This window comes from Ixodes scapularis, unplaced genomic scaffold, assembly GCF_016920785.2.
Source record: "Ixodes scapularis isolate PalLabHiFi unplaced genomic scaffold, ASM1692078v2 PGA_scaffold8__174_contigs__length_109621045, whole genome shotgun sequence".
NCBI classification, from domain to species: domain Eukaryota; kingdom Metazoa; phylum Arthropoda; class Arachnida; order Ixodida; family Ixodidae; genus Ixodes; species Ixodes scapularis.
In genome coordinates this window covers 12,039,697-12,111,785 of record NW_024609883.1, presented here as the reverse complement: position 1 = coordinate 12,111,785, position 72,089 = coordinate 12,039,697, and the positions used below count along the sequence as shown (strand labels likewise).

Sequence of the window (72,089 nt, the reverse complement as noted above, 5' to 3'; positions counted from 1 at the left end):
GTAGCATACCTCTTGACTTGAAGGGGCCCTGCAATCATATTTAAGCGTCTACCTTCTTTGCGGTTTCCAAATCTATTGGGGTTCGGGCAAGGCAGCGGGCACGGAGAAAGTAACTAAATACCAGTGTGTTATATTTTAACCGGACGATGTGGAAACCCCCTCCACCTACGGGGGCGACCTGCGGTGCCGAAAGCGCGCAATTTGTGTAGTCTACTAGTCAGACCCGCTAAAAGCTTCTTTTTAGTCTAAATACAAAATATAAGTGGCGCGAACCGTTTCAAATATTTATGAAAGTACTTTTTGTTGAGTATTTTAGATCAGAAAAGAAAGAAATGCAGTTTATAAAGACGGAAACAAGAAATGACCCGTCGACATATCCACCACCAATCGGTGTAAAATGCGGCGCATACTAGAGGGGTAGTGGGGTCAGGCACCGATGAGCGGCGAGCGTAGAAAGGTCTCTGATGTACGCGGTGGCGCTGCGGTCGTAAACGGGCTCGAGGATCCGACTGGTTCCGAGCGTTTCGAAGGCCTTTGGCGAGCAGATTTGGCTTGCGTTTTGGCCGTTTGGTGGTATGGTAGCGCGAAGTGGCTCCCTTTCTGAACTGATTTTTAACTCGTGTTTGCTGTCGTTGGTGGCCAATGAAGTGTCATGCCGAACCAGTGTTTAATCGTGCAGCAAGTGCAGTGCGAGCCGCCCTGGCCGCCCGCTTCATACAGCCTAGCCGGAACATGCTTTAGTGGCGCCCTCTCGAGCCGTCGACACGGAGTGCGGCAGCCGTGTGTGCTTCTTGAGCTCACAAACCCTCCTCTAGTTCACGACCACTTAAGCGACGAAGGACGTCATGAAAGAGGGTTTTTGTGCTTGTTTTTGTATTTTTAATTTGCCTATATCTTTTAAAATAAAGTAAAATTCGTGAAAAGAACAGTTTCATTAAGATACGACGTTCAGTGCACTCAGGTTCAGTGCAAATTAAAAACCAGTACAAAAGTCCTTGCAGGGCCTTTTTAAAAATCAGCCATGTAATCCCTGTACATTAAATCAAATCATTTATTGCATCTGCAAGTACAGATGTCGAAGTTACGGGCAAAAAAAGCCAATCTTTGTTGGCTTACTAGGTCTGGGCCCCGAGAGCTTGGCAGATGGTGACGGAGATGCAGCAAAAACAATCAGGGTAATAAATATATCCAGAAAACGCACTAACTAAACGGTTAACATAACTTGATACATGTTATACAAAAAGTAGGTACATAGGTTCGGAGATAGAAATTCACCTCACTATTGTTCTAGATCACTCAGCATGATATCTTCAAACATCATTAGATACACTGAGCCTAATATGCTCCTAAACAAAAACAAGCACAGATTTAGAAAGACATTATCATGCAAAATACAACTTTTGTGATTTATACATGACATTCAATTAAATTTGCAACGTAAACAACAAACCGTTGCTATATTCAGTGGTAAAACTGCTGCGCTAATTGCGCCAAACTGCGCCAGAATGAATAACCTGCTACATGCTGCTCTAAAGGCTGTATTTGCACGCAATGTGCATCATGTCTGCGCCGAAAGGGAGCTGTTCTCAAAAAGGAAACTGAAAGTGTCTGGCACGTGACAAGCGATGCCACTGAAAGTTAAGAAAGTAGTTTTTTTTTCTTGATGCCTAAGTAGTATGTGCGAAGAATAGAGCTGCGCAAATATTTTAATTTTCTAATGGTAGTTTGAAATAATATGGTGATATTCGCTTAATAAATGAACTGCAATATTCATACATTTCGAAGTGTTTATTGCAGCGGGTTAGCCCCCTTGAGTGCGCTTCTCCTCAAGCACAGCTGCACTGCGGAGAAGGAATACCCATGAAGCTGACACAGCGATCTCGCGACCCGCTTCACCGCAGCTCATTCGCGCGCTTATGCGAAAAGCACATCTTCAAACTAGTATGGTTTAGCGCACGCCTAATGTATATTAAAAGAAAAAAAAACATAAAAGTTTTGGGATCGTTATTATTACATTGCAGTAAAATCTTCAAAATTTAACTGTGGCTACTATTCAAGGGTACATGTTAGGGTCCGTTGCAAGTCAAGAAGGTAGGGTGAGGGTAAGACGGGCCGGGGCAGAGGAAGCAGATGGAACATTTAAGAGAGATTTCCCACTCTCTTCTCCAGCATTCCGTCTGCTTCCTCTTCTCTGGCCCGTTTTGCCCTCACCCTACCTTCTTGAGTTACAACGGGCTGTAGGCAGCAATGTTCTAAAAACCTGTTTATTGTTTGTGCTTTTTTTAAATTCAGAATCAACAAAAAATATTTTTATATAGGCAGAAAATTTTAAAAATCCCCTCAATTATGTATGGCTAGGCTCCTTTATAGGCTTAATTTTATGTCAAATTTGTCATTTACTTGCCATCCCACTGTAGGTAGTGGACGTTCTGAGGCTACAGTCTATAAATATAGCTAGATTAAATTTAACTACTCATAAGTGGGCAATTAGGAACAACCTTGTGAGTCCAGCTGAATTTTTGTTTAAGCATGGTGGAACAGTTGTAAAAGGCATGGAGAAAGGTGCAAAAAGTCTTCAATATTCAATTAAAAAATATTTGACCGAAAGAACTATTACTATTCACTTTGAATTTGCTTCAAACCCAAAATCTATTTTTGCTCATGCCAAACGAAGAGTTGTTGTTTTGTTTTGCGAACGGTGCTCACATCGATCGCAATGAATAGCTACCGCTACTCGTGATCGGTTAGAGTAGCTATGTGCTCCGCTTAGCTGCTCTATGAACAACAGCAAGTTGAATACGAGGGAGGGCAATGTGAGGCACTTTCAACCATAAGTGTCCGTTTGATGTTAAATTTGTGACAATTATATCACTGTAATCAAATCCGCTACAAGTAGCCGAAAATATCTTTTTACGTTAAACACAGAATGAAGATGCCATCGGTACTAATAATAGGTTAATTGAGACTTCTACAAAATTGCCGGCGTATGATTGTTCAATAAATAAAGAAATAAATAGATATCTGTACAGGCCAGGTCTTCTGTGGGCATAACACTTCAGTCTCCCAACACTCCAACAGCTACAGTCTTTTCTATGGGCTAACTTTTGAAGAGATTGTATAAAACTTTCTGACATGAAAGCTCAAAATTGTCTGCTTCAAATCCGATTTTTTCCTGTTACAAGAGCTGCTTCAAATCACCTCTTGTCAGTTTCACCACTGTATATTCCTATACTTCTCAAAAGCATTTGACAGGGTGTCTCATAACCACCTTATTGTGCAATGTCACAATTGATCCCTTTATTGTTGCCTGGATTTTCTAATTTGTTTCCAATCAAGTTCAATGCACTGTTATAAATAACTTCATGTGATCCAAGTCCAACTTAACATTGGGCATTCCTTTAGAAAACGTGCTCAGACCGCTTCTTTTCTTAATCTGTATCAATGATCATCCTTTTCGTGTTTCGTCCACTACTGTAAAACCCTTTATTTTCGCGGCCCCTATTTTTCGCGAATCGGTCACAGATGACATAATCGCGACCACTAAATTTCACGAATTCCAGACGCCTGCATTGAAAATCTTAAGGACCGAAATTTTCGCGTGCCCTTAAGTTTCGCGAATTCTTCAATTCGTGAAATTCGCGAAAATTGAGGGCTCTCAAAAATTAAGGGTTTTACAGTGTCTGCCTTTTCACAGATGACTAATTTACTCCTGTCACAGATAGCTATTATCACTTATCCTTGCAAACTGCCTTATTATCCATAGCGGGTTGGTGTGATAGTGGCTGTTGTCCTCGAGGATAAGGAAATGCAAATTGCTTACATTTGCTCAGCTTTCATTACCACCTTTTATGTCTACAGTATTAACGATACCATCATCAGCACATTCTTGTTTTATAAATATGTTTGTCTTTATATAACTAGAAATTTTACACGGATCACCCGCATTAGACTTACTATCAGTAAGGAAGACAGCGCACTTGACTTTCTCCTGGACAATTTAATACTAGCCCCTCCTAATATTAAATGCGTTGCATACCTCGCCTTTGTATGCCCCAAGTTAGAACATTCATCATCTGTATGGTCTCCATGGCAGAACTATCTTGCTGCTTGCTGAAGAATTAAAACTTTCCCAAAAAAGTTTTACAATTTAGTTATTCTGTCTACTCTTCTTATACATCTCTGAATTGCATTAGAGAGTGAATCCCCCAGAGCCAACGTTACTAGAACAGCTCAGTCGGGAAACTGCCTTAGGATCCTGCTTTGAAAAATTGGCTATGATCCGTACTTGAGAACTGAACTAGACGAGATTGTATTGCTGCCATTTCTCTCGTAGCGCCCACTCTGGGAACTGCATGGTTGCACGTACCAGATCAGTGGAGTTGCACAAGGGCCGGTGGCGCCATCTCGCGGCGCCATCTCGAAGTAGCTATATAAAGCAACTTTGATATTTTGACTCGCCGCTAAGAGGTGGCACTGTAATCGTATCTAGTTGAAGACGTATAAAAGTGCCCTTCGCTCATCAAAAAAAAAAAAAAAAAAGTTTTTCTTTGAGGATTTTTCACCGATGTTACGAGATAACCCCTAAAGAGTTTTGGAAATTCATATTCCTTCAAAACAATGATCGGTCTGTCCACCTGATGGATGAAAATGGAAGTCCTGTCTCTGAAGCTAACGTTTCGAGTGCAGTGAATGAGTATTTTTCATCTGTTTTTACTGTTGAAACAGAAAACAACTTTCCGCTGTTATGTCATTTGGATTTAGAGCCCATGACACCTATTGAAATTTCCCCTGCTGGAATTTCAAAGCTCATCGAAAGACTTAAACCCACTTCTTGTGGGCAAGGTTATATCTGCTCAAAAATTTTTGCTAACACAAAAGTTATTTCAAGCTCGTACCTCCACTTACTATTTGCGCAATCATTGTCCCAATCACGTCTTCCGGCAGATTGGAAATTAGGCAGAGTTGTTCCCGTTTTTAAAGCTGCCATTCACTCCTTGGTTTCGAACTATCGCCAAATATCATTAAGCTGCATAGCATCAAAACTCCTAGAACATGTTTTATTCTCGCACATTGCATCGCATCTGGAATGTAGCAATATATTTTATAACCATCAACATTGATTTCGGAAAGGGTACTCCTGTGAGACATAACTTCTGGAATTCACCCATGATCGTCATATTAACCTTCAAGCATGTATCCAGACTGATGCCGTATTTCTGGATTTTGCAAAACCATTTGACAGGGTTTCTCACAATTGTCTCATCGCCAAACTTTCATGCCTTAATATCGACTCACTGGTTCTGTCTTGGATTCAAGAACTCCTTTCTTCACGCTCGCAATTTACATCCATTAACAATCGTGAATCTAACACAGAACCAGTGACATCAGGAGTTCCCCAGGGATCAGTGCTTGGAGCTTTACTTTTTTTCATATTTATTAATGATATCCCTGTATTTGTCGTTTCCACCATTCGGCTTTTTGCCGACGACTGTGTACTGTACCATACAGTTAATCAGAATGACCACTATGTGCTACAAAGCGATTTAAACAAAGTTAGCACATGGTATAATAACCTGCTTATGTCACTGAATAAATCAAAAGGTAAATTAAATTGCTTTACTCGAAAATAATCATTATCAGTATTCTCATGCTCAATAGGAAGTGGTCTGATCGAGGCTGTAGACTCATATAAATACCTCGGTGTAACAATGACAGCTAACCTTACCTGGTCTGACCACATTAAAAACATTAAAGCTAAAGCATCCCAAACTCTGGGTTACATTAGACGCAACCTAAAAGCCTCTCCATCTCATGTAAAGAACATGGCATGTAACACATACATAAGGTCAAAATTAGAATATGCAGCATCGGTTTGAAACCCTCATCAGATCAACCTTATCAACAATCTGGAATCAGTTCAGAACCGGGCAGCAAGATTTACTTTGTTCGACTATGACCGCACCACCAGCGTTTTTGCTCTAAAGAATCAACTGAAGCTCCCACCATTACAAGTCCACCGTAAAATTGCACGCCTTTCAGCCCTTCACAAAATTAACTATTATCATCCTACACCTCGCGACGCCCTACTGCGTTCTCCCCTCCGATCATCGACCCGACAAGGGAATTCTCGAACAATCACCCGTTTATCTGGTAGTACGAACGCATTCAACCACTGTTTCTTTCCCCAGACAGTTGTCGACTGGAACAACCTGCCTGATGCCATCGTAACAGTTGAAAACTCTGAAGCATTCAAAACTGAATTATTGAGATTATTTGATTAAACAGCGAGGTTTAATCTTGAAATGTGTTTATTGTGCCTAATGTTTTTTTTTGGTGCTTTTATGGGAACTCGTATTAATGCGTGTATATTTATTTTACCTTGTTCGTGTAATTATTGTATGAAACTTATCCATGCAGGCCCCCCCCCCTTATGTAATGCTCTCATGAGGGCCTTTAAGGGTATATGAATAAGTAAATAAATAAAAAAGTTTGGTCTTGGTGGACGCACGCGGTCCGGGTTTCAAGGGTTAGTTGCCCAACTGAGTGTTCTAATGACGTTGCCCAGAGGTAACCATTAAGACGAGAAATATGTCGACGGACACTGTTTTACAAATTTTACCACATAATCCAACACTTAGGAACACATTGTTTCCATCTCCCCTTTCATTTTTTTTCCAAGACGAGACATTACCTGCAACAATCAGGCCTTCTTCGCGTCCACTGTGCAAACTCTTTGATACCCTTAACAATAACAGAAGGAATTTCTTTGCCCGACCACATAGTCACTGCTAACAATATTTGGAATCAATGGTTCTAACAATACCACTCAAGGAATAAGATGTCCCTTGTTAATTTTTGTATGTATAACTTTTGCTAAAGGGAGATATTGCCTCAGACTAAAAAAAATTCAGGAAAAAAGTTTTTTATTAGAAAAGATTATGTTTATGTTTATTAACTTCAAAAGAGTGGTTTCAGAAACTTTTATTCATAAACATGCAGGATTTATCTCACAATAAATTATTTTCGACATATCCGAGTGAACGGGAAACAAGTTTTTTGCGCATTTTATTTAGCACGGCGTAATGCTCGTTTAACATTACCAGAACATCTCACCGCCCTCATTTGTAAGTGCTATTTATTCTAGGTTTAGCCCGTAGAAGTTTTTCAAGTTTAAAAGTATCAATGGACAGGAGAAGCCTATACATCCAAACAAAAAATCCAGAAAATTTGATGAGAGCAATCTTATTGGTTGAGACTCGAAACAGGGTTTATCATTGGTCCTGCCCGGTGAAGTGATATTCTGTTATCTTTGGTTACACCCTTTCACAGTATGTTCGACTTCAGATCCTATTCCTGCTCTGCTGCTCTTCCTTAGTATGTTTGCCTCTTAGCTCTTGCCAGTTTATCTGTCAAGGAGTGCCTGTTACAAAAGTTAGCTCGCCTGCAAGTGACACAAACTGGTAGCTATCGCCAGGGGAACAACAAAGCCTCAAAGAGGAAGGTGCTAATAATGCTCCAGGTGAATTTTGCCTGCCCCAAAGCCATATAAAAGAAAAAAACCTAAAGTTGAAACTCGAAATGAATTTTTCTCAGTTTCACTTTTTCGCAGGAAATATGGTATTAGGAAATGTATCATTTGACATATTGAAAGGGTGAAGATTTCATTCAGGGGGTCCTGGACTGAAATTTCTGAGGGACACGTTAAGGTACTCATATTCTGAAAAAGCTAAATTCATGACGAAACTGAATACTTTAAAACAGAAATTTGTTAAAATCGCTTGCTTCTTTTGTGTGTTATTGTTTTTCTCTGAAATTGCATTTTCTACAATTAATGTCTACCTTAACTTGCACTATGGGTATTTTTCTTCACATTAAACCAAACATTTTGTGGGATGCAATATTTTTAAATACATTTCCTAATAAAGTGACTTTTTTTCTGGAGTTTGTTAAGCATAGTATGGGGGGGGGGGTGTGTGAGGTAGAACTGGCCTATAAGACGTAAACTTTAGATGTCATCAAACCTAATGGGGTTCGATTCACCCTAAAAGTTTGAATCAATTTGAGAGAATGGTTCAAAAGTTGACCCTCCTAGGCCATGTCTCCCCTTATTTTTTTATCTGTGTATACCATTCTTGAGTGTATGAGTTGTAAGGAGACCGAAGAAGACGAGGAGTGCAGTACGAGGAGAAGAGAAGGAAGAAGATATAAAATCCAAAAGATGGTGACCATTATTTTATAATGTGGCTCCCGAGTTTTAATGTTTTGGAACACTACAAAACGGCACAGCCGACTGGATTGTAGTAAGTTGAAGGGGTGACCTTCGAAGTTGAAAGCGGCGACAGGGGAGTTATACAGTCCATGAAATGTCAGCTCCGTTGAAGAGCCTATGGCGTTACCGCTAGCGGTAAGCACCAGCACCTTTATTCAATATCTAGTTGACAAGCCATGCCGAAGCCTTGAACATGTTTTTAGAAAAAGTCAAGGTCAAGATAAACATGGAACTGTCAGATTATCAGAAGTTCATCTTGGAAACTACTTGACCGAAGCCAACAAACCTGCAGTCTGAAGATGCAGGCCTTCTACTTGCAAGGATGCTTGGATTACAACAACAGATGGTCCATCAATTCAAACTACTTCAGACAATTGCTTTGACATTGCAAGCGGTGAACAAGCCACGTTTTGAGATGGTGAAGCCCGACATCTTTAATGGAGCTTTTAGCAACCCAGAATGCTGGATTAATTTCTATGAGTATGCTTGGGGGCATAACAACTGGCAGACAGTTCACGACAAAGTTAAGAACTTTTGTCTCTTTCTTGATGGCATGGCCAAAAAGTACTACGAGCTGCGCGTGCTTTTGCATGAGCATGAGTCATGGCAGGAATGACGAGACAATTTTCCTTCCTCTTGGTCAGAAGCTACAAGCATGGCAACGAGCTATAGCCTACAAGTACAAAGAGGGGACTGCAATGCCATACATTTTTGAGCAGAGGATACTTGTGCAGCTTTCAGATTCAAAGCTACCAGATTCTTCACTGGTTCCTTTAATCGTTCATGAGATGACGAAGGACCAGATGTGTGCATACATCTTGGCGTAACTGCCAAGATGTATGCAACAACTGTCTGAATTAGCCAACACACACAAGCGGTGGAAAGTTTTTAACTGCTCAGTTCCACCGAAGCCCAGCGTGCCGACACACAAAAGCACTGGAAGCTCTGTCACCAGGTCCACTGGACCATTTGGATGAAGTACTGCCCCCAATGATTGGATACAAAAGTAGACCACTCCCAACACCGTCAACATGGCCCAAGAGGGCAACGTCGAAGAGGCCAGGGGGAAGATTGCAATGCAAAAAACTAATAAAAGAGGGTTTCGGTATCTGACCAATGACGCCAAGGGAGACTGTTTCTTTGAACAATCTTAACCTTTATATCTTGGCCAACGTAAATAGAAACAAGCTTGTAGCTTTAGTCGACAGTCGAGCAACTGTCACTGTAATTAACGTGGACCATGTCAAGGACGCCAAGATATCTAATGAACACATTGAGGTGAAGGGCTACAATGATGAAAAGCTGGTGTACTGAAAATGGGCAGAAATTATCATCCATCAAAAAAACCACGCCAAAGTCAATGCACTGATGATGCAGAATGTTGCCTATTGGTATTTGGTATTTATTGCATGCCCAAAACACCGTGAAGGCTATCAACTCCTGTTGCCTTGACCACTCATTGAGCAGCTTGGTTTGAACATCTACTGGACTGGAGAGGTCAGCATTGACAAAGCACAAGTCTTCAGAGATACACAGCCGACTCCAAAAAGAGCTCTCCGAAAACACAAATCAGCAAAGGACGTCACACAGATGTACCGGGAACTCGAATGTCTCGGAGATTTTCCAGAAATGACTACAGCAATCGAGGTACCTTTTAAGCTAAGTTGTCATAATGGTTGTCGTGAAGAAACCCTAAAACATGTCAAGAGGGAGGAAGGTGTGGCCAAAGTCGGAGCTGCAGAAGATGCTAGACGCGAAAAAAAATAACCCATCTACTTCAAGTTTCACATCACCAATACTGTTGTTCCGAAAGAGGATGGGTCGTTTCATCTGTACAGGGATTACAGGATTATCAGCTAACAAACATCTATTTTCGTCTCCTATGCCACGAATTGAAGCCATCATCGACGAGACTGGTGACTGTAAGGTGTTTTTGCACATCGACTTATGCAAAGGCTTCTGGCAAGTCTCATTACAGGAAGAATACAAGTACACATCTTTTGTGACTCCATTCGACATATACGAGCGGAAAACAAACAGCGCAAGGACAAGGACAGAGTAGAAGGCGGTAGACACACACAGCGCTGACTTACAACTGAGCTTTATTGGCACTGACAACATGTATAAATACACAATTTGCCCTGCCCAAAAGCCAAGAAAAGAAACACAAGAGGAGGACTACACGTGTTCCTAGAGTCATCTGCAGGCGCCGTTGCTCTCCGATCTGAGTAGAAAAATACACTCCTTTTCCGTCAAGGCAAGTGACGGGGCACTAACACACTCAGAGCCCGATTGTCCAATGGCGCGGGCTTCTATAATCTCACGTGTCAGTTTATCTTTTTGTTTACTGATGACCGTGCATCGTTCAAAAAACGGAGTACATCCGCAATCGCGGCAATGCACCCCAAGGTGCCCCGACACAACCTGAGACACATTATATCGATGCTCTCTTAAACGCTCATTAAGACAACGTCCCGTCTGCCCTATGTATCTCCGGCCACAGGACAGGGGAATAGAGTAGACAACACCCGCAACGCATGCAACAAACTGGCTTTGGTGTTTCTTGGCGCACACCTGTCTCTCTATTACATGAGAGTTCACTCTTTTGCACATCATAGATAGCTTGTCTGGAGCCGAAAAGACCACGTGAACACCAGCTCGGCGTCCCACTTTTTTCAGATTATGGGATATTTTGTGTAGGTACGGTAGTACTGTGATGTTCCTGTTTTTCCTGTTATCTTGTTCAGCATTCTCAATCCGTCTTCTCTTTAGTAGAGTTTCTGCGACTGCCGTTAAGAGGCGCAACGGGTAGCCCGCGGCCGTGAGCCTCGCTACTTGATTCTTAAAGCTATCCTTGACTAAGTGAAAGCATGATTTATTAAGGGCGTTTTTAAAGCAAATGTTGATGATTCCCCTTTTTACCAGTTTAGAGTGGGCAGACGAAAATGACAGGAGGGGTTTATTACTCCTTGGCTCATAAAGCCAGCAGGTGTGTGTGGGGAGACACTGCAGCCTAAGGTCTAAAAATCTTATGGAACCGTTTACTGGTAATTCATGCGTGATAACCAGTGGTTCCAAGCATTTACTAAAAGTGGCCAAAACCTCAGAAATTTCGCCAGCAAAGTGGTCTGAGTCACAGTCAACAAGCACTAAGTAGTCATCTACAAACCTAAAAACCTTTTTTACCCTAGAGCCTTCAAGTCTATTAGATAAAATTCTGTCATAAAATGCAAGATAAATATTGCTCAATACGGGAGCTAAACAGGAACCGATGCATATGCCGTTTTTCTGAATGAAAGTCTCTCCATTCCAAGTTGTAAACGTCGACTTTAGATAAAAGGTTAAAAGCTCCAAGAAGTCTCTTACCCCCAGACCACATTCATTTTGAAACGCTACACACCCGTGGTTGTCAATACACTCTTCGACGCACATTAAAAGCTCCGTGTGTGGAATCGAGTAGTATAAGTCCTTAATGTCTACGGAACATGCTGAGAGGCATTGGTCAGGGCATTGTTTAGGGAAGTCTATTATCTGCTCCGAGTTTTTTACCTGAAAGGGGTCGTCAATAACTAAAATGTTCAATTTCGTTTGTAAAAACATGGCCACCGACTTCTGCCACGTTCCAAATTCCGATACTATAACGCGTAGCGGACAGTTGGCTTTGTGCGTTTTAGCTGAAAAAAACAGATCCAGATTCAGGCCTCTGCCCTTATCGACCGCTAGGGCTAGTTTATCTAAACTCAGCCGTTTGCAAAGTTTACGTGCTTCAATTTTTACTTTTGCTAGGGACACGTCATTCCTGCGTACAAAAGTGGCCTCTATAGCGTCTAAAGCTTTTGAGTTGAGCATGCCTTTGGGTAGTACTACAAAGCCCCCCTCCTTATCAGCAGGTAACAAGGACAGGGCGTTATCCTTTAGGTAAGCGACTGTGGACCGCACAGGGACCCTGCTACCAGACGGCCTGCACTGCAGCAATACGTCTACACCATCCGCAATGCACCTGTCCGCCTCAGACTCCGCAGCTCGTCCCGACACTTGCCTTACCAGAGACAACAACTCTGGGGGCGACTTTCTCGGCTCGACGGCGAACTTGGGGCCGTGGCTCAGTACTTGTTCCACTTGTTTTGGAAGGCGGACGTCACCCCGTCACTTGCCTTGCCCCGTCACTTGCCTTGTCACTTGCCCCGTCACTTGCCTTGACGGAAAAGGAGTGTATTTTTCTACTCAGATCGGAGAGCAACGGCGCCTGCAGATGACTCTAGGAACACGTGTAGTCCTCCTCTTGTGTTTCTTTTCTTGGCTTTTGGGCAGGGCAAATTGTGTATTTATACATGTTGTCAGTGCCAATAAAGCTCAGTTGTAAGTCAGCGCTGTGTGTGTCTACCGCCTTCTACTCTGTCCTTGTCCTTGCGCTGTTTGTTTTCCGCTAATATGAATGACCAACTAGCCCAATCGTCAACACTACTGACATATACGAGTACAGCCGGCTGTAGTTCGCGTGGAAAGATTCTCCAGTCCTGTTTCAGAAAATGATGAATCGGGTCTTGAAGCACTTCATAGGAGTGTTCTCCAGTGTCTACATTGACGACGTTATCGTCTGGCTGAGGACCGCCAAAGAACACATCGAACAGCTCACAAGTGTTCTTAAAGCTTTGGCTGCGTATTTAAAAATTTATGCTAAGGAAAGCGAGTCAAGGTCATCTTCCTGGGTCGTACGCTTGATGGCTTCACAAAGACGACGAAGCAGGAATCCGTCGATTGCATATCCATGTTTGTGAGGCCATATAACATTCATTCTCTGCGAGGTTTCCTCAGCTTGGCTGGTCGATTTAGGGCGTTCATAAAGGGCTGTTTTAGAGAAAAAAAAATGCCTCATGGGACTCGCGAAGATAGAAATACCATTTGAATGGACTAACCAGTGCAAGATTGCATACCAATATCTGATCACCGGTAATTCCAGTAATCCTGTGCTGACCCTGCCAGGTATCAAATTACCATTTAAACTGAATACCGACGTCTCGCACTACGTAACAGGAGCTGTGCTGTATCATAGACACCACTCTACTCCTGAATCAACAAATCAAGGTTATCGGATACTACTCTTTCACCTTCTCGGAAACACAGATCAACTACACACCCACTGAGAAAAAAGCACTGGCTTTGTTGATGGCGATTTAATATTTTCATACTTACCTCGATGAAAAGAATTACAATGTTTACACCGACCATCAAGTGCTGACCTACCTTCTTGGTTTGATGGAAGCAAAAGTGAAGCTGGCGAGATGGATCAACAAACTGCGACAGTTTGAGTTTTAAGTAAACCATCGTCCTGGAAGCATTCTGGCTGACGCAAATGCATTGTCCCGGCTGGCTGTAGACTTCCTATTCGAGGAGGCTAATCTTCAAAAGGTATCTGAAGGAACAGAAGATCTCCAATTTGAAGACGGTTAATACACCATTCCTGGCACGCTCGTCCATAAAGTGCTGCAGCTGTATCAAGATACTGCAGATGCAGGCATACATTATGGTTTTTGGTGCACTTACAACAAACTGGTACAAAGGTTCAGATGGAACCACATGAAGGAGGACATCTGGAAGTATGTTACAACTTGCTACCAATACCAACTCCATCAAGCCGAGTACCGTCCGCGAACTAACGAAATGGTTCTTCCAAAACACCCCGGAAAACCCTTCAAGACTGTTCATCTGGATTTCGCTGATATAAAAGAGCCCACGCATTCAGAAAACTCAAGCACATTTGATCTGCATCGACCAGGGCACACGAAGGGTCGCCGCCCGTCCTGGAAAGGAAGATGCAAATAGCGTAATACGTCTTTTGGAGTGGGATGTATTAAAAATGGGAGGACCGTCATTTTTGACAACGGACCTACCTGCCTTTGTAAGCGAACGCCTCTGGGACTGTGGTCTACGGCGCAGAATCACCTTGCAACGGTCATCTTCATACCATCCAGCAGCTAATGGCATGGCAAAGAGGGTCATCCAAGACTTCCAACAATATGCAATGATGTGTCCAACCTTCAAAGGCGTATGGAAACGTTGCCTCACGGTAGAATTGGCTCATCACAACGTTCGCGTACTGCCGCTCCTGGGTGCAATCCATATTATGCTGTCTTTGAAGACGCTCCTAAATTGCCAGGGGACCAGCAGCTGGGAATTTCGGAGAAACTGGAGCTGAGGGAACGAAGGAAAACAGCAGACAAAAGGTTCAAGTATCGAGGCAGCATGAAGAAGAACTTCAGGGCTCGCCACGGCAGCCAGATACCCAACGTGCAGCTGAATGACTTGGTCTTAGTTCGTAAAGGCCTCCTAGGGACAAACTCCAACCTCCTTGGCCCTTTCGCGTTGTGAAGATGTCCAGCCAGCAAGGCATTTTGAAGACCATTGGATGTCGAAATAGTGATGCCAACTCAAGTTTGCCACAATCGGCAATATTTTACTTTATCATCCCAGGAGGTACGAGTCTCAAAGTGTGAAAGTGTAAGGAGACCGAAGAAGACAAGGACTGAAGTATGAGAAGAAGGGAAGGAAGTGGATGTAAAATAAAACCAAAAGATGGTGACCATTCTTTTATAATGTAGCTCCTGAGTTCTTATGTCTTAGAACACTACCTACATGACGTTTCTTGTTCTTGAGTGTAATGGTCACTTATTTGCTATCGCAAATATCAGCAGCCTATCCCTTGTGTAATGCCCAGTTGCAGTGATGTGATTGCTGCACCGATTACGCCAAACTGCGCCAAGGGACTAACCCTGCTACATCCTGCTATATTTCGCCAAAATAAGAGTAATCTGCGCCAAGCCTGCGCCAAAGGACCAATTTTGGTGGCTTTTTGAAACCGAAACTAAACTGAGTACCATAATTGAGCATGCAGGAGCTAAGTGGCGCAAGCGGCCGCCCGACACAAAGTACCCAGAATCAATGGTCCATTCGGTCTTGCATGATTTTTCCGGCCGTCTCTCGTTTGTCGCGCTCGTAAATCTCGTCTCGCGTCTTTTTAAATTTTTTTTTCAAAGATAGACGCGGGCATGTGTGGATGCTGCGACAGTAGCGTACCGGGTACCAGGCCAGCCATGCCGTCATACTGTGAAACGAAACCACGTTTTTGCGCGGTGGGAGTTACTTTGTGAGCTGAAGCACCCGCTCCTCAAAACAACGGCCGTTGGAAACCTATTTTGTGTCTGCCTGCCAGTCACCGTAGTGGCGCAACGTAGGGTGTTGCCATCCCCACGTCGCTGCAGATGTGGCGCTTTCTAAACTGAAATTTAAGGACTGCCGCATGTTCGTGCACGTTCATCGAAATTCTTGTGCATTTTTAAATCGTACGCTACTACAAAAATCCCTTTTTAACTCAGTTTGCTCTGTCGAAGTATTAATTACCTAGGTTTCTCTTGGTGGGTTTTTTTTTCGAGAGGGACCCCGATACGTAAAAACTCTCCCACGGAAGAAGGTGGGTGGAGAGAAGTGATCTAAAGCAAAGAAGGCAATGTATGCACGCTGAACTCGCAGAGCGTGACTGTTTGTCTCGAGTTCAGTCGTTGCACAAAGCGCTCCAAGAGCTTTTTGACCCTTAAGGGCTGTTTATACTCCGACGTCGACGAACGTGACGTGCGCCGGCGTTCGTCGTCAACAACGACACGACGCGCTGCGCTGAAAAGGTTGCGGTCAACGGCATTTATACTCCATCGCGGTCCAGCGCGCTCCGACGCGCACTTCGCGTTGCGCCTGCATGTCGCCATGACAACCGCGACATAAGCTGATGGTTTATTTCCGTTTCCGTTTGCATTCTGTCCTGACTTGTTCAGACGGGAGGAACCATGGAGAGCCGATTCGCGATGTATCTAGATCAACAAAAAAAAGAAAAAAATTGCAGCGGTGCTTTTATGGCGCCGAATACGGCGCCAGAGAACACGCACGATGTACGTGCGAGACATATTTGATAAGCGCACAGTGTTTGGAAAATTTTACCATCTAGTGCAGGAGCTGCGCGAGTCCGACCCAGAATACCACTTCCAATATTTCAGGTAAGGCGACGGTCGATAGTCATGTCGCTTATCATAGTGAATCAATTCTGTCGTTTCCTTTTCTGCAGGATGACGAAGGCTTCATTCGACGAGCTGCTCGGACTCGTCCACGACCGTCTTGTACACTCGCCCACACATCGCTCTCCCATCTTGCCCGCTGAGCGGCTGGCCATCACACTGAGGTATGTACAACTAGAGTGCCTTCATGTGCACTTTGCTTGGGGTGATGACATTTTACCATTTTGTTTCGAACGCTTATTTTTTATTTTTTGTTCTGAAAGCGTGAAAGAGCGTGTCCCTGCACGCGCTCCTGGCGTGACTATGCTAAGGCAACATTTTGTTTCTTGCGATTTCTTTGTATTTTCCCTGTGAGCGCGTGCTGTCGGCATCGGGCACTACAAACGGTGGCATCCCCCAAAACAGAAGTACATTGAGGCACTCTATGTACTACATATTTGATATACACTTCATTTTCGCGGATGCTTGACTGATTAGGTTATGCTTCTACGCGGTGTACTACCGCCGTACACAGGCCCAACTCGTATTAAAATACCTCAAACCGGGAACTTATGCGCTCTCATCTACTCCGATATTTTAATTGAGAGGCCCAATCTCGACAGTGCGTTTCAAAATAAAGTTTGGGCTCTTAAATCGCCAGCAAAAATCAGGGACGCGACGTTTCAAGTAGAAACTTACCTCAAATGCTTCCTTTACTGGTTGGATGTACCGCACGCATTCAAATTTTAAGTCTGAACTCCTAGAACGAAAAAAAAGCCTAAAATGGGAAAGTTTTCTTTTTAATTTTTTCGTACTTTAAATAGAGACTTGAATTTGTAATATGTAAAGGGGACTATTCGAGGTAAGTTTCAACTTGATAGGTTCAGTTGCTGATGTTTGACGGGCAATTAGTACTACCTTGTAACTTTATTTTGAGACACTCATAAATAAGCGGATCAACGTATCATTGTAACACTTACTATATCAAACACATATTTTACTAAATAGAAAGGCTGACCCATTTGACAACATTGTCATTCTTTTTTTCTATTTTTTGCTCTTTAAATTGAGACTGAAATTTTCAATGAGTAAATCAGCACAGTAAAACTCATATTCGAGATGAATTTCCACTTCATGCGCCAATCCCTTGATTTTTGCGGGCGGTTTTAGAGTAGAAACTATTTTAAAACACCGTAGAGCGTCAGTCAAACACATTTAGTACATATTTACATATTGCGTGTATAGCAATATAAGTCTGACGGAGCACTCTCGTAGGTCGTTCTTAGTCACAAACAGTGGAAATGACTGACTAGACAGTTGCTCTGAGTTAGGTACTAAGTCTCACAATTTTGTTTTTCACATTTCTAGGTTCCTTGCTTCACGAGGATCTCTGGGCCATGTGGCCATAAGTAACCTGATGCATAAAGCAACATTATCGGGGATCCTCCAGGAAACGCTGCCAGCCATCGGGGACTGCCTCTCCCCGTTAGTGCTGCAGCCACCCCACATCACAACAGTGGGAAGAGATCCGGAGGGAGTTCTGTGTCAAGTGGAACTTTCCTAACGCCATTGGATCAATAGATGGCAAGCACTTTGCGATCAGGTGCCCATCAAACTCTGGCTCAATATTTCACAACTACAAGAAATTCTAGTCGATGGTGCTGCTGGCTGTTGTTGACGCCCACTACAGGTTTCGACTGGTGGACATTGGGGCTGCCGGACACCAGTCCGATGGCGGTGTGTTAAGAGAGTCTAACCTCAGAAAGGCGTTAGCTGCCAACACCCTCCAGATCCCTGTAATCGCACAGCCTGCACCACCTCTGTGCCTCCTGGGGGATGAAGCCTTCCCGTTGAAAACGTACCTCATGCGCCCTTTCCCCGGAAGAGGCTTGGACTACCGAAAAAAGGTCTTCAACTACAGGCTCTCCCGGGGCAGGAGTACAGTAGAAAACGCCTTCGGAATACTTGTGTCTCGCTGGCGGGCGTTTCTGGCTCCCATGCATGGCACTGTTGAGCACTGTGAAAACATGATGAAGCGGGAGTCTGCCTCCACAACTTCCTGACACGGGATGAAGCCTACTGCCCTCCTGGATATGCTGACAGTGAAAGGAGGGGTGCCCGTGTGGATGGTCAGTGGCGAGCTGACATTTTGAATGTTGGTGTCAACAGGAGCCCAGGTGGCAACAGCAACCCAGCAGCAATCAGCATCAGGGACCAGCTGGCAGACCACTTCATCTCCCCTAGGGGAGCCATCCCGTGGCAACACGACATAGTGACGAGGGAGTAGACGACGACACAAGGTTGTTATCAATGCTGTTCAATTTTTTTCTTTCCTTGCAAATAAATTGTATATATATTCTCTGCTCTGCTTGCTTAACAGGGTTGACCGGCAAAATATATTTCGCAATCCCTCGTTGTTTTCACCTTCAAAGAGCTTACCTGCCTACCTTGGTGAATTTTGTTGTACAGGGGAGAGCGAGGTAATTGGCACAAGCGAGGAATATTGGCCATCCATGTTTTTCGCTTGCCACTGAGATACAAGCACGCATACCAAATGATTGGCTGCTTATTAAGTGAACCCGCAGGAATGTAGTAGTGGCTCACTTGGAAAATAGGACAGCTTGCGTATTAATTACAAAAGTCGGGTTTAATCTTTTCATTTACACCACAAAGGAGTAAATTAACATTCCAGATGTACTTTCGATAAGCCTGCTTTTCTACTTGCATTTCTCTCGGAAATATAAACAGGTTTCGAGCAATGCGTTCCACCCACGAAGCGAATGTAATGGGTAGAAAGAATGTTTGATTAACGGTATTAGCGCAGGCTGTGTGTCTGAGTAGCAGATGGTGCTATTATGCGCACTAGACATTTTGCTAATTTACACAAGCACCAAAGATCATGCCGGGTTTGCAGGTACACTCGCTGCGCAAGCTATCGTCCACATTCGTGTGTGCCTACATTCCAAGCCACTTCCTTGACGCTTGGGGTAAATTTGAAAAATGTCTGTAGGTGTTCTTTCAAGCTATTTTATGTGATAGGAATCCCTGCAGCTTGCCTCCAAGAACTAATTCTGAAGTATTGAACTACAGAGTTAATAATATTCAGATTAACATAGACTGCTTCACAGATTATGTTTTTTTTTTTTTTTTCTAACAATGTAGTAGAATTGCATAAACAGAGATTGCTCTTCGAAAATGTAGTTCATATTAACAGAATGTGTATATTATCAAAACGTGAGTGGACACGTGTGCCTTCAGATGCACAAAGGTCGGGGGCGTTTTATTTCTGCTGAAATTTACATTCATACTCACACACAATCTGCATTACACAAGCCCTGAATTGGGCACTGGTGACCTCGTCCCAGCGATCTAGAGATTGTGCTAAAAAGAGTAGGCAAACGCCTCGTTCTGTGTCATTTTAGTCCTTAAATGATCAAACGTTCTCTCTCCATTGTGTCAGCCTCCCTTCTGCGTGCAGAATGGGGGGGTCCTGGGCACCTTTGTGACTGGCCCGATGACCTCCTCGAGGTGCTTGATGTTGATTCACCCGAGGTGGACGGCGTGGCTGGGACAGGAGCCTCGGTGCTGCACTGCAGCTCTTCTTGGGCAGGCTCGAAGTCAGTGGGAATGGTCGAGTCGTCAGGAGAAGATTCCACCATTTCCATTAATAGACACTGTGCTGTGTCGCCCACAGGTGGTGCCTTTACGTTGGTGGTTGCCCTGCAAGTGGGATTAACATATGGGAGAGAAATTTAGTTAGACAGCAAATGAGGACTCATATTTTGTTTACATACTTCCTGGGTCGGATATGTTTCTCGTAAAACGACATCATTTCCAGGAAGGCCCATTGTTTTTTCCGGACGAAGCCACTGCCACTCCTTGTGGCAGCTTCGATGGCGCGGACCTCCCGAACATACCTGTCGCGTACACGCTTCCACTCTTTTTGTGCGTCCTCACCTGAAAAAAATATGTCGAATTCAGTTCTCCCAAATGCAGACGTGATACAAAATAAAATGCTGAACAAGTTTCCATGTCAGTTAAGCTACTGCTTGCACTGCTTTTCTGTTTGAAGTCCTAAATAACTAGAGCGCCTCAATGTCTTTCTGTTTGGATGATGCCATCGTTTGTAGTACCCGATGGCGACAGCACGCGCCCACAGGGAAAATACAAAGAAATTGCAGGAAGCAAAATGTCGCCGTAGCTACACCGTGGCCGTAGCACAGTCAGCGCCACGCGCGTGTGCAGGGACACGCTCTTTCACGCGCTTCAACACACACACACAGACACAAAAAAAAAAAAGCGTTCGAAACAAAATGGCCAGATGTCGTCACCCCAAGCAAAGCGCACATGAAATCACCCTAGTCAACTTACCGGACTTCATGCCGCAGGCAATGCGCACGGCCTCCCAGGCATTCTTTTTTCGCTTGGAATCCCTGTACTCTAGAGAACCGATGTCATAAAGACACTCGCGCTCTCTCACCGCTTCAATGAGCCGCTCAACCTCGTCCGTCGTCAGATCGCTCGGTTCGCACTCCGCGGCACCTCCGTTCGCCTTTTTTCTTTCCAACTGACGCTCGCGCGAGGAATTCTGGGTGACGACCGTCGTCCGCCGACGCCGAGATTCGAGCAGCGCCTACCTCGACGTGAGCTTCGCCGGCGCGCGCCGAGGCGCGTTACGTTGCGAGGCGGTCCACTTGTGTTCGGAGTATAAACTCTCCTTTCGCAGCTACGTCACGCAACGCGCTCGGGAGCGCGCGCCCGTCGACGTTACGTTGGAGTATAAAGAGCCCGCCTCGACGTTAGCTTCGCTGGCGCGCGCCGGGGCGCGTTACGTTGCGAGGCGTTCCACCTGCCGTCAGAGTATAAACTGTCCTTTCGTAGCAACGCCAGGCAACGCGGTTGGGCGCGCCCGCCCGTCGACGTTACGTTGGAGTATAAACAGCCCTTTACTTGCGATGTCTTGCATCGATGCGCTCAGGTTCTCTTTTTTTGTGTGTGTTTAGAATGTACCTTGTTTGCCTGCCTATCAAGCACGTGCCGCTGGACGTTTTTGTTGTATCCTGGACAGTTACATTTTGCATACAGTTTTGGGAACCAGTTGGCACTGAAGCGGAGTAGCATGGTTTCGGTCGAATAGCTATCTCCACTCACGCGACGAAGCACGTGCAACTGCAAGCCTGCCGAAGTTGCCCTCAGGTGCATGCGAATATGATTGCACGACAGAGGCACCTGCTGGGACGCTTGCAATCCATTGTTTTACGTTTGCTTACTTTTGACGAAAATCGGGCACGTCGGGAACCAGTGAAACTGCGGCAAGCGGTTTTTCGAAATCGCTCGGCAACGCCTACAGCATTGTACACTTATGGGATGTCTCAATGTCTCTTTGGAGACATTGAAAGTTGACATTCATTTCTAGCCGAAGGCAAAGCGAGGCTTGGAGCAGCCTTTCAGAAAGTTTCGAAAAGCGAAAAGAAAATCATGTGCTAAGACTCGTAATGAACCTTTGTCTTGTGTACAATTTCGCATTGCTCTGCAGTAGTTAAATCAGTTGGAGACTGCTTTTATTCGTTATATTATATAACTAGTTAACCTACTGCTGTGATATTTACTACTAAGCTGATCATTTTCAAATAAATTTTATTATGTGCAGTTTGGTTCTTATTTATCTCCAGCGGTTACATATATCTGTATAATTTACCTGAAGCACTGCAAAATGTGTGATGTCATTGGCATTTCAGTTACACGTTGAAAGACTCCCAGGTGGTCCAGCTTGACCATAGTTTGCTTATTGCGGCGAGCAAAGTGCCCTTCGTTTGTCCAGCACTTAAAACAAATATTTTTATTTTTCTAAGAATACCTGCTCCAAAAGTCACTTCTGCTGCTCCAAAACACTGTTTTGGCTGCTCCAAAAGCCACGTTTGCTGCTCCAAAACACTATCTTGGCTGCTGCAAAGGCCACTTTTGCTGCTCCAAAACACTGTTTTGGCTGCTCCCGAAAGTTGCTCCAGAACGGGTTAGGCCAATCACATCACCGCAGTTGTGAAACCTTCAAGGTAATAGTGAAAAAAGATGTTATGTAAGGCCTGTTTACACATACAACCACAGCTCTACATCAGGGCTATTAGTCAAGAGCTGGTAATAATGCTGATCTTGTTTATGCAGTGCTGACATTGTGCTTTGTGTCCTACACCAGTGATACAGTGGTGAATTAGTGCTAAATTAAGTTCATCAGCTCTGTGCTGTACATGTGTACCAGCCTCTAAAAAAAAAATTTTTGTTCATGTTAAATTTTTTTTTACCTGCGTGTTGTCCCTCCTACATTTTCTTTTTTGAGGTTTTTTTTTTTAAGTTAAAAAATAAAAATGTGCGAGGAAAGGCGGTCACTCTTTGCAGAGAAGCACTGGTGTATGCGTGGTAAGACGCGATTACACGACCGGGGGCTTCTACTTTTTTGTGTCTTGTACGTTTTGAGTTTCCTTTGCCCGAAGTATGTTTTCCACTCTTTTCGTGCCAGACAAGAACACACTTTCCCAAGGCAATTCATGCCCCTACATTCTTTATTTTTTGTAGGGACAGCAGGTTTGGTGACGCAGATCACTCTAACCCGATCTCTGATAAGACTCAGGTTTTAGTGTAAAGAAATATTTTCTCCCAAATTGGCACTCCTGTTCTGAGAGAGTAATTTTTTTTCCTGCCAAACATTCCATAATGCACTTTGTAGAATCACTCACTTATTCCCTTCGCTCTGCGATAACACACGCTTGAGGGCCGGCTCGACAAAAATATGGATCCGGACCCACGGATATCCGCGCCTGTAGCCCATGACATCTGCATCCAATTCACAATCCGCCAAGTCTTATTCATTTTTATCCGCACCTGCCAGTTCACTGGACATGACCGTGGGTAGTTCTTGGGCATTTGGCGAATCCGCAGTGCTTTACTCATGAAACTTCAGTACCCCCCCCCCCCTCCCCCTTGGAAGTTTAGACCGTATGCAGTGGAACATTCATTATACAACGTTTATGAGAGCGCGCGAAAGTGTCAAATAATGAACCCGGGGTCGTATTACCCAAAAAGGCGATAATTACAGCACTTTGACGAACCTGCGCTAATTTATAGTAAAATGCAGGACGTTGCCTAAACTGGAAATGCTTAATCAAGGTTCTACTCGATATGCAGTTTTATGGGCAATTTTATTTTGCCTATTACTGGTGCGATGACTTACACCAGAACATGCACCCATACTGTAAGTGGAAAGTAGCGTTATTATTACACAGCGTAGTATGCTAATTATTATTGGGAGGGGTGAGTGGGGACGTAAATTATTTTTGGCTGTGCTTGTGTACCTCTTTACAAAATATAGTGTGCCTTGTGTAAACTTCCAGAAAATGGGTCTATTGATGCAGCAATGCAATTGGAACCATTCAATATTTTTTGGTCTTATAGGTACTGGATCTGTTTATGTTATGCCTCTGTGGTTGCAGCCTGTAGGGTGGGGTCGATGCAAGCTGAGTGATATAGCCCTCAATATGATGGAGATTCAAGTTTTAGGGCTCTAGGCTGTGGAATAAGCATTGCCAAAAAATCTCGAAAGAGGAAAATGACTTTAGCGTTGACAAGGAGGCTGTCATGTTACTAACATGCTGCACAATGATACGTAAGGTGGAGCAAGCTGCATGGCTCGGACAACCTGAAATTGTGCAATGTCTCTTAAGAGTGAGCTCCTGTGATTAATTTCAACCAGACAAGACGTATATATGTACCTAGCAGAGCTTGCATTGAAATTCGCCACTTGACAGAGGCACGTGATTGTTTGATTATGTCGTTTGCACGGAAATTGACTGAATATCATATTCAATCTTGGTTCGTACTTGACATGCTTAAGTGCATGAAGCAAGTGATAGGTGTAAGGGACATACTTTAAACCTACTTTAGGTGGACAACATCTGTGTACAGCATCTGCTCTCTTCCCCATGTTACAACTAATGCACAGAGTATATAGAATGTGCAGTAAAGCACAGTTACATTGATATTCTTGACAGGCTTTAGATACCCAGAGGTTTGATTTTTTTCTTTGGTGTTCTGCGTGCAGGCAATTAATTGTGTGTTTGTTCGTTTTTTTCTGGAAGCCGCGGTCGCAAGGCACCCATGACATTGAAGTCTTCCGAGCAAGGCACTATGAAGTCATGGCTTATAGCGGCACCGGAGCAAGCGACATGGTGCGGGTGAGCCGCAAATGTAACTGTTACACTGTAAACAGGAAATATAGACATGTGTCCGACAAAGCACAGACTCATAAAACTTTCATGTAGCAATAATAGTTTAATTTAACTAAACAGTGCATCAACAGAGCCTGACCCAAGAATGGGGAATTGGGGTACCGTCCAATGTGTAGTCTAACAGGAACAAGGAAAGCGATAAAAACAAATGGGAGCAACATTTTAAGATAGGACAATAATGTCGTGCCTATTTTTGTTTTCAATTAAGATTTTATAGGAGGTAGCAAAATATGTCCTTGCAATGGAATGGACCTACTTTTACAAAAAGACCTTCCATGTTTCTGGTAAAATAAGTTGCATCTGAGGAGGTGGAATTATGATTTTCCCAATTGCTCATAGACATATCTTTGAGCTCCACAGGGTAATAAAGCTTCCCGAAACATAAATATTTTTATGCATGCTCAGAAGTTTTTTAAATATAGAAAAAGTCAAACAATTTTTTGTGACAATTAAAAGAAATTGTCGTCCTCATTTTTTTTTTTTAATTTTTGTTAATGAACACTTAGAAATATGTAATTCAGAATCCACCACCAAGACCTGTTGTATTCTATTGTTTTAAAATACAGAAATAACGGTTTTGCCAGGTCTGTTGCAGTCAATTTCTGTTGGAGGCACTGTGTCTCAACAACTAGTGGTTACTCGAGCACCGTATCCACAGTGGCCATAGTTGGTCGCATTATCTCCCAGGCACCACAAAGCATTGTACAAAAAAATCTGTTTTTTTTTTGTTTTTGTTTTTTTTATTTGTGATGTGCCTGGTAGTGCCTATGAAAACTGAACTTTGTGGTGCATCAGTCCTCCGGGTGCTGTGCTTGGTTGATTGCTCTCAACTGTGCTAATTTCTCGAAGTAGTATTTTAGTGTGTGTAGCGTGTTGACAAAATGATTCAATTAATTTATCTAGATGTCACTATACTCCGTTTGTAAGTGCAATGGATTGTAGCGGCCGTTGCAAGCTGTCTCAGGCAACTTAGCGCATCAAGTGACAACGCATCACAGCGGCCCCTCTCCGAGGTCCCGACGTGGAGTTGACTTGTGCAGTCCGTAGCGTCGTCTGTGTTGTATTGTAAGGTATAACAAACATATGAACAGGAAACGTTATGAATTTTATGCCCCAATTGATGGCGTTCATGGCGAGGGCGATACAATAGCAGGCTGTGTCTAAAAAGAAAGCGATAAAGGGACGAAGAAGCAGAAAGCTAGGCAGTGTCATTGGAGCAGCATCATGCCTTCGCACAAGTGGTGACTGGTATTTGTAATGCCACCGCACACTGGCTGATGTTTACACCACACAACTGAAGGCTGAACTCGTTTAACACCATGGTATTGGGTTATTTCACATGAAACTGAATAGTGGGTAAATGGTTGACATTTTTTATTTGCTTGATATTTTATATGTCATTTCCTAATTTATAGTATACACCAACTCATGTTTACAAACAAACCGGAGTGCCCCTAGTGGATGCCACCGGCGCCGCGCATGCGCGATGGGGTGTGGGCAAGAAGCTGGCCGTCGCCCATAAACAAACCATGTAAATGCGATGTTGTCGGCATCCGTGTGAGTCCCCCTGCCCTCTTTCGCGTTGGAATTGTTGATTCTACGTTTTCCTGGCGATGTCTGACTATCTTGAGCAGCGTCAGCGAAATTACCGAGGCTCGTTACACCGCAAAACTTCGCGTGAATAATGTGACATGCGGCGATTCATTCCGCGTGGACGCCGCAGATTGTACGCTAAAGCCTGATTCGCATGATGAGTCGCGACTTCGCTCGGGCTGCGAAAGCGTGAACCGTAGCTGAGATGGTCGACTCCGATACTGAAAATCGCAAGCAGAATCGGACTAAGTGAATTAGGCATAACAAGTCAGTGATGTCCAGTGGTAACAATGGTAAACATATTTTTGTATCTACTGCTTACATCGAGCCTGCTTATTGACCTTCAAATTTAAGTCTTTTGAGGCCTGCACTTACTTCTTATCACAAGTACCGCGCCAGCATTTGATGTTCGGGCCGGTGTCGTCTAAAAGAGCAGACAAGTAGAATTGTTTCAGACAGCAGACGACAGTTCGAATGATCAGGTGGCCGTTTGAACTTGAAGACGCACCGAACGTAGTCATACAACGGTCGGTACAACTTGACGGTTTTTCGGCATTCATGTTGGAACAGAACAGATAAATCTGATGATCACAAGTATCCATGAATTCTACCCAAAGTGCTTCCCACCCAAGCAATTGGAGTCCGACGGCATCTGGTTTTTTTTTTCACGGCACATATCCACGTTCTCGGACGAACCGAGCACATGAAAACTAACCTTCAAACCTTTCTCGACTCTTTTGGTACAGCCCCAGTCGTGACGTTTTGACGAGAAAGCAGGTTTTTGTCAGGTCCCTTTCGAAACAACGCAGGAATACACGTCCGGCATGGGGGCTTCCGCCCACAGCCCCAGTCGAGAAGTGTGCCCGATGCGCCACCATCGCGCTGTGACGTAACAGAGATGAGTTTGTGTATAAAGGAATACAAAAAACATTTTTGCATAAAAAACTAGATATCTAGACACAAAAAGGTGTAGATTATGAAAAGCTAGGTTGTCATTCGCATTCACGAGCATGGCCGATGTGATCAAGTTTGATAGTGAATACCTTAAGTAATAGTGTTAGGCAATTTTAGACTAGAGTACCCAAAAGCTTTGCGTAAGCAAAAATAGCGTCGTCACCAGTGCGCATGTGCCAAGCCTAGACCTTGTCTGGATTGGCGCATGACGACAATGCCATTTCTTTGACACGCACAAATTTGGACACATTCTAAAACTGCAATAGAAGTTCATTAATTTTGAGAAACAATGTCTGGGTTAGGCAGAGATGCCTTGAGAACATACGTTCATCATTCATGCTTCTTTTTTTCATACTTTATATTGAATTCAAAATATTTGCATCTAACAAGCAGATTTAAAAATCCCCTTGATTAGAATATCTGCAACAAATTTCTTGTTTAGATGCCGCAGTTTATAAATATGGGTTACGTATTAAAATAAGAGCTTAGGAGAGTACAAATGATATCTTGGCAGCAACCTGCAGGGTTTCTAAATAAGTATGGTACAGTAGTGAAAGGCTCGTAAAAACTATTAACAATAATAAATTCAAAAATATTCAACAAAACAAATATTCGCTTTAAGTTTGTTTTGAACTCAAAATCCACTATACGTCAAACCCGTTTATATCAAACTCACAAGAAAACGTCTGCCAGTTCGATATAGCGGGTTATTCAATTAAAAGTATTAATGGATTTCACTCTCAAAAATCCACTTTCTGCTAACATATTACATAATGAAATAGTCTTGCATCTTCTGCTGCTTTTTCTTCATTGCATCCCCGATAACAATATGCTTCTATGCCATCGACGGACTCCGAATTGCTGAGGCCGCTGCCTTCTTTATTTGCACATTAGGGCCGAACTATGCCGAGAGCACAGGGCACGTCCGAGCAGTAGCACCTGCAGAGCTTCTGTTTTGCTTTGCAAGTTGGCTTTCCCCTAAGGCTGTCGGCCGCGTTGGAGGAAAGCCTGCTAGCAGAGCAAGCTGGCTTTTTTTTTTCCGGGCGGCCGCATCAACCTTCCCGGAAGAAAAGATAGTAGTCTCTTTTGCGGACGGAGGGGGAAGAGGGACCACGGAGCGCCCTCTCCCTGCTCCCTGCGCAAAATAGATTTTTCTTTTATTCCGGGCGGTCGACCAACACCTCCTAGAAGAGAAGGCCGTAGCGCTCCTTTCATGACGTCGCAAAGGAAGGCCGTCGGGACGCGCACGTCGAAGCGAAGGCAAGTGCGTGGGTCGACCGTCGTAACGCGGTTTTAGTCACATACGCGTGTCTTGTTAGCTAAAATGAAAGGTGCCCATAACGATGGGTCTAGGAAACATTGTATTACACGGGCAAAGCATTACATCGGTAAATAATCGGTACGAATGGGCACGAGGTATGCGTATAAGACGTCTGTACAAAGTAATTGTTTTAAGTTGAAAACATTGAGTCATGCCATTGTTGTAGGAATGCATATTTTATACAGAAAATCTTCGACAAAATGGTGAGACACGCAGTGATTGGACACAGCGAAACAGATCCGTTAAAGATTATGTAGACGTAGTCAACGCGGACACGGCTAGAGAAGGGTCACTTACGATCATGTAAACTTATTATTTACAGTCAACTAATTTACTTCTTCCTATGGGCTCAAGCTGCCTGAGAACAAAATATAACTTTTGTATACAATAATCCTATTGCGTAATACAGTTAAGGTCCTGGTATAAATGGGGGGGGGGTGGTAAAGGCAATAAAATGACATTAGTATCAACAAACACGAAACCACAAAAAATGCACTTTGTATGATCACGCAAACTTGTTATTCACCTTCCAGTGAAAACTAGAATGTTACAACGCATATTTACAAATGTCGACGCCACTGCACACGGATAGCGACAAAGAACAAAATTCCACTCTATCACAAAATTTTAAAAGAAAGACTGCAGCACTTACTTGCGTCCCACATGACCAAGAAAGCCCGTAAATAAGTTGTTTCTCACCTGTCGATCGTATCCATACGTCCCACAATATCTGGCGCGAAAACATTTGAAGACAAGCTCCAAGAAGTCCCTCTTTGTCGAGAGAGAGGTCAGTCGGTAATCGACCAGCGTCATTGTTGGCTAGTTTCCAGACACGTCACTCAAACAGTAGCAGGACTTGTTCCGCGAATCCACGTAAATGCCGTAGTATCAAGCGAACACAAAAACTACGCGAGACTGCGGTGACGACAGAAAAACGTCGGGAACAAGGATCAAAAGAACCCTACACGAGAGCAGCGGAGCAGTGTGGGAGGCTTAACGTTGTCGGCCCATCTCTTGCTCGTGTGCGCTCCCCGCGGCGATGACTTGATTTTTTTTCCGATCTCTTCCCTTCTGAGAGTCCCAGCGTTCCTTTTCAGACGGTCCGCAGCTCGCACACAACATACATTTACCAGAATCGGAGCCCGTTGGAGGGAAGATGAAAATGTCTTACCGAACTGGTTCATTCGAAAGGTGTGGGGAGCTGCGGGACTGCACATAGACCCGCGGTTACGGGGGTAATCATAAATATAAAATTGGTACTTTCAACCTTGGTAGCGCATTGTATATTGCATTTATATTGTATATATAATAAATTGTACAAGACAGGACTTTTAAGACATATTAATGTCGGAGAAACGCGCACGAACACCACCGTGCCGCTTGACAAGAAACATTGGGGGAAAGCAAGCTTGCAGAGCAACACTGCACTCTCGGCAGTTTGATATATCGGTAGTGGCTGCTATTTTTGTTCAATGTAACCGCAATTGTTGCTATATATTATCACTGTAACATTACTGTGCACAAAAATTGTTCGATATAAGAAATAATTTGAAGTAAACGGGTTTGATATAGTCTGGTTTGACTGTGCACACATACCTACAAAACATAGTTCCTGAATAATGTGCAAACTTTTCTCTTGATGTGACAACGGGTTTAGGTCAACTAGGGTCAGGACAAAGCAGCTTCAGCCTTCGACAACACAGTTCATGGTGTTGTCGAACAACCTATTTCCAGGCAAGACTAAAGAATGATGTGTCTAGCCCTACTCTTGCTCCTCACCAGGGTCCTGGTTGCTGGAAATCGGGGCAAGCAATCTTTCCAACTTTAGGCATTTACTGTGTTTAGATAGCAGGAGCTGCTGAGGGTGATGTCATTCTTTGTAGTACCTAATGTCGACGGCATGTGCCCATGAGCAAAATGCATATAGACATATCCAATTACCAAATGGCACCGTAGTGCAGTGAATGGCAAGGGCTTGTACCGGTGGACGCTCTTCCACATACTCCAAACGGAACAGAAACAAGTGTGTGAAACAAAATGGTTAGATCTCATTACTTTCAACAAAGCACACATGAAGAAATGCTAGATAATGTTATTCCTTGAAGTTTGACCGTCATTGCTACTTTAAAGAGTATTACATATCCGTCCTTTCCTTACTGTTAATGGTGTACTTGCCAAATAGGATTCCCTGTTCACTTGTTCATTTTTCACCTGAAATAAATTTACATATTTTTGTTGGCTCCTCCCATGAATTAGGGCCTGTTTCTGTAGCCCCCGCCAACAGACGAGGCCAGCTGGATGACGAGAAATTGAATAGGCCAACAGGCAACCTGCAATCCACTGGGTAGAGGAATATGAGAGACACTAAATAAGCTATGCTTCAGAGTAACAATACTTAGGCAATCTTGTGGATTAAAATTATAGTATTTAAATTATTTAGAGCTTTACTTAGAATTTCAAGGACGGCTTTCTGTCGTCCAAAAATGTTCAAGCGGTCCATGGCAGAGCGGTCTCACTCAATCTTCTGGTGGTGCCCACAAGACAATCGGGGAGTGGAGTCTCTAAAGGCGCATTCACACTTCCAAGTTCCGGTGGTCGCGCGACTGATTTTTTGTCGCAAAAGCGAGCGGTTTCAACTCCAAAACGGTCGCTTTTGCAATCACCACCCTGTCTCGGTGACCAAAATGCAGTCACGCAACCGCTGCGACTTGCAAGTGTGAACAGACCTTGAGTGTGGCCTCTAGTGACAGTCATTGGCCTAACCATCTTTGCCAAGTTTTTTCTATGGACACCATACCAGCTTGGCTGCCAACCCAATGCCATTGCCGGCCACTGGCATCCTGCCGGTGCCACACTGTCAACTCAGCGGCCGACCGAAAGCCGCCCTCGGCCAATGGCGTTCTGCTGGTACCACAATCTCAGGTTGGTGGCCAACCCAAAACCGCCCTCTGCCACTGGTGTTCTGCCGGTGCCATGATATTGCCACCCGCAGAGCCGAGAAGGTAACGCTCGGTCACGGTCTTCTAGAAGATTCCCGGTCATTCTCGCAGCAGACGTAACTTTCCTTCTGCTTTGTTATTCTCGAAAGTGCCAGTTCATCCTCGCCCCGAGCGCGCGACGCTCGAACCTTCTTTGCCGAACTTTCGAGATAGTGACGCAGGGTAGATAAGCGGCTTCCGCGACCTTGTCGAGTCAGTCTCAGTCTCGCTCGCGCTCTGTTTCGCCGCCGAATCGCCGCCTGCTTTTCTGCTACCTCGACGCTCTTTCGTTATTTATTTTTGGTTGGCACAAGTTCGCCCATTAAACCTTTATTTTCAGTTTACTCTTTGCCTTCTCGTCGCCTTAATTCGTGACATTTTTGGTGGAGGTGCGGGGTACTTTGCACGGGTTTCATACGGTCTACTGCCGAAGAAGACCAACCAGTCGACGAAGCCGACCATGGACCCCCAGTCGTCGCAGACCCCGACTGTCGCCCCCGTCGTCTACCTGCCCGTCGCCCCTCGTACACCGACGTCCTTCCACGGCGAGATCTACGAAGACGTCGAAGATTGGTTGCAGCAATACGAACGGGTGGCGCTGCACAACCAATGGACTCCGGAACAGCGTCTTCAAAATGTCTATTTTTCCCTCGAGGGAACGACGCGACAGTGGTTCGAGAATCGTGAAACCTCGATTACGTCATGGGACCAGCTGAAAGGAGAGCTCCGAGGGACGTTCGCCAGTCACCACCGAAGGGAGAGAGCCGAGGACCTCCTTCGGACGAGGACGCAAGGCCCCAACGAAAGCGTAACCAGCTTCGTTCAAGACGTCCTGCGGCTGAGTGCGCGTGCCGACCCACAAGCCACTGATGACAAGAAGCTGCGTGTCCTCATGCGCGGGGTGAGGGACGACATCTTTGGGGGCCTCGTCCGCTACCCGCCGACCACCGTCGAAGCGTTTGTCACGGAAGCAACGAACATGGAGCGCGCCCTCCAAGCACGCGCCTCCTACTACCAACGACATCCCGGCGTCGTTGCCTCCACCGACATCGGCGCCCGCACCCGGGACATACGCGACGTTATCTGGGACGTCGTCCGAGAGGAGCTCCGAAAGCTGCTCCCCGCTACTGAGCGCCCGGCGTCGCTGTCAGTCGCCGAGATCGTGCGCGACGAGGTACAGCGGGCCTTGCAGCCTGAAACTCCCGTCAACGAGCAAGCCCCTGAGGAACCGAGGCTGACCTACGCCGCCATGGCCCGACGACCGCCACCTGCTGCCCATCAACCTCCAACACCACGACGACGGGACGCACCGGCACAGCCGTACCCCCGACGTCTCGACGATCGACCTCAGTACGTCCGGCAAGAGCAACCGGCGCCCAGGAAGACCGACGTGTGGCGAACGGCCGATCGACGCCCGTTGTGCTACCACTGCGGGGAAGCCGACCACATCTACCGTCGATGCCCCTACCGCCAGCTGGGCCTACGAGGGTTTGCGCCCAACGACCCTCGACCACGTCTTGGGGAGCGACCTCGGGACATCGAGGACTACCTCCGCCGCTCTTCATCACCTGAATCGTCTCGCCGCCGAGGATTCCGTTCACCATCTCCCCGACGCTCGTCATCGCCCTTCCGCCGGTCTCGCCGAGACAGCCCGTCACCCATCGCTTCCCGTCGGGAAAACTAAGTGCGGCAATGCCGGGAGGTGGTATTGCCGAGGACGAACGACGCCAATATCCTCCACAAACGTCGGAGGGCTCCCCCACTAGCGACGAGACGGTGTCCAATAACCTCGACGTAATCATCGACGGCCACGACGCGAAGGCGCTCATCGACACCGGAGCAGACTATTCGGTTTTAAGTGGGAAGCTCTCTCGCCGCCTACGGAAGGTGATGATGCCGTGGGATGGCCCGAAAATACGAACCGCCGGCGGACATCTCATCACACCAGTGGGAAGGTGTACTGCGCGCGTGGACATCCACGGAGAGACCTGCCCCGTGAAATTCGTCGTCCTCAAAGACTGTTCGAGAGACGTCATCCTTGGCATGGACTTCCTCTGTGAGTACGGTGCGGTGATCGACCTTGGAGCAAACAGGTTGACGCTGCGAAAGCCCGTGCTACCTCCGGAGGAATCCAAAACGTCGCCAGCCGCCGTCCGAGTCATTGCGGACCACGTGAACCTGCCGCCACGGTCGAGTGTTCGTGTGCCCGTCGTGACCGACGCAGTTGCCAGAGGGAAAGTCCTTCTGGAAGGCAACGTCCAACTGCTTCTCGGAAGAGGAATAGGCGTCGCAAGGGGCGTAGCAGAGCTGCAGGATAGACGTTGTGTGGTCCTCGTGACGAACTTTCGACCGGAGGCGCAGCATCTAACGAAAGGGGCCACTATAGGACACGTCGAGGAACTCCGGGCCGACGCCGAAATCGCCGCGATCTCCGACGAGCCCTCGCCATGTCAGCCGTCCAGTACAGTGCCGCAACAGCTTGACGTTAACCCCAAGCTCAGCGCCATGGAACGAGGACAGCTCGGAGACCTCCTTGCCGAGTTCGGCGACTGCTTTGCGACGACGTCGAGGGTGCGCCAGACAACAGTTGCGAAACACCGCATCATTACCAACGAGGACGCGCTCCCTGTGCATCGGCCGCCGTACCGGGTCTCCCCAAAGGAACGAGAGGCCATTCATGAACAAGTACAGGAGATGCTCAACGACGACATCATTCAGCCTTCGAGCAGCCCGTGGGCCTCTCCAGTTGTGCTGGTAAAGAAGAAAGACGGAACGCTTCGATTCTGCGTTGACTACCGGCGGCTCAACGCGGTCACGAAGAAAGACGTGTATCCGCTCCCCCGCATCGACGACACGCTGGACCGGCTGCGCCACTCCCGATACTTTTCGTCGATGGACCTTAAGAGTGGCTACTGGCAGATCGAAGTCGACGAACGAGACCGAGAAAAGACTGCCTTCGTCACGCCCGACGGACTGTTTGAGTTCAAGGTGATGCCCTTCGGACTGTGCACGGCGCCGGCAACGTTCCAACGTGTCATGGACACCGTCCTGGCAGGCCTCAAGTGGCAGAGCTGTCTCGTTTACCTCGATGACGTCGTGGTATTCTCGGCCAACTTCGACGAGCATTTACGACGCCTTCGGGCCGTTTTAGAGGCAATCAGGACCGCAGGACTCACCCTCAAGCCGACGAAGTGCCGGTTTGCCTACGGAGAACTGAAGTTCCTGGGCCACGTGGTGAGCAACGAAGGTGTAAGTCCTGACCCTGAGAAGACTCGCGCCGTAGCGGCCTTTCCACCGCCCACCGACAAAACTGCCGTCCGAAGATTCCTTGGACTTTGCGCATACTACCGGCGATTCGTTCAGGATTTCGCCAAGCTTTCTGCGCCGCTAACGCACCTTACGAAAGACGCCGTGAACTTCGACTGGGCTGAAGAACAACAACAGGCATTCGACGAACTAAAGGGACGGCTCCAGTCACCACCGATTCTCGGCCACTTCGACCAATCAGCCGAAACGGAGGTCCACACGGACGCCAGTAATACAGGACTCGGAGCGGTACTGGTCCAACGACAAGACGGTGCGGAGCGCGTGATCGCATACGCTAGCCGGACGCTGTCGAACGCGGAACGCAATTACTCAACGACCGAGAAGGAATGTCTGGCCGTCGTCTGGGCCATCACGAAATTCCGCCCATACCTGTACGGGACTCCTTTTCGGGTGGTCACCGACCACCATTCGCTGTGTTGGTTAGCGAGCCTGAAGGACCCGTCGGGACGCCTCGCTCGATGGAGCCTACGACTGCAAGAGTACGACGTAACCGTGGTCTACAAGTCAGGCCGAAAACACAGCGACGCCGACTGCCTGTCCAGAGCCCCTGTCGAGTCAGCTGCCGGATGTGCCAAAGACGACGACGACGACCACTTTCTTGGCGCGGTGAGCATTCGCGGCATGGCAGCGCTCCAGCGGGACGATCCTGAGCTGCGTGAATTGATCGGCCACTTGGAGGGACGAGGGGGTACGATTCCCCGAGCCTTCTCACGTGACCTGCCAAGATTCGCCGTCCGGAAAGGTATCCTCTATAAAGAAAACTTCGGGGACAACAACTCGACGTGGTTGTTAGTGATTCCTGCTAGTCTTCGAGAAGAGATCTTCCAAGCCTGCCACGACGACCCAACATCTGGTCACCTTGGCTGCAGTAGGACTCTTGCTCGAATCCGAGAAAAATACTACTGGCCCAAGCTTCCGAAGACTGTCCACCTCTACGTCCGTTCGTGCCACGAATGCCAACGACGCAAGAAACCACCGACGAAGCCGGCAGGTCTCTTGCAACCGATCGCGCCCCCGACTGCACCATTCCAGCAGGTTGGAATGGATCTTCTCGGACCTTTCCCACCGTCGGCGCAGGGAAACCGGTGGGTAATCGTGGCAACTGATTATCTCACCAGGTACGCCGAGACAAAAGCACTCCCGTCGGGGACCGCCGTGGAAGTAGCCAAATTCTTCGTGGAGTCTATCGTCCTCCGACACGGCGCTCCCCAACTCCTGATTACGGACCGAGGATCCTCGTTCATGGCGCAACTGACACAAGAGATACTCCGCCTGAGCCACACCGACCACCGCCGTACCACGGCATACCACCCGCAGACCAACGGGCTGACGGAGCGACTAAACAAGACCATCTCCGACATGATTTCTATGTACGTGGACGTGGAACACAAGACGTGGGATGAAGTGCTGCCCTACGTCACGTTTGCGTACAACACGCCGATTCAAGAAACTACCGGCGTTACACCCTTTCAGCTGGTGCACGGCAGAAAGGTGACGACGATGCTCGACGCCATGCTGCCCCACGACCCGACGGATGACGGCACTGACGACGCCCAGCTGGTCACCCAACGAGCAGAAGAAGTACGCCAGCTAGACCGTCTTCGAATAACGACCAGCAACGTGTGGACGCTGGCCGGTACAACCTTCGCCGCCGCGACGTGGAGTTCCAGCCCGGAGACAGGGTATGGGTGTGGACGCCCATTCGCCACCGCGGCCTCAGCGAGAAACTGTTAAAACGCTACTTCGGACCCTACAAGGTCATCCGCCGCCTTGGGGACTTGACCTACGAGGTGCTCCCCGACGGAACTCGCCCATCAGGACGCCGCCAGCCACGACCCGAAGTCGTCCACGTAGTTCGACTCAAGCCGTTCTACGCGCGTTAGGATTGTGAAACTGCATGTTTGTTTTGTTTCACCGTAATTGTTTTAGCCATTTCCGTTTTCCTTTCGTTTTGCATCGGGGCGATGCACTTTTAAAGGGGGGATAATGCCACCCGCAGAGCCGAGAAGGCAACGCTCGGTCACGGTCTTCTAGAAGATTCCCGGTCATTCTCGCAGCAGACGTAACTTTCCTTCTGCTTTGTTATTCTCGAAAGTGCCAGTTCATCCTCGCCCCGAGCGCGCGACGCTCGAACCTTCTTTGCCGAACTTTCGAGATAGTGACGCAGGGTAGATAAGCGGCTTCCGCGACCTTGTCGAGTCAGTCTCAGTCTCGCTCGCGCTCTGTTTCGCCGCCGAATCGCCGCCTGCTTTTCTGCTACCTCGACGCTCTTTCGTTATTTATTTTTGGTTGGCACAAGTTCGCCCATTAAACCTTTATTTTCAGTTTACTCTTTGCCTTCTCGTCGCCTTAATTCGTGACAATATCATCTCCGTGGCCAACCCAAATCTGCCCTTGGCCACTGGTGTTTTGCCGGTGCCACGATATCATCTCGGTGGCCGACCCAAAGCCGCCCTCGGCCACTGGTGTCCTCCTGGTGCCAGGGTCTCAGGTTGTTGGCCGACCCACAGCCGCCCTCGGCCACTGGTGTTCTGCCAGGGCCACGATATCATCTCGGTGGCCGATCCAAATCCGCCCTCGGCCACTGGTGTTCTGCTGGTGCCACGATATCATCTCTGTGGCCGACCCAAATCCGCCCTCGGCCACTGGTGTTTTGCCAGTGCCATGATATCATCTCGGTGGCCGACCCAAATCCGCCCTCGGCCACTGGTGTTTTGCCAGTGCCATCAATATCATCTCGGTGGCCGACCCAAATCCGCCCTCGGCCACTGGTGTCCTCCTGGTGCCACGATATCATCTCGGTGGCCGACCCAAATCCGCCCTCGGCCACTGGTGTTTTGCCAGTGCCACGATATCATCTCGGTGGCCGACCCAAATCCGCCCTCGGCCACTGGTGTTTTGCCAGTGCCATCAATATCATCTCGGTGGCCGACCCAAATCCGCCCTCGGCCACTGGTGTCCTCCTGGTGCCACGATATCATCTCGGTGGCCGACCCAAATCCGCCCTCGGCCACTGGTGTTTTGCCAGTGCCACGATATCATCTCGGTGGCCGACTCACATCCGCCCTTGGCAGCTGGTGTTTTGCCGGTGCCACGATATCATCTTGGTGGCCGACCCAAATCCACCCTCGGCCACTGGTGTTCTGCCAATGCCACCATGCCAGCTCGGTGGCCGACCCAATACCGCCCTTGGTCCTTAGTCTTCTGCCGGTGCCCGGCCATTGGTGCTCAGCCGATGCCTGAGCCGGGGGTGCTCGGCCATGGGGCCCGGCCCTCCCAAAGCCCGGGCAAGTGGGCCTTTCTTATGCCGAGGGACCATAACGAGGTCGGCACCGACCTCTTTGGCCGGGCAATGGCCGATGAAAATAGGCTCGGCCATGGGGATATGGCCATCCTTCGGCCGGGCTCTCCGTGCTACTTGGGTAAGCTTCATAAAAAATCGGTAACTTTGGCAAATAAAAGTTACCTTGAACAAAATATGTACAATACAGTTGTACAGCGTCCATTTGTGTGCTTAACCAATTTTGAGGCAAATCGGCGACAATGAAACGAAGACGTTTCAGTACAATTAAGGGAAAGACAGAAAGGATGCATACCTACAACAAAAAAAATTTAGAACGACCACGGGCAGGAAACTCTGGTGAGGCTCTCGGAGCGACTCCCTGCAATGGGCCTGCGCAGACCACAGAACAAGATCGGTCAGAGCTTGCAGCCATAAGGTGCTTCATACCATGAATTACAGAAGCTGGTGCAATTGGAAGCAAAGTGCTTTTCATTCCTCTGAAAAACGAAGAGTTTAATAGCTAGTATGCATTCATAAGGTGATACAGTCATGAACCCTGGTCAAAATGCCCACAGAGCACCCACAGAAAATCTGTGTGGGGTCCTAGAGGTCTCTATGGGGCACCCATGGAGTTGTATGGGTGTCCTAAAATCTCTGTGGGGTCAGGCCTGTGGGCCTATGGGACATGTGGGTTACTGTGTGGGCTCCTTTAGGTAACCCACACAGCCTGTGGGCGCCTCCTTAGGTAACCCACACAGCTTGTGGGGACTTCTTTAGGTACCCCACACAGTCTGTGGGGATAGAACTGTGGCTTTTATGGGACATGTAGGAGATTCTGTGGGTTGCTGTAGGTACCCCGCAGCATGTGGGAATAGAGCCTAGGATCCCATAGGTCAAGTACGACACTGTGCAGGTTGCTGTAGGGATGCCACACACGCTAGGGGAGCACTCTGTGTTGCTACGTGGGACATGTGTGGGGTCTATGGAAAGCCTATGGATATGCAGCCTCAAGATATATCCTACAGAAGTCATGCAAAATGCAACCTTTTTGTAAGTTCTTTTTTTTTACATAGCTTATCCCGGTGCGCAGAACACTACGCCGACGACGTCGACAATGCAGGGTTTTCTTCGAAATGGGGCTTCAAATGCTCGCACAATAATAAGTAATTATTAATGCGTGAGCATTAATAATTACTTATTAATTATTGAGCATTGAGCTCATGAACATTGCTCCAAAGTTTTAGTTTCGTGTTCTGTGCTCTGACCTTATCAGTCTTGTGTGTTCAGCAATCTAGTGAAAGGGTATATTGCCAAAATGCAGAGCAATATATGTGTATGTTTATAGGCAGCAAACAAATTAGATGCAGGACAGGACTTATTTGGACTTTTATTAAGTTTATTTTACAGATATCTAATGGACCACGAACAAAAGAGAAGCAGCTAGTACATTGACGAGTATACATGAACAAATGCAATCATTTTGCAACAGAATGGTGATTGGGTATAAAAGAAAAGCATGTTTTAAAATGAATCAATATGCAAAAGAACAATAAGTCATGCTTTGGTGCATATATATATATATGTTAAAGACATTGCATATTTACATGGTGGTGATAAAATATCAATCAAGCTCATATCTTCACCATATTCACAAAATACTACAAGTTTTTGTGCACTAAATGAGTGTTAAGGAGACAAGGAGACATTAAAAGTGTAAATACAAATATGTATGGAAGTGCAACCGCATCAATGGCCAAGTGTGTTAGTGCACCACAGCTCGGACAATCTGGAGAGGAAGCTCGCACTGCAAAACCAATGGATTTCATGCTCTGTCTTTACCTGACATTAAAACTAATTAACAGTCGACTTTCTTTTTATAAATTGGCCAAATTCATTTAAAAAGAAGCCGGGATGAATGCAAATGTTTGCTTATCCTAGCCCTGTACCACGACCACCTATATGGTGGCCTGCATTGTATAAAATAGTCCACATTTTAGTTTGATAGCTTCTGCAAACAATACACATCCATGTATGCTCAGAGTTTGAAGGGGCTGTGCAACAATGTTCGGGCTTCAACCAAATAATAGCGAGACATAGTTTCCATCCCTTCTAGAATTGGCAAACAGAAAACCATTTTTCTGTACATGTGCTTGCTCTTATTTAAAAAATAAATAAAAAGTAAACATGCTCACGGGTGCGCACCTCTTAATCAGACTCAACTTAAGCCAAAAGCCAATTGAGCCAACTTCTTGTGCATCATGAAGCGTGCAAGAAAAGATTGAACAAATAATACCAAACTTTTCACCAGGACTACGACGGTGTCATTACTTTTTTGAGCATGTGTGTATTGAGACGAGCGGTACACAACAGTTCGAGCAATGAATGTTGAATAGACAGAATACAAGGAGGCACAGCACCAAGAGTAGAGATAATGCACCTTTTCTCGACACTGCTGAAATTGGATGGCTGCGCATTGCCCAAAACAGTTACGCCAGAGATTTTGTCCCCAAAGTGGCACCTTTTCTCATCTTTGAAAAATATGTATTTTTCATTAGATCAGTTCCTTTAGTCAAGAAAAAGAAATGTATAGACTGTTTAAAGGGGCACTGACACCTTAAGGGTCGTATTTTTTTTATTTTCCAAAACAATTCAAGTTGTAGTCACGACACGCAAAAAAAAATGCATCGGGAAAGAAATTTTCTTAAGCGCGCGCCTTTTTATTTTTGGTGCCCTCCTCTCCCGCTCTTCGCCTCCTCGCTTCTTTTGATTCGTGACCTTAAAAATCATGAAGTTTAGAAGCTTTGTAGGCGAAATTTCTATAACATTTAATAGCGGCAATCGTAAAACATGTTTTTTAATGCAATTGCAAATGCACTACGGCCCTTCTTTTTTAAATACCAAAGATCGGAGTCCGGTGTGATGTCGCCTTCCAGAATTGTATCCTCCCTCGGAAAACATGCTGCCTGGGCAGGCGGCACCGCCCCCTGCGTGAAATAAAACTGTTTTTTCTCGGTCCACCGGCGCCCTCAACTCCCGCCTCCTTTCCTCTTTGCATCGGGTCGCGATGGCAACAGCATAGAGTCATGAAGAAAGTCGACTCTCAGGACTCCGCAATATTTGACGTCAATGCACTGGCGCGGATCGCGCGGGAACTTCGAATTCGGCATTTGGAAATTGCTTTTAAAAAATCTCTACATCACAAATAAAAAAAATACAATTTTGATGTGTCAGTGCCTCTTTAAGTATGGCCTTCTGTAGATCCTGCATTGCTATTCCACGGTTTCCCTTGATGCAAAAGGCAGAATGGGTCCACAAAGGCTCCCAATGCAAGACATTCTTTGCCAGGTACTGGAGCAAGTGAACATTGAAGACCATGTTAACGTCTCCACAGAGCATGTTGTATTTTATCATAAACTCAGTTAACAGAATATGAGCTGTGATAATGTCATATTTTGTGAGTGTGTCATGAACGAGGTAATAAATAGAGTGCACAAGAAGAGCCAGGTGGCCAAGGAAAGGCTTGGGCGAAATCCCGCAGAGTATCGGCGGCGGATAGTACAAAAGCCACGAATGATACTCCTGCGCCTTCCAGAGTTTTCGTTCACTCACTCCCCGGGGAAACCTGCCCAGCTTGGATATTGGCTTGATGGCTCTCATCCTACAGTCCACCAGCCTCACAGTTGCTGGTTCTCCTAGATAGAACGCCTCCCCACTGTTGCTGTCAAACCACAAGTTCAAAAGTGACCGAGAAACACCGAGGAGGACAGCATGCATATAGTAGTCGGGAACAAAAGACACAATAACGCTAAAAGACTGCATGTTGAGCAACGGAGAGGGGTCTTTAAAACCTCTACAGATAACACCTCCTGACGCAGCTTCGTACATGTCACGGATCGCCCCCTTTGATTTTCGGTCTTGAACCACCTTGACACTGACTGTATAGCGAATTGCCCTAACAATGAGCGATACGGGATGAAGACACCAACTGCAGCCGAAGTAGGTGTTGAACTGAATCATGTTTTGCAATAAGGGCCAAGCCACAGAGTCCACAGTGCAGCATACTGCAAAGGCCTTACTTACAACCTCCGTGCCAATGCGCTTCCACACAAAGCCCTTGGCACAAAGAACTTTGTACTGCTGCACAAAACTTTTCAGATATAGCACCATGGAAAAGTGGTTTTCTCCAAACCAGACGCTTGAAAGAATGACATTTCTAAGTGTCTAAAAGACAGAAAGTTTGTTTATAATAAGCTGAAGAGGCCAGATGAAGCAATTTTTACTTTTGAAAACCGGACATCCATTTGTAATAATTGTAAAAGAAATGTTCTTGGGGTTGCCCAGAACTAAGAACTTTTTGCATAGGTTCTTGTAGATCTCTCCATCACATATGTCCGAAAACCTATCACTTGGTCTATCAAACCATGTAGTCAAGAAGCTATGATCTGTAAAACTCTCCAGAACACTCCTGAGTTACAAGGCTAATGAAGCTGTCAAAAAAAAGAAAATTCCAGTCACATTTTCTTACATCAAAAGCTTCTTACAGATCTAGCATTTCTGCTTGTTGCTCTCGGATGTTAACGTCAATTCAATAGAGCAAGTTAAACAATAATAAACCAGATCATAGTTCTTGCAGAAGTTTAGTGCCTTTTCAAACATGTGGAGGGAGCTAGGGACTACCTGTCTTCCAAACAAAATATTCACTAGGAACAAGGCATCCTTAATCCCAGTCATTGAGAGCCCAAGGCAGATTACAAACAAGATAATCAAAACAAAAGCTTCTGCTTTCGTCACCGTCAACCCCCCCCCCCCCTCCAACTTCAAACACACACCTCATTGGATGGCATTCCAATGAAGTGTCATCTTCACTAGAATTTCCTGAAACCAAGTCCTCAGACGATTCGGATGAAGAGGAGTCCTGTGCAAGATAAATGGAATCAATTTACAATGTCAAAATACCATACAATTGCATGGCACCAACCGATAGCCCTTTAACTAGAGACTACTACTAAATAAATGTGCAAGCAAATGAAGAAATTATGCCGCAGCTAACAATGGTACTATTCGCCCCAGGTTCAAATTACAAGATTTTACAAGATATGAACACAGTATCTTTAACTGTTTTCTTTTGTACATGAAGTGTTTTTGTTGGTAGAGTGCAGGCCTCCCTATTGGCCTTAAAGCCAACATAAAGATAGCCATGAGTAAGGAATGAGTAAGAGTAGCATTCTATTTAAGTTAACCTCAAATTAATTAGGTCACTATTCTCACCATTGTGCTGTCTTCTGGTTCATCTGGCTGGGGGCTGACCCACTCGGTTTCCTGATACTGAAAATAAAACATCAACGTGAACAGGGTGCATACAGATATCCCATGTACATCATGTAAACCTCCAATGAATACTTTCTTCAATAATGACAAATCAGAGCACTAGAAATGTTCTAGACATTTTATAGGCTTAGCAAAATCCAACTATTTTACATTTTGTATGTCTGCCTACTGGGTAGACACCCTGTTAATTTTATCAGAAAATTCTGTGGTTCTATAGACCATTCCATTTAGCGCTCTCTGGGCGGCACCATTTTGTTTGACCGCAGCACCCTCTCCACACATCCGGGAAGTTCAGCGGGTTCGGCGGGGTGAAACGAGAGAGAGGGCACGCGCCCGACTCTGCTAGCAGACACAAACCGGGAGGTTGCCGTTCTCCATCTTTGGGCTGTATCGGCGGGCAGTACGGAACATCGAACTCTTGCTCGTGGCTGCCGTTGTGAAGTGGTTCGCGTTCTTACCGCCGTATTCATAAACATTCCCCCACTCGACTCCAAACTCGACTCGACTTGAGTGGAGTATGGACGCGCGACTCCACTCGAAGTGCCATTCGTATTCACAGACGCGAATCGGCACTCACTCGAACTCGAGATTCCGTTCTCCACTCCAACGAGCTTGAGGACGTCTGGGAGCGAGAATATAGCCAAAGGTTTTATTCAAAACACCATTTTCACGTGAAAAATAAACATATTCGTTCGTTTTATCTAAAAAACGTGTACCATACAAACATCGAATTAGTGAACTACGAAGTTTAATTAAGGCAGCGAAAAGTTTAGACGTGTTTGAGCGACAAAACGGACAAAGTCGTTATCTTAATTGTCTGGCAACAAGCGCATTCGCTGGCTGCGTCTTGTCGTTCTCTCGTCGGCGGTCGTCCATCTCACGGTTTGTCGATCTCGTCTCGGTCTTTCTTGATTTCGCCCCGTGCAGCCCTGCTTCGTCGCCTCGCCGCCTTGCACGACGAATAATGGAGGACCCCAACGGCAACGACTCGGAAATGGCCGATAGCGAAGAGCGGGCAGGGGCTCGTTTTATTTATACTGCGGAGGAGAAGGCGCTCCTCCAAGCGCTCGTAACCAAGCATGCGCGAGTGCTAGAAAGCAAAAAGACAAATAACTACTCGAAGGAGGCTAAACTTAAAGCTTGGGAGAAACTCAGCACCGAGTATAACAGCCAGCCAAACGTCCGCCCACGAAGCGCTAAGCAACTTAAGAAGCGTTGGGAGAACGAAAAATCCAGGTACAAAAAAACGAAGTCCGACGAAACGAGAGACATCCACGCCACGGGTAAGTCGACCATTTGCATATTTGGTAAACCGTTCCCGATGTGTAAAAAGTAAACATCCGAGAGAAGTCCTTTTCGGCCAGAACAATGCTATGTGCACGACGTCGTGCACCTTGTTGGGTCTCGTATAAAACAAATTGTCAAAACGAGTTTTTCAAAGCTGTAGCGTAGCAAAGTCCGCTGCATACGCAGGCAGCAGATCCAGGTTCGATCCAAAGTGGGCCTACTACTTCTTTTTTGTTTTTACATATTTTTTGTAGAACATTTGGCGTTATTGACATTTCTATTTCTACAATCGCCACTGAAAAAAAAGGGGGGGTCTTCGCATCTTGCGGGAAGCCTATTCTAACAAAGTGCCCAGCTTTCAATTGCCCATAAGAAGGTTCCAGGTGGTTAAATGTACTCCTCCACTGGGTTGTGCCAGATTCTTTGTTGGGTTCGCTCTAGTCCCCCCAATAATTGTTTTTAACTCGCACGGAGGCATTTCGAAAATTCAGTGTGCACTTTGAATTGTTCGCCCCATACTTTGTTCACTCTCTCTCCAATGTGAGCTTCGAATTCTTTGGTTTCTGTCAAAGGAGGTGGGCCACGAACAAGCCGCCCGATGAGCCCCTCACTCATCCTTGTGGGAGCGGCGGCAGAGCACATGGAGACAGTGGTGACGAATCTCTGTGACAGCGACAGGGCAAGAGACCGGCCAGTACTGTCGCTGCCTCCGGCCGCTATGTTGGAGGCGATGGTGCGAGGCACTGAAGGCGATGACAGTCACGCCAGCTGGGCACTTTGTTAGAATAGGCTTCCCGCAAGATGCGAAGACCCCCCCTTTTTTTGGATTGGGACAAATTTGCACCAACATGTTGAGGATGAGTACTGTGAGCCGTAACATGTCTACTTGTATTTGCGACTCGTATCATTTTAACAACAAACCTGGAACAAAAAAAAAAAGCAGGCACCCAAGCCTTTTCCTTTTATTGCTCGGCAACATCTACTCTATTGTACATATCTTCGAAGTTCCAAAATTGAAAATGTGAGCAGTGGGTCGCGACGTAGTACTGTAAATTGAAACCAAAACTAGTGGTTAATAGACCTGTTGCAAAGCGTACAGCGCTACGACGGCAGAGAATTTTGGGAAGACTCGGTGCAGATCACGTGCCCTCGTTGCGCTTCCGCGACAGCGAGCGAGTTGCTGCAGCTGCCGCCAGCAGCAGTCGCAGCCATCCGCCAAACCGTCGTTGGCGGCGTACCGCATCTGTGGCAGTGTAAGCGCATCTCTACAGGTGAAGCTATTCACCTATTTAAATACTTTATTCATTGCAACTTACCATCACGTCTTGCAGTGTCACCGAATCCACTTATTTTGCACCGCAACCGTGGCACAGTTCGACTAGGCTTCAAAGAGTTTGTGTAGCAATCGACGGAGCCGGTGCAAAGGAGAGGGATAAGAAAAGGGCAGCCTCACAAAAGATAGCCAATGAGATAACCTCTCGCATTTCTGTGCACCTGCTTGCGTATGCCACATGGTAGCAGGAGGAAGAACAATGGGACGGGCGTACCTAGGACTCTCAATATTCGTCTCGTGGCACGCGCGGGCTTATGGGATTTTTCAAAGGGTCTATTGGTATCGAGAAAACATTGCGGGGCACCTCTCCAATTTGAGCGCTTCTATAGTTCTGAAATTTTTTTATGGACATATTTTTTTTTGCCGCGCATTCATCAGCGATTGTAGGTCTTTTTTCCCAAAATTCCTTCATGGAAATCTAGTGCTTGCGACGCATTGCACTAATCCATTTTACAGCTGCTATATATTTCATGGAAAAGTATGAAAGGTGACAACCACAAAAGTCTCGTCCCATTCACGAAAAATATCTAGCACAACAACAATGAGCCACATCGTAACACTTGCACTGCTGTTATGGGCAACAAAAAAAAATGGAGGGACACAAATAAATCTCCTTGCATTCTGCTACCACAGAGCCTCCGCTGTTGTCAATGTTGACAATGTAAACACTGCTCATTTGAGGAGCAGTTTAAGCTGTTTAAAAATTAATTACTCATTCAGGGAAGTATAAAATATTAAGATTTTCTGCTAAAGATGTGTTTAAATCCAAAAGCCGATTTATTTGTTTTCCTGGAGATACAATCTGACCAGACAACCCATGTTGTAACATAATTTAAGGCAACAACCCAGGGACGGGAAAAAAAACAACAGCACAACACACGAGTCTCAAACACAGCTGTGGGGGTTTGGAGAGCCTATATACACACAAACCTCTGCACAATAAATTTCAGCTGTGTTTGAGACTTGCGTGTTGTGGTGTCACTCTTTTCCCGTCTCGGGGTTTTCGCTTTAAATTTTTGTTAAACTTTCACCAGCTTGTTTGTGCCTCAACTTTTTGTTCACTGCTGCAAGTTAGCGACAAGCTTGCGCATATTTGCTCTTAACAAAGTGCCTGCCATAACAACTGTCTGAGTGTACACATGTTGTGGTGTCCCCTTTGAGGAAGGTTTACATAGTGCAGTTACTCTTGTTTGTTTCTCAGAGAGGAATTTGATCGCATCAGCTGTCTGACATGGCAAGGTCTGTCGTTAACCAACTGAACAAAACATGCAATCGGGGCAAAAACGCATGTAGTCAAAGCACGACGTGAAGGTTGAAGCAAAGGGACACAAATTTTATGATAATGCAACGGTAAACCATCCACAGTGCTGGAACTGGTGCAGAGCATAACCCATCGGACACGCTTTGTAGTTTGCCAACGCCTAGCTTTGAAGATTTCTGCAAAAGGCCAATGTGGCTGTTGGGCCTCTTCCCCTGTGTACCTGCTCTTCCCCTAGCACTCACAGTGCCAATGTGTTCTGCATGCCCAGATGCTCCTGAGCCGTCCGCCTCACCTCTCCAAGAGAGCAGCGTTGGAGCTGCGTATGCGACTCCGCCGGCAAGGGGCATTACCTGCCCCCGTGCTGAGCTGCCAAGCGGGGCATCCAGAAAAGCTGGGAACCGCATCGCAGCATTGGAGCGGATCCTGGCTCCCGAAAAGGATGCCCGTGTCGACATCCTCGAGAGGGAAGATCGGCGAAAGGAGGCGCAACATTTAATGGAGATGCGCATACTCCGAAACAAGCTTTTTGAGCAGCGACGACGCGGACGGGCAGAGTTCCAGCTGCTCCAGCTGGAGAGAGAGATAAAGGTGGAGCAGCTGGCAGCCCTGCGCTGCAAGCAACAAGGGTGTGGGAATCATGATTAAATTTGGGTTCTTTCAGTTTATTAGCATTCTGAGGATTTACTTATTTATTTTAATTATGTGCGCTACATTGTAGTGAAACGGTAGAACCAAATGTGTTTTGCATATTCGGAAGTTGAATGAAACAGCACACTAGAATTGAAGGAAAGGGCAGGTCTTTCGTTAGCTCTGTGCTGGCCACAAGTCTTTCCCAGAATATGTTTAAGTGACCGAATACCCGGAATTTGATTTAAGAATCAATTTATTCGAGAGCTTACTACTGGATTCGTGTCCGAGTATTTGCACGAGTCAGTGATGGGTCAAGAACGGAGTACAAGCTGGAGAGGAGAAATAGGACGGAAGCTTTAAGTGGTGAGGAGGTTTCTCCTCTCCACCTCAAGCTTCTGTCTGCTTCCTCCTCTCCAGCTTGTACACTATTCTTGACCTGTCATTGACTATGAACATGTGCTTCTGCTTGAATATCTCTATTGGAAACACAGTGCGATGATCTGTGTGCGTTTCAGCGAGCCGTTGATTGTGTCGACAGGGTCTGGAGGTGATGGCAGTACATGAGGACGCAGCCGCCTCCGGCGTCGGGGGACTGGTGGAGAGGGTAGAGCGGGTGGGCATGGCTCTTTTCGCAGCCGGGCCAGGTTGTGCAGTGCAGCACAGGCGGTGATGATGAGGGCTGACCGTTCCGCCTTGTACTGCAGCCGCATGTCCAGGCATGGGAAGCGTCGCTTGAACACTCCAAATGCTCGCTCGACCGAGTTCCTTGTTTTTAGGTGAGCTGCTTGGTACCTATATGGTGCAGCATTGGTAATGGAAGCAACGTTGCAAGATAAAGGTCTTCAGGTGTAAAAATCGCCACTGCTGCAACCATCAGTATGGTTCAGTAACCTGTAGAGTATGGCCCATCCGTGCTGGCTGCATTTTCAGCATTTTCTATTGCTTGCCAGAGGCTACTGTTCTGCATACAGTGTGGCTTTGGCTGGTGTTTTCTACATTACCACCTTAATTCAAGTTCTTGGCCCTAATCCAATTCTAGTGACAAAGAGAAACAATTGACACTGACTAACTGTAAAGAACAACAAATGTTCTCGAGAAAAAAAAAAAAGAAAACTAAAATCTTTATGCTACATACTTTTGAAAAAAAATTTGTCCACAGGAAGTGAATAATGCCAGCTTATTTTGCCATACAAAGGCCCAAAGGTCATGAATCTAGCTGTGACAAAGATTTGCAGAACTAATAGTAACCAATAGGAACGCTGTGGCTACTGCATCACTTCTTGTTAGCTGTTCTGAATTTTATGCCATTATTTCTTCCAACAAACTAGTACATACCTGCCCTTTGGGCTGTTGGCTACACCTGGGCTGGTCAGGGGCGTCAGAAGAAATGACATGCAGGCATAGCCTGCATCTCCGAGCAGCAGGCCAGGGATGCGCCGATTCTCGTACAGGACCCTTGCACGACTGTTGTCGAATATCCTGCTGTCATGCACAGAGCCTGGCCACCTAGCAACAAGGTCAAAAAACTGCAGCTGGGGTCCTGTGATGGCCTGTGGATAGGAAGGAGCAGTACAGGGATGAGCAGGTTGCCATGATAAGAACACAGAAGTGCTCAAGCTGAAATTTCTACTATGATTAGTATATTTTTGACAAAGTGCATCTGCAAGCTTTGGAAATTAACTAGCATTTGAGTCGCAGTTGTATGTGACATAAGCTTCACAATGTGGTTTTAATTCCTAGGTTTTTCAGGCGGTATAATAGAACAGAATTTGAGCGCGGGATAAAATCTCCCTAATATTTTCTTCGAAAAGTATAATTAAAGGGGAAAATACTATGAAGCATGAGCGTTTGCTATAAAATAACAAAAGCCATCTCGGCACCCAATCAAATGTATGTTTCAAAACACACAATACATAATTCTTGGTTTTGAACCCTCTCTAGCTGGCCCACCACCACTCTGCACTGTCGCAGAGTACAGATCTCTTCACAAGTTCTAGTACATATCAGTCACAATATCGCCGAGCTTTCACGTGCGACGCCGCGTCTTGGCGTGCCGTTGTTTTCAACTTTTTCGCTGTCGCTAACAGCACAAACAGAAGTGAACTTACCTGCACGTTGAGGGAGAAGAACCCCTTCCTCTTCCTGAAGACTTCCCCATTGGGACCGCCAGGTCCCTTTATTTTGACGTGGGTGCAGTCGATGCACCCAGTCACACTGGGGAACTTCCCGATGTTGTAGAAATCCCGCATGACCTCGTCGCAGTCGCCCTCCGGGAAATCCACGAGGCGGGGGAAGAGAGTCTCGGCGAGCACCCGGGAGACGCGCTCGATCACGCGGCACACCGTCGGCTGCGACACGTTTACGAGGTCGCCCGTGACTACTTGAAAAGTCCCGGCGCCATAAAATCTCAGCGCTACGAGGAGCTGGAGCATCGGGGACAGTGGCAGGCCGCGACTGCTCTCGTTTGCTTCCAGCGGCAGGCACTGCAGGAGGCTTACAACTGTCGATTTTGTAAAACGATAGCGCACCAGGAATTCCCAATCGTTGAAATGCTCCAGCGGTTTGAGCCGGTCCCGGCAACGTCGTCTCGGCACATCGACGTCCTGGTCGGGGTCTCGGTCGTCGTGAAGAACTTCGTCCGTTCTCAACACGAAGTCGACGAAGTCGGCGAACGATGCGTCGGCCGCCATGACACTGAACGCACTCGAGTGACTCGAGTGGCCGTTCAAGGTAGCTCCGGCGCAGACTCGAGATCTCGAGTAAATTTTGGAGTTTCGAGTGGAGATTTTGGAGTCGAGTGGAGTTTCGAGTGGAGATTTGTTTATGAATCGCAAAACCACCCTCAAGTCGAGTTTCGAGTCGAGTTTCGAGTCGAGTAGCGTTTAAGAATACGGCGGTTAGCATAGTTGTGGCTACTCCAGAATCAGACTATAGCTCTCTGTTGTTCTATTTCGCTGAATGATCAACTAGCATATCCTTGTTCCGTTACTTAAATAGCAGTTGAGTCAGCCGGCAGTACTACCCTCAACTACTGCGTGTATTGCGGCAGGAGAGCATGTTTTATTTATTAATTCAGACTTCCACTCATGGTCGCTAAAGGCCTACACCAGTACGAACTTTGTATAGTAAAAAAGGTACAGCAACCGGATTTACTTTTCGCCAAAAAGACCAACCAATCTGACACAGTTTTCCTTATTTTTTTGTTTTATTTGCACGCAGGTAACAGCGCAATTGGACCCTGTGAGTCTTTATCTAGCATAGTATTACACAACTGCCATACCAAAATCTGCGCACCTGCGCTTGAAAGTTCCAAAATGACGCGATTTTAAACAGAGTTTGCACGCCAGCCGGACACTAGCTACAGCCCATTTGGCGGAGCAGACGACATGTAGGGTGAGAGGGGGAGTACATTTTTTCTCTTTTACCCTCTCTGCTATGACCCTAATGGAACGGTCTATAATGAAGGAAGTGAAAACACCAATAAGTTCACAACATTATTTTCAACAGTTACTTTTAACCTTCAGAATAAATTTACGAAGCAAAATGGTTATAATTTAGTGATACTAGAGGGTTGCCACACACTATTTGACTGATTGCAAGTCAGTTACAGCCAATCGCCAGAAGCAGGGCTCTTTAACTTCTAGCATTAAGCTTGGAGCGATGCATGAAAATAAAAAAGCAGCACTTCACAAGTGGCTGCACCTGGCCTCAATGCAAATCCACTAAGAATCGAGGGTTCCACAAGAAACTTTGATGAGAAAAGAGCAAATGGACTCTTCTACAAATTTTGCACCATCTAGTAGTGGCATTTCAAAATGAAGCGCAGGCTCTCCATCTGCTACCATTACCCCATCAACAGTGTATAGACCTTTGGATCCCTGCCACTGTTCCGATGCTACACATAAAATGCTTCTCGATTTCGGCTTGCTGCTCTACAAACACAGAAGCATGGGGTGTGATAACAAAGACACAGTGAGGAAAAAATTAATTTAGGAAAGACAGAGAAGGTCAAAGACAAAAGACACTTTTCCCTCTTCCAGCAGAACTCTCGATAAAGAGAACCGACATGCTGCAACTTCCCCCCGACAACTGGTGTCAAGGAGAAAAACATAAAAGCGACACGAGATTAAACATTTATAGGACGGTGCCGGGTGACCCAAAGAGGTTTAATAAGCAGACTCATTTACTCTTGCAAAAAATGTAGTTGTGCGGAAGGGAGAGGCGAATGCCAAAAATTGCAAAGGTGGCAAACCCAAAAAGAGACACATATTCACGCATACATAATATACAAGCTCTGAGAAGGACTAATGAAGATATCCTCACTTGCAAATAATAGCTCATAAAAAATAGTCAACTGAAAAATTGTTGCTGTTTTGAGTGACAACGGTTCGAGGCAGCTTTAAAGGGTACTGAAACAAAAATTTAAATTTAGCCATTTCGTCCAGAAAAAGGTTAAATGTGATCACTTATACCTGTCGATGACAATGGCACGTTTGTATTTTGAGTGAATTTGTTTATTTTTCGTTCCAAACAGCACATTTTGGTTGGCGCTCGACGAGCTGCGGTCAGAAAGCGCAATGCATGTTGGGATACGCGGCAATATTTGTGATGCCATAGCCCGGGATAAGGGCAAGGCTACCTGGAAAACGTACGGTGACCATCACCAACAGCGGCAACGCGGGACGATCCAAATTATTTGGGCACCGGTGCACTCCTTGCTCCCAGGCAATGAGGCGGCTCACACGGTAGCTCGAGGTCTTACACGCCGAGCCAGTGAGCCTGCCCAACCGGGAACGCGAAGAGACCGCATGTCCACCTATCCAGAAATTACAAATCACTATCGACTGGGGCGGGCCCGGTACCCACCAGCTCAACCTGAACTCACTAAGAAGCAGGCGGTGGCCTGGCGCCTCCTCCAAACCAACATGTACCCGAGCCCAGTGGCCTGTAGCCGGTTCTACCCGGGACAATTTGAAACTATGTGTAAATTCTGTAAGGAGAAGGCGGATCTGCCACATATCTTATGGGCATGCTCTCAGACGGCACTGACCATTTATGGCCGCAAAATCCAAGACCGCGAGCACTGGGAGGCCCTACTGCTCACCTCAGACCCACAAGATCAGGTCTCGGCCACCCGGCTAGCCGAAGAAGCCGCCGAGGTCCAGGGGATCTCGGCCGTCTTCTAGGACAGCGGCGGATAAGACGGCAGCACCCATCACCCCACTCACAGTGCTGGGACAATAAAGTTTTATTCTCTCTCTCTTCTGGAGACTGGCATGATAATCACGTTTGGCACACGGGGGCATCAGCGCGTTGCAACTCAGCCGTTTGAAATGTCCGAGGTTTGCGGGAAGCTCTCAAAAACCTTGTTGCAGCGAGAGCTCCATTCGCTCCATTGACCGGTGGCCCAGTCCAGTTGACCAGTTGGAGCGTGTATGTGTTTGTGTGTATGTGTGTTGTGGATTTCTGCAATCTGAATCCCCCGTTGTGGCGAGTGGTGTTCTCGTGTTTTGTGTTGGTGTGCGATGTGACGTCCATGCGCTCGATCCAGCAAGTCTATGCAAGACAGTGCAAGGATGGCTCTCCGAAGAAGCGATACGCCTAACGAACGGGACAAACGCCGGACTCGCTTGCGCGGGGATCCGAAAAAAGCCTGAAGTTCAGTGACGTGCGTAGCGTAAACTGGAATTATAGACGGCCCCATACATAAGCTAAGTGTGATCTTGCGCTAGTCATGCATATTGGCAGTTGTTCCCGCTAGTGTCATTCTCACCAGCGCGCCTGTATTTGAGTACTTTCTTCCGTGAAGGTAAGCCATAAAAACATAATTGAAGCCCGAACTAGTTAAGGCTTGTTCACACACTTGTAACCGAGTACGACCGAGAGAGACAAGACCGGTTTGTAAGTCTCTTGCGACGTCTTAGGACCGGATGCGCTGCTGCGGAGCTGGTCCTAAGACGTCGTAAGAGGCTTAAAAACCAGTCTTGTCTCTTTCGGTCGTACTCGGTCACAAGTATGTGAACGATGCATAAGGGTCGTCCCTGAAACAGCGAAAACATGGTGTTTGTTGATTGCACTCAGCCGCTCAGCACGACAACCAGCTGCCAATTTTGTATTCTCGTTCAGTGACGTTGGTGTGACGTTTAGTGAAAAATAAAGCTTTTTTGTGCAAATGATCCCCATCCTCTGCTTGTTATCGAACATATCACGACGCAGCTAACTACACACAACTGCATGAAATGACGGCTTTTTTTTTCTTTCTTGACAACACGCTAGTTACACAATTTGGCCACATAAATGGCGTACAAAAACGCCGTACCATAACGATACCCGATAACGAAGAGACGCATGTTCAAGAGCGTCGGCAAAGTACCAGGTATCGTTATCGGAACAGTTTACTAAAACTTTCCGATGTCAGTGCCACAAATCGCTGAGCTTTTTGTTTGTTTTTTTTCTTAACATTTTTTGTTTTGTTGTTTTTCTGCATTTCTCCTGTGTGGGTGGTATTTCGGGGAATGCCGCGTATCCCGAAAAGAAGCGACCGGGGACTGGCTCATTACCTCCACTCCGCCTTGTGTACGCGTCATACCGAGAACCGAAGGCTTGCTGTGCGTGTATTCTGTTGGACCATGCCGAATGTTACGAAGGAAAGCTTGCCGCGCCCTGGTTTTGTTTACGTTAAAGCCACTTTGTGTGGGCGTTGCACCCTGAACCGAAGGTTTGTTTTGTTTGTGTTAGGTTTGTGGTCGGTCGTGCCATGCGGGGATGCCGAAGGGAAACGGTCGGAGGTCCGGCTCGGGAAAGGCCGCTTTCTGTACGCGTTCAATGGAGAGCACCGGGTGACCAAGTCCCCAAACCTCTCAGCGACGCTGTTGAAGCTGCATGGAGTGTAGAAGTAATTTTCTGTTTGTTTGCTTGTTTGCTTTTCTCCTGGAAAAACAAAAAAGGAAAAAGGGAAAAACCCCCAGAGTTCTCACTGGAGCCAAGAAGCTCGGTTCTGATTCGTTAATGTGAGTGGCTTCAGAATGCTGCTAGTTCTTATAAATAAAAGTGAACCGGCGGGAAAAAGACGCACGGAATCCCAAGGGCATTCGGAGACGCAGCTCTCCCGTCCTGCGGTCGTGAAGATGACGGGGATTTGAGCCCGCCGTTCGAACGTCATTGTTCTTACTCAAGTTTTGTTGGTTTCCTGTGTAGTACCGCGTGGTGCTAGAGTTGCAGTGTGAGTGCGTGAGGAAGTGCGCCTGAGAAAATCGTCCGGCGGACTGGACCAAGACCACGGAGGAGGCATCCAACCCACCCCCTGGACCAGCGACAATCCCGCAGATAAGACTTTCATTATCACTTGTATTTTGTTGTACCCGTGCGCTTTGAGTCTGCGGATATGTATTGAGCGGCTCTTTGATTTTCTGTTCGTCTGCTCGCGAGCGTACGTCGTCTACGGTTTCAGAGAGTTTTTTGTTTTGTTTTGTTGTTTGAAGAAAGTAGTAAATATCTTGCGATTTTATCCTCTACCCTGTGGTCGCTTCCCCTGCTCACTTTTACACCAGGCGTGGCCCTAGCGCCTGTCAACCGGTCAACATTTTTTTTCTTCTTTTGTGTGCACACGAGCTGTGGCCTTTGTCTTTTTAATATTGTTTCAACTAATTTACATACTGGACCACGCACATTTGTGACAGTCAGGGGGGACGAGGACGTTGCCTCTCAGATGCTTTCGGACAGGAGATTCGGCATTCACCGTGGCCAGCTCTACGCCGACTTTCTCATCCAAGGTTTCGAAATTGCGTTCAGGCCGAAGCCACTTGAAATTGGTATGCCGCACTCCCGCAGAGCGGCACTCCTGGTTTTGTAGTAAGTGATGCAACGACTTCCAACAAAGCTTTCGAAGCATCCACCAGGAGCAATTTTGGAATAATTTAATTTGTTTTAAAATTAATTTTCTAGTTTTCTGGACAAAATATTGATCTTTGCAAGGTGATACCACTGCCTAGCCGACATGTGAACAATAAAATGGGTGCTAGAATTTATTTCCGTACCACTTTAAGGAACAAATCTGAAGAAACACAGCCGTTTACCACTGCTTGTCATCCGGTCAACATGGTATTGGTTAACTTTGTCCACAGTGATTGGTAACTGTACATACAGTGTTTTTGTTGGTAGGATACAGACCTCCCTATTGGCCTTAAAGCCAACATAAAGATAGTCATGAGTAAAGAATGAGTAAGAGTGGCATTCTATTCAAGTTAACCTCAAATTAATTAGGTCACTATTCTCACCATTGTGCTGTCTTCTGGTTCATCTGGCTGGGTGCTGACCCTTTAAGTTTCCTGATACTGAAAATAAAACATCAACGTGAACAGGGTGCATACAGATGTCCCATGTACATAATGTAAACCTCCAATGAATACTTTCTTCAATAATGACAAATCAGAGCACTAGAAATAAATGTTCTAGAAACTTTGTAGGCTGAGAAAATTCCAATCGTTTCAGGTTCTGTATGTCTGCCCAATGGGTAGACACCCTGTTGATTTTATCAGAAAATTCTGTGGGGCTATAATCAAGCAAGTCAAAACATCAATCAGCTCACAACTTTATTTTCAATAGTTACTTTTAACCTTCAAAATAAATTTACTAAGCAATATGGTTACAGAGAACTGACATGCCGCAACTTTTCCCCAACAACTGGTGTGGAGGAGAGAAACCGTGTCAAAAGCAGACGGCGCCAGGTGACCCAAAGAGGTTAATAAGCGAATCATACAATCTTCCAAAAAATGTGGCTGTGGGGAAGGAAGGGGTTATTGCCAGAAATTGCAACAGTGGCAAACGAAAAGAAACACACAGAGTTACGCATACACAATATAGAATTTTTGAGAAGGACTAATGAAGATAGCCTCACTTGCAATAATAGCTCATGCCGAATTGTCAACTTAAGGATTATCGCTGTTTTAAATGACAACGCAGCTCATAATAATCACATTTGCCCTTTGGGGGCATCAGCACGTTGCAACTCAGCCGTTTGAGATGCCCGAGGCTTGCAGGAAGCTCTTGAGAAACCTCGTTGCTGCGAGAGCTGCAACGAGGTTTCTCGAGGTAGCTTTAAGGAACAAATCTGTAGCTACACAGCCGTTTACCACTGCTTGCCTTCCAGACATCATGGTAGTCATTAACATTGTCCACAGTGATTGGTAACCGGAGATGAATTTCAGTCCGACTAAGACACTTATCGTTTTGAACTTGATTGTGCGATGACGACCATGGATGCTAAAGGCAGCGGTCTCTGCCCCCCCCCCCCCCCCCCCCAACCGGTGTTGCCTGCCGCACTTGTTAAACACAGCATCTCGCGGTTTTGCAGCCACTTCGTAAAGTGTCTAATCGCGTCATGCGATGCTAAAGCCATTTTTTGCCTTTGTTTGTAGAGTCAGCAGGGCTAGACTTTTCTGGCCTTGTAAGTAAAAATTACCAGTAGACTACTGCTATCAGTGATGGTTAAAGGTGTTTTTAATGAGTGAATTCTTAAAAATATGTACCAGCAGATGGTTAGAGGGCCCAGGTTCTTTGGGAAGCAGATGAGGTGTCCTGAAATAAAATGACAAGTATGATTGCTTCAATACAGGAACCTATATCATGAAATTACGAGCTCGTTGGCAAACACTACTTTTGGGGCATTGTTAAGACCTGTCAATTCATCAATATAATATATGTACCAATTATATGCAAAAGACTAAATTTCGAAGCCATGAAAATTAATGCGACAAACGAAGGGGAAGGCATTAGCATGACACAGCCCCACAAAGTCCCGTGTGAATAATCTGCTGCACGCACTTCAAGATAAAATTACAGATTTAAATCGGTTCAGCTTTGGAAAAAGAGCGAGCAGTAGAGCGCTCCAATGTGGAAAAAAGGTCTAGGCTTTTGCTATTAAGCGAGTCTGCATGGCTTTCAGGGTGCGATAGCGGTTGCCGTCCCAACTCGGCTGAGATGCTTCAAATGCTTAAAGGGCAACTCCGGCCAAAACTCAAACTAAAATAAATTACTGGTATCGCTGTAGCGCCACAAAATACCACCCCAGCCAAAATATTATATTCGTGGGAAGCCGCATTCTAAACTAATGCCGATAATCAAAATGCGACCCGCCGCGAGCCGCTGCTTCTTAGCGGGCGGGCAGCGGGTTGACGATCGCTAAAGCAACATTGGCCCATGACGTCAGTATCGTTCTCTTTTTTTCCTCCAGTCTGGGCATTGCACGGAGTGCGCTTCTTTGAGCCGCTACCACCGCTACTTTAGCTTGTGATTGGCGCGTTTAGCCGTTGCTTTTATCTGTAGCCCATGTAGCTTCGGTATAGCCTTTTGTTTATTTGCTTGTGAGGACTCCAAGACTCGTTTTAGCAAGCAACTCGGTGCGCCCAAGACTGCTGCAGCTGTTCCTCAAAAGATGCCGAATGCAACTTGTAGCGCTGTGGGCTGCTCAAACAACCCGCTGCGCAACCCGGAGGTGCTTTTTCGCAAGTTTCCAACGGACCATAGATTGAAGGAGGTGTGGGTGAATGCTATTCAACGAGTGGACTTTGGACTTCAGCTTTAACGCGCCCGAGGAAAAAAGAATGAAAAAACAGACGTGTACGTCCCAGCACACGTGTGTTCGGGCGCCGCAGCCCGCGCCGGAGAACCTCAAAGCTTTGTGTCTTGAACTGACCCGCAGCGTGAAAGTGAGAGGGACCCCAGTACTGTACGTCACTGGCAGCGCGGCGTAGAGCAACGTCGCTCTATTCACTGAGCCCCGATGACAATTTAGGCCTAGCGACGAGTACGGAAGACCGCACACACGGCCGCCGAGTACGGCACCGAACGAGTTCACTCGTTTTCCAGTCGCTAGCTTTTGGGTATAAAAGCGCCGAGTACGGCACCGTACAAGTTCACGGGTTTCCCAGTCGCTAGCTTTTGGGTGTACACACTAACTCTTGCTACATATGCTGGATAACTACCACGCATACAGGATTAAAATAAAATCAGCTTACCTCCTATCTTTAGACGGCTAGCGCAACAGAGGTAGGTGCCACTTGGCCTGCGTACTCGTTGAACGAGAACGATCCTGACGTCACGTTCACATAGCAGCTGATTTCCAGTGTTGCCGGGGCCTCGAGCGGCTAGTTTCGGTTTTGTTGGCCTCGCCCAAACATAACTTTGGGGCGTCGATATCTCTAAAACTACGCACAATAACGAGAAAAAAATTACACCTCGCGATTCAGGGACGCTGACTGCACTAAAAACAGTCATAATCCCTAAATCGAAAGTATGGACTGGAGTTGCCCTTTGAGGAACAAGAGGCATATAAGCTTTTAAGAGAGTGCAGCCATGAATTACATAGTCTTTGGTTGCATACATTTCATGCCCGGCTTTGTCGAATAACTAGTCTTCAATTCGCGAATTAGCTATAAAACTGAGTGCAGACATGCTCAGGAAACCCAACAGCATAGTGGAGCTAGCATATGGCAGAGGTGCCATACTTCACTTCAATGTCCCACGGAAGAAGCTACGAGCCATTAGAGCTAATCTAGTGCCGAGAGTGTGTCATGTAGCCTTAACATTGGGCACAATGGAGCGAGAGCAACTCGTGTCTCCTGTACGCCCAAACTCTTTCGAGTTTGGCCTTGCAAGTCTTTTACTGTCGACATTCACTGCAAAACGCAGAGCAGATACAAAAACCCACACCTTTTTATTTCTCCTTTATTTTCTATACTGTTCTACATACGCGCGCGCGCGGTCAGAATATTGCAGTTAGGCACACCAAAGTGCTGAGGGTCTAGGCACAATTAATGCAGCCCTTCGCTAGGTAAGGCATTTGGGCGGCGTTTGAACATGTGGTAGCAGCGCAGCCAGACGTCACTTTAACCATTGCGATAAGAAATATTAATTACGGCCAAACACGCGGCGCTTTCAAGCTGTTAACAAACAACTCTTGACTTACGGGTACCTCGGTTTCGTCCGCAGTTTCTTTGCTTTTCTTCGTTTTTCTGCACCAGGCAGTCGCTTTCGGGCGCACAAATGCATTTTCAGGCTTCAGGTATTGCTTACGCTTGGTATCAGACATGTTAACCAGATCTGAATCTGAAATACTATAAGTACTGAAATGGAGGAACGTCACCACACCAGTCACACCCCAGATGAATCGGCGATAATAAAAAGAGGCTTCGGCTGGCACTGGTTTATTGGTCACACCAGTCCATGCACCGGTCACACCACTGATCTCTATGACAAATGCTGGATCGTGCTTCTCTCCGGTCCAGAGCCGTGAAGCCACTGGATGGCCATCTTGCTCGTAGACGATTTGGGGTTTCGCTAGCGTTGCAGAGGCTGGCGGCAGCGTACTACAAACACAATTTCTACTCGTTTGTCGTCATTCGCCAAAGAAGTTTTTTCATGACCCTGTGTACCCGTTAAGACTTGCCGTGTGAACACGCGGAAAATTTTACGAAAGCGAAGTGCCGCAGAAAAAAGGCACAACTCGTCGAAAGCAAGTTTCGCCGGTCTCGCGCCGGGATCAAAGCTTTCTTGGCACGCCCAAGTGCTGCGTCTCTGTGCCTTGGCAAGCTTGGATACCGATCAAGAATCAACGCCGTGTGGATGTGTGTTGTGAGTGCAATGTGCGTGAAACCGTATGTAAGGGCACAAATCGTCAAAAGCAAGTGTCGCCAATCTCGCGACCTGATCAAAGCTTCCTTTACACGCCGAAGTGCTGCGTCTCTATACTTTCGCACGCTTGGATACCGATGAAGATTCATTTCGGCGCCGTGTGGATGTCTTGTGCGAGTGCAATGCGCGCAAAGCCATATGTGCATACCTCTGGGCAGCGTTTTACTTTTATTCTGACTACTGTATTTGTAACCTGCGGCACTCGCGGTCCAGAAACGAGCTTCATCCAGTGTCCAGTGGCGACGGAAGAGGGAGGGAGGGAAGGGGGCGGCATCAGCGGCGCGTTTTTTTTCTTCTTTGTTTTGTTTACTAAACGCTTATGGCAATCAAATTAGCAGTACAAAATCGTTATTTCTGTTGTAGCTTTTTCCTGCTGCACTGCGCTTTCGTAAAAATGTCCACGTGTTTTCAACGGCAAGTCTCAACCCTTACACAGGGTCCTAAAAATCTTCGGCGAATGACGACGAACGAGTAGAAAACGTGTCTTGAGCACGCTGCCGCCAGCCTCTGTAACGCTAGCAGAACCGCGAATCGTGTACGAGCAAGATGGCCGCCCGGTCACACCGTCAGGCCCGGAGCGGATTGGCGTGTATAGTAATAAAATAGTACTAAAACCACTAGAACCAAGGAGGTTGACTAAAACGAATAAAACGTACTCCAGAAACGTTGATGATTGTTCTAGTTCGTATATTAAAGGAATATAACAGAGCAGAGACACTGACAAAGTAAAAGAAGACAGACAGAGAAGGGCACTGACTTACAACGGAACCTGGTTGGTGCTGACAGCGGGTAAATATCACACATGCCCGAACCAAAAGCTAAGGAAAGAAAAACACTGCGCATGTATTATATTTCTGGCATGTGCAGAAATGTGTGAGCTAAATATTAAAGCAAATACCTTCCGTCGACTGTGAAAAGCCTCGTGTACGCTTAGCCCTCCTTTTTTCACCTTCCTTTTCCCTCTGTCAGCAAAACACCCACCGAAACATGTTTCTGGCTGGGCCACTGGTGAGACTGCGGTACAAGAAACAAAACTTCTGAAAACGAAACCAATTCCATACATCTGTGTACCGATCCGAATCCAAAGCCAATCCGGAAATATAGAAGCTGGAGAAAGAAAACGCCATTTTTCATCAGGCGTGCTTTTCTTTCAACCTGTGTGTGATACCGAAGCAGCCTTTGGTGATCCGCGGTCGACGCAATGGCAAAGTATATTCTTGTCCACTACGATGATAACATTGCGGAGGTGGTACCTATCGGTTTTGTTCGGAATAAGCAACCAGAAGAAGTAAAAAAACACGGCCAGTACAAGATCGCATGGTGCGCGGACATTGATCTGAAGAATCAGGTGCCGCCTGATGGTGTGACCTACTACAAGGCAGTAGTGTTGCAGTTGTTCGGTGAGTTTTGTGTTTCATTTGCTCTTCTTAACGTAGTGGCGCGCCTCATTGTTGCAAATAATCCACGCCGACTTTTTCCGTGCACATTCTCGTGCTTGCCGTACTCGAGTAAGTTGGTCCTAAGTGTGATCGATTATTGTTTACTCATGGATATCATAGACGCACCGTAGAATACCGCGCGTCCGCCCATTCCCAAATCTGTAAGATCTGAGAAAATGCGCACAGTAAATTTATATGTAAAATTGATGACCGGAAAAGCGCCCATCCCCCATTTTTTTGCGATTCTCTCCAAAGTTTGAGTGGGCGCTTGCCCGGTATTTTACGTAGCGGCGTCTTTCATTTTCTCGAAGGCGCGCTGGATTTCGCGGGACAACAGCGGATGAGCGTGCATCATAGGCAGTCGCGATTATGCACGTGTGTACCACGATAAGGGGGGCGGGAAGGGTGGGGGGAGGGTAAGGAGAAGGGAAAGGGGAGGACAATACTTTATTATGCCAATGATTTTATAAAAAGTGTTGTCAGTATGTCTACTTGAAATGCTAAATACGAAAAAGTTGAAACATGTATACAACACCACGGAAGTTCTTATGTAATCGTAGGATGGGTGTGCACAGAAGTTCCTTTGTAATGTTGGTTCCGTGTTCCTTAAAATTAAAAGCATGATGGTAATAAGGCAATATTACAATCAGTATGTGTAGCGAAATTCGCCGACCTGAATTATGTCGCATGCCCAATAAATAGGATAGTGTTGAATCTGGTTTCTCAGACACATTTGGGGCAATTGAGTCGAACTCGCGGTGTTAGACTTGCCCCAAACGAGTCTAACTGGCTCGCAGTGTCCGCTACTGTTCTTTTTAAGGTTGTTAACCGAAGTATAGCGGTAGACGGAAGCAATAGTGATCAATCCACGACCACTTGGGTATTGGCCGGCTGCTCTATTAAGATCCCCGGCGTGTCGCTGGTGCGCTTGATAGCATGGCTTCTGCCCCAAACTGCTGAATACTGAAAAGGGCTTTTATTTTTTGAGCTCAAAAAGTTTCGGCATTAAAGATGTTTGGCGGGCACAGGTTGTCGCGACTTACAGTGGTATTGCTTCGCAAAAATGAACTTGACCTCCGCCACCCTACTTGCTGTACGTGAGGTTCCGCATACTTGTTTAGTTGCTTTCCGTCGCGTGCTCAAGGCTTGTGCACTTGAATAAAAGCTGCTTTATAAGATCAAAGCACTGAAATGTAATCCGGCTGCGCGAGCGATTCTGCAATGGGGATACACCTTCTAAACCCATGAGCATACTATTATGTGCTTGCATACTATTAAACCTTGTGGGTGCACAAATTGCCATCATAGCGTCGTACATGCATGTGGGGACAGGCTTTGCAACATGTCCACACACAGCGAGTGGCTGAGTCAAAGCTGCCTAGTTGGCCGAGCAGACAGGACCCAATCCCGATGGCCTCTTTCCACTTCTAGATTGCGTTAGCTCCCCATGTCGTATGTATAGACTTTTCCGGTTGGAATGCACGACATCATGCGTATGCATTACTCATACCGCTATACCTTCGCCCTCCTAAATTCTATATACTGTAAACGGCTTAATTTTCGCGAATCGGGCCAAAGCTGAAAATTTGAAATTATTCGTGGGTTCTTTTTGCGAGGACCTCATTTTCGTAATTTTCGCGAATCGAGTGTATCTTTCGTAGCGTTCACATATTGCCCGAATTGTTTGCGGGACATATTTTTTGCGAATTGAAGGCGATTCGCGAAATTTACGAAAATGAGGTCCTCGCGAAAATTTAGTCGGTTACAGTATTGTATGGATGCTGATCGGTATCCCTGGCACTGGACCCATGTGTAGCCACAGTGGCTCACAAATACAGTCATGGTAAAAAGAAATATAAACAGCAGAGCACGTGACATTCTGAGCCTTCAGATCCTCCTTGTGGAACTTAATGATACTGCTCCGGCAAGATTACAAAGCGTTTTGGCATTATTTCTGCCCATTGCCCTATGTGGTACCGTAATTGCCCCTTTAGTCTGTGGTGCATATTTCGGAGGTCTGCTTTTAATAAACAAATAGACGCCAGGGATTGCAGAAAACGAGAACATGAGTAAATCAGCTATGTCATTTGTAGTGACAGGTGCTCAAGGGCACTATGGTTGACCACTGTATTTGTGATTTTGCTGCCTCTTTGACATTTCAGTCAGTGAAGATTGCCTTCTATCCGAGCTGAGTGTTTGCTCTGACGACGCTTAAGCCACAAAGCTAGTGGGTTATTACAAAAGCTGTGGCTAGCGTTCCGTCCAGACGGAACGATAGTCGCAAATAGAGTTTCGTCTAAAGTGCTAATGTCCAGGCTCCAAAGTAATCTTTCTAGAGCTTTTTCTTAATGAGTGTCAATGAACCGCGCGTCTATCACCGGAGTGCGTGTTAACCCAGAGCCGTATATGTAGAGAGTTTGGCCATTCGTTGCGAAGTATAGGAGACAAATGAAGCGGCGCCATTGGCCGAAAGCGGGCTGGGCGTGTTCCAGGGCGTCTTCAGAAATTCGAATGTGACCAACCAGAAGCCGGAAATAATACCCTGGCGGTGGTCGCGAGAAACAAACCTGAGAACTGCATTGAAGTAACTCTCGATGGCTGAAAATATGGTACACGTGATGTTTCAATCACATTCATCTAAAATGATGGTGGAAGAGTGCGACTGGCGGAAAGATCGACATAATCCTTTTGTCAAACGCCGAGCGCAGGGAATCGCCGTCAGAGCGGTCACACTCTGTCCGCGCAAAACAGAGTTCAGTGGCGCATTCGTTTCTTACATCTTTCTGCATGATCATGATCAAAACAACACGTGCACCCTATTTTCAACCACAAAGAGTTACTACACTTCACTCTTACGCACTTATTAAAACCATATACGAACATCGACCTTCGATGATCGATCGGCTCAGAACTGTTTCTCGCTACCACCGCTAGGGGATACTTTTTGGTTTCTGGTTGGTCAAGAGAGCATGCCAAGCCCTCTTTCCGAGTCTGCCGCACGCCCTGGCTCTGCCCGCGCCTCCCATTGACCAAACTCTCTACATATACGGCTCTGTGTTAACCTAACCGGCCCACCCATTTACTTTGCGGCGACAGTATGCGGCGGCTCATTACAAAACTGTTAATTGTCCCACCTTTCAATGTCGCTTCATGGCAGCGGCGCCCCCGTCACTCAGTTAATACGTTTATAGTTCCGTCTGAACGGAACTTCAGTGGCGACAATCACTCCGTCTGGACGGAACTCTAGACACTTGCTATTGCAAAACGACACCATCCTCCAAACGAAATTCAATTGCATGACCTGGCAAATTCTTTCAATAAAATGTGTCGTTCCTGCGGCTGCACAATAAGATGCTGCACAAAAGTCACTGTGAGATAAAGCAGTGCTGTTGGGGGCCATAAATTGAGATTAAATTTGTCAACACACAAAAAATGAAATGAACCAGTCACTTGCTTTAAACACTGCCCGCACCCACCACAATCAGGCGCCGTAAGTATTGTTCGGTCACAGCTCCGTTGTTCGTATTTCTTTTGACCGGGACTGTACTTAGTTGCAAGGTGACAGAAAGATTAATTCACAAATATATAGGCTCACATAGTTATTTTTTCTATCTACAGTAACCAATGAGTTAATTGACAGCCTCATCATCATGTGTCTGTACAGCCTCCACAAATTCATGCTGTGCAGCATAATCATCCCAAATCTTCATTATTTCGATGAAAGACTCAAAATTCTGCAAATAAAAGAGTTTTCTGGTATGGCGCTTACAGAGCACATCATTGACACGGCAGGGATATGAAAGCTAAATAAATGATCATGATTGTATCATAACGGTTACACAGAAAGAACAATAACCTAATTCTGAGCAGACACACTTTCGTTGAAACAAAGTCTTGCGGCAACACCCAAGGTCTTGACGATTCTACTTTGTGCTGTATTTTTATCAGTACAGTCTTGCATAACATTTCTGGTTAAGTAGTGTACATTTATTTTTAAACACTTTATAGACACACTCAGGGAAGCCCAGAGCACGAGGAACACCAGGAGCGCTGAGGCTTTTTCTGCCGAAGAAAAAGAAAACAGCAAAGCACTTGGAAAGGTGGGTACTCAAAGGAATGTGATAGTATGTTTATTGATCTTTTTCAGAATTACTCTACTTTGAAACTATTTGGTAGATGTAACATATGCACTGCAGGTTCGAGGTGCCTTGACTGAAACGGTGTGCTTAGGTGAGCTAAGCAGTCAAGATAAACATCCTGACTGCTTAGTTCAACTTCACACTTCCATACGACTTCTCTACGGCAAGGTGACTGACCGGATATTCCTAACGAAGTGTAATTGTTCACCGCCACTTGTATCGTGTCCGAGCAATTCTCAGGAATGTTCAAACCTCTGCTTGCAATCACAGTGTCTGGATGCTTCCTGTGGCACATTACAAAGCAATGATCATAAAAATTTGAAGTGGGCATGGAGAGTATGCACAGACAACAAAAATTGGAGCAAAACAGCAATGGACTGCGGAAAGTAAAAGGTTACTCTTGACATTTCTGGTTGTCTTTAATGATATTACACAGTAAACAACTACAGGAGAAAGCTGTTAGAGGGCACAAAAACCTGCTTAAAAGGATAACTGCAAAGAAAAAAAAGTGTTTTCTTAAACAGCCTAGTTGGGACAAGCATGCCACAAAACAAATCTTCCGCGAAAACAAAAAAAAAAAAAAATTTTAGCAGTATTTACGCCACAGGGCGTAATTTAGTCGGAGTCACAACCTCTCCACATTTGAAACTCACGCTCTTTCGAAGCGCGCAGAGTGGCTTTTAAACGTCACTCCGTGACGTATAATGCCAATTTTATGGCGCGCGACTTAAAACGGACGAAATAGCCGCAAACTAAAATCAGTCTTGCGCAATAAATAGTGCTGTAAAAAGTATTGTTTCGTATCATGCTTGTCCCAAATAGGCTGTTTGAAAGTACTTTTTTTTTTCTTTGCCGTCACCCTTAAAAGGGGTAGGGAAACGAAATTCCAGCGCTCATTTTCTAGCTTGAGTGTGTTGCATGTTGCACCCTAACCTCAAAAACACCAGTCCTCCATTGGAAGCCATAAAAAAAACTATTTTTAAAGCTAAATAAACAATCTTTCAATATGCACCTGTTGGATGCATGCGGAGCCTGTTTGGGAGGTGATCTAGCAACGTTGGGGAACTTGCTACATAGTCGTGACGTAGCAGATTCCTTCGGAGCAGCGCCACTCTTTGGAATTTCAACATTTTCCTTCAAAGCTTTCCTCCTCAACTCACAAATCTCGCATTAAACCAAACAGGCCAAGAAGACGGAAAGGAGGGACTCCCCTCTTTCTGGGACCCTCGTTTGTGCACCCGGATACAGCCATCCTCCCCCTAGAAGATTAGCCCGTCGCTCAAAACTCGGACAAACGTTGCTTTTCCCAGCCCGTTCACCCATAGCTGACAGTGCTGTGGAAGCTACGTGCTCCTTGGGCCAGCCACACGCTCATCACCCCACGGGTACTTCGAACGGCTCAGTTGTAACGCGTTGACGCTATTGACACCACCACAACGCTGACAACGCCACTAAGGGCGTACATATAGCTTCTAACCTTTCATGGAAAACATATATTCAGCATATTTCAGCTAACGCTAACCGCATGTTAGGTTACATCAAGCGAAATTTTTCATTAGCCCCTGTCTCACTGAAATTAACTCTTTACAAAGTTTCGTCCCGAGTTAGAATATGCAGCTTCTGTCTGGGATCCCGGACTAGTCACTCTCGTATCTACATTGGAAGCCGTTCAGAACAGATCCGCTTGTTTCATCCTCACAAACTATCACCGCACCGCTAGCGTCACCTCTATGAAAACAACTCTCTCATTACCACCTTTATCCCTACGTCGTAAAATTTCTCGTCTTTCCCTATTCCATAAAATGTATCACCATAATTCTTTCCTGCGCGACAAATTAATTGCTCGGCCTGTCTATGTTTCCTCCCGTTTTGATCATCAACATAAGGTGGGCATTCCTAACTCTATCACAACCACGTTTTATTCATCTTTCGTTCCCCGCACATCCCAGGAGTGGAACCACCTTCCTCGGTCGATCGCCATTATCACGGACTCTGAGCTCTTTAAAAGTACAATAACTAATTACTTTATTACTGAGTGTGTCTAAATATGTATTATGTTATTTGCATTAACCTTCTTGTTGCTCTCCCCCTCTGTAATGCCTTCGGGCCCTGAGGGTATAATAAATGAAATTAATGAAATGAAGGGCGGAGCTCATAACCACGCCAGCCTTGCTACGTCACGAATGCGGGGAATCGTTTCTTTGTTTTTGTTTGCGCCGGATATCCCATGATGCATGGCGCTCTCCGTTCGCTTCTCTTCGAGCGCTTGCTCGAGTGCACCGTTTGGAACGAAAAATATAGCCCGTCGTTCAAAATACTACAAACGTGCGATTATCATTTACGGTTATTATCCGTCATGCTTGACTCATTTCCGAACGAAATTTGAATATTTCAATTTTTGTTTCCATACCGCTTTAACAGAAAGAAACCACACCTGGAGGTTGAGGAAATGTTTTTTTTTTTTTTTTTAATAAAAATTTATTGTTTAAAATAGTTTTGTGGTATATTCCTTGATTAAACAAATTAGTATGCAATGGATTAAAGTAAGTAGGCCTAAATTGTTCTGACTAATTCCCCTGTCAGATGGACACGTTAAATGACATTTAAGCAAAATGACATTACAGCTCGGTCAATCGGCGTGTTTAATACGCCACGCTGTGCGTGCACCCGCCACATGCAGAACCAGTATCCCGAGCTGATTCACCGAGCGGTGAATGGCATTCTATCAAAATGGCATTTACTTTCCCGTCTGACAGAGGTATAAGTCTTTTAGTATAAATGACACCCGGAAAGATATTTGAACATCAAATTGATTGGTGAGGTCAAAACGGCACAAATTGATTCAAGTTTACCTAATAATAAAATGAAGACACATCTATCATTGTCAACGTGCTCATCTAAAAAAAAATTATAATATATGTCGCTTCCTTTATTACAGGCACAAAAGGCCAATGCAGCTCAAGGCCAAGTCACCAACTGGGACGAGATCCTAAAAGCCCACACCAAGGAGATCAGAAAAAATCCTGTGTTTGCAGGTGCGGAGCTACCTGTGCCAGTTGATACCACAGCCAGCGAGGTATGACATGCAATAACAACACATTTAAAGTGTATTTTTAAGTGTGCTGGCTAGTTCACCAAAGTACTTTTTATTTGATGATTCCGGGCATACTATTATATAAGAGTGCCTGATTCCTAAAAAAAGTAAAAGCAGAAGGGTATATAACTGCCAAGCAGGCAATATACCGAAACGATCATGTAACTATTAACAGTGATGTTATAGATTCATTTTTCTGTAGTATTGCCACAGTCCTTAGCTGTGGTATCGACACCAGTTTTAACAAACCGGGGGTGTTGGAAAATACTACACTATATCTGAATTTAACTATATCTGAACTGTATAAAAATAATGCATGAGTAACGAGTAGCTCGGTCGTTTGTTTTTACACCAAATTGGTGACATGGGTTCGCTGCACGTTGTTGGGCATGTGCAGGCATGTGCAGGTCGTTGGGCATGTGTTTCCTGCGCGAAATGTTGCCTTTCCTGTGCCCGCTTTGGAGACAGCAGATCGGCGACACCACAAGCAAAGCAAACAATGCTGCCGTTTGCACCTTGCTGGGATGTTATGGCGAATGCTTTCGACACTTATTGGCATGCCACAACAGCTTTTCAAGATGTGCGATGTGGGAGAGAAGCAACTGGCATGGAATGGAGGTGTTGCTGTGTGCTGCGCTTAGAAGCTCAAGACACTTTTTTGAATTCGATTGCCCATGCACGACTTCATAGGGACATTGTTGGTAGCCCTCCAAATGCTCCTGTTTGCTTTGCTCAGCATGCAATGTGGGAAGGCAGCCCTAAGGAAAGAGCGGAGAGCATACGGTGCTGAACAGGCCGGCGGCGGCAAAACAGTGCGCTCTGTGCTGCAGAAACTTTTCAGATTCCAGTTATTTTTACATTTATCGCAGAACTTCTCTTTACTGTGTCCACCTCTCAAACGCCTCAATTTCTTCAATTAAAAGTGAGCACAAACACATTGAAGAAGTACACATGGGAATGGGAGATCCCGATCGCCTCGTCATATTTCTTAATGCCTGACTTCGTCATAACTTGCTGCAACATTACCTGGTCTGCAGTCTCGGGTGTGTTCTGCCTCAGTAAACTTGTTGCCACTGGCTTAGCTAATAGTGGTAAGAGAGATTGAAAACCTTTTGAGATATGAAAGGCTATAGAAGTCAAAACTTCCTAATTATATTTTTTTTTTAAAATGCTTATAGCTCTACTTTTTGCTATAGTAAATGTGTGCATGTGCAGTGACGTGTTCTAAATAATTGAGTGTTGCCTTTTCTTTTTTTGGATTAAGTGTATCCACCATGTTGAGGAGATTGCAAGACTCCGGGCAAAGTGCAAGCGTTCGAAGGACAAAGCACGAAGGCTGCAAAAAGAGTTGGACGTCGTCCAGGTCCTGAACAGGGATCTACAAAAGGCCTTGATTCGGAAAGAAGGTGCGTGCTCTTATTTTAAAAGCTTTTGGTGTCCTTGTTGAAATGTTTGGGTTTAACTTTTTCCCAAGCAAAGCAGAGAACCAGTTATTGCACTGCTTAGGCATGGTTGCAAACCCCTCCCTTCTTCCTTTTTTATTTGTGGTTATAAAAATCTACAAGAAAGGGTTGTGTTGCTTCCCAGTGGTGTACTTATCTTGTCCGATAGTACACTATTATGGTTCCTTCATAACTGCTCTCTTAAAATTCATTAATTTCTGTGCTGAGACTTTTTTGTGATAGGTGGTAACAGAAAGTGGGAGATTTGGCTCTGCCCGCTCCTGGCTTTTTTAAGTTCTAGATGGAATGATGAGTTTTACTTGTTATAAAAGCGAAAAAATTAAATGGACAAAGCTATAAAACGAATGTCGCCTCTCAACATACATTAACCTGCAGTGTGTCCCAGATAGTTAAGTCTAGGGTTCCTGTTTAGGCTCCTTACGGGAGCCAGAGTTGCGCGTCTGTTTTCCACGTGCCGCCGCGCCGCTATTCACCGAGATCTGATCACGTGAGCAGCCGGATCAAGTGTCGTGCAGGAAAGAAGACATTGCGCGCGCCCCGGCGTACGTTCCCCTGCTTTTGAGCACGCCACGTGCCTCGAACGCGCGGCACCGCTATTTGCCGAATTCAGTCACGTGAGGAGCAGGCTCCACATGCTGTGCAGGAAAACCGGTGCTCCGGGGGTGATTTAAAAGGTTAAAAAGCGCAAACAAAACAAGGACAATAAAGACACAAAGACAACATGACGGGCCCTAAAATCACCAGTCCTGTCGTCTTTGTGTCTTTATTGTCCTTGTTTTGTTTGCACTTTTTAACCTTTTAAATCAATATGAACCCACTCGCCCAAACGCAAGTTTTAATTTGGGGGTGGACGCGCAACTCTGGCTCCCGTAGGGAGCCGATACAGGAGCTCTATTTAAGTCTGCCTAGATCTCTTGCAGTCTCTTCCAGTGTGGCAGAGGACTTTTTATACTAAAGCTATTACAGAATGTTTTTGTATAGTGGCCTGCAAGCCTACAACTGCAGGTGCTTTCGGTGGCAACGACATGACCACGAACGCCTTAGTCAGCCATGGCAGCTTGTGGATGCAGTTTACTGCAACTTTGTCGCAATTGCGGTGAACACAGTTAATGCAAGTGTCTCAATCATGTTACGTTTGAGCATCCCCAAAGTGTCTTGGTTGCTCACATCAGAAGAGTACCTTGAGCTTGACCAGATGTTTATGTGACATGTGTGCAGTCCCTTCAAGTCATTAAATACAGTTCAAAATTAACTTCCATGTTCTCAATGTTGACTGTTGGGCAAGTTCTGGATGAATCTTCAAGAACATGGTAGCGCGTTTTGACTAGGACAAGAGGGAGGAACAGACAACGCAGTACGCGAACTTCAAGTGCTTAATTCTC

The 72,089-nt window shown here is 46.0% G+C and overlaps 3 protein-coding genes and 1 pseudogene across 3 annotated transcripts; 3 read left to right on the top strand and 1 right to left on the bottom strand.

The window, feature by feature from the left end:
* The first annotated feature begins 16,204 nt into the window (after positions 1 to 16,204).
* LOC120837852 lies at positions 16,205 to 18,595 on the top strand (annotated as a pseudogene).
* A 22,628-nt stretch (positions 18,596 to 41,223) lies between these two features.
* Positions 41,224 to 42,220, bottom strand: LOC120837846. Its single transcript, XM_040207458.2, has one exon. It carries the CDS (start codon positions 42,208 to 42,210, stop codon positions 41,224 to 41,226), a length of 987 nt encoding a protein of 328 aa, XP_040063392.2. The 5' UTR covers positions 42,211 to 42,220.
* Positions 42,221 to 44,204: 1,984 nt separating this feature from the next.
* On the top strand, positions 44,205 to 45,442 carry LOC120837853 (myb/SANT-like DNA-binding domain-containing protein 3). The gene is made up of 2 exons (XM_040207465.3): positions 44,205 to 44,654; positions 45,231 to 45,442. Exons 1-2 carry the CDS (start codon positions 44,336 to 44,338, stop codon positions 45,440 to 45,442), a joined length of 531 nt encoding a protein of 176 aa, XP_040063399.1. The 5' UTR covers positions 44,205 to 44,335.
* Positions 45,443 to 51,948: 6,506 nt separating this feature from the next.
* On the top strand, positions 51,949 to 53,068 carry LOC121833488. The gene is made up of 2 exons (XM_042286821.1): positions 51,949 to 52,033; positions 52,500 to 53,068. Exons 1-2 carry the CDS (start codon positions 51,949 to 51,951, stop codon positions 53,066 to 53,068), a joined length of 654 nt encoding a protein of 217 aa, XP_042142755.1.
* The last annotated feature ends 19,021 nt before the right edge of the window (positions 53,069 to 72,089 follow it).

Excerpts from the sequence above, each read along its gene's own strand:
- LOC120837846 (XM_040207458.2), bottom strand. The coding sequence starts at position 42,210 with ATGGTGCTATATCTGAAAAGTTTTGTGCAGCAGTACAAAGTTCTTTGT.
- LOC120837853 (XM_040207465.3), top strand. The coding sequence starts at position 44,336 with ATGGAGGACCCCAACGGCAACGACTCGGAAATGGCCGATAGCGAAGAG. Across the intron at positions 44,655-45,230 it reads GAGAGACATCCACGCCACGG|GAGGTGGGCCACGAACAAGC; the intron begins GTAAGTCGACCA and ends TTTCTGTCAAAG.
- LOC121833488 (XM_042286821.1), top strand. The coding sequence starts at position 51,949 with ATGCTGCAACTTCCCCCCGACAACTGGTGTCAAGGAGAAAAACATAAA. Across the intron at positions 52,034-52,499 it reads CATTTATAGGACGGTGCCGG|CCCGGGATAAGGGCAAGGCT; the intron begins GTGACCCAAAGA and ends GTGATGCCATAG.